Below are 72,089 nucleotides of genomic sequence, written 5' to 3' on the forward strand. Positions count from 1 at the left end.
TACCCACAGGGCCATGCCCGATCCGAGCCTAGACTCATGTCCAAATTCCTGCCCGCTCCCCGTAAACCTTAATTCCCTTTACTTCTAGGAAACTGTCTATTTCTGTTTGAAATTTATGTAATGATTTAGCTTCTACAGCTTTTTCGGGCAGCATATTCCATGGACCTACCATCCTCTGAGTGAAGTAGTTCCTCCTCATCTCAGTATTGAAAGAGCAGCCCCTTATTCTCAGACTATGCCCCCTAGTTCTAGTTTCACCCATCATCGGGAACATCCTCCCCGCATCCACCCGATCCAACCCCTTCACAATCATATATATATTTCAATAAGATCGCCTCTCATTCTTCTGAACTCCATTGAGTAGAGTCCCAATCCACTCAAACTCTCCTCATATGTCCATCCCCTCATCCCCGGGATTAACCGAGTGAACCTTTTTTGTACTGACTCGAGAGCAGGTATGTCTTTTCTTAAGTATGGACACCAAAACTGTATGCACTATTCCAGCTGCGGTCTCACCAATACCTTGTACAACTGAAGCAATACCTCCCTATTTTTATATTCTATCCCCTTGGAATGAAAGCCAACATTCCATTGGCCTTCTTAATCACTTGCTGCACCTGCATACTAACATTTTGAGTTTCGTGCACCAGGACCCCCAGATCCCTTTGTACTTCAGTAGTTTCCAATTTCTTGCCATTAAGATAATAACTTGCTCTACGATTATTCCTGCCAAAGTTTCTAACCTCACACTTTCCAGTATTGTATTCCATCTGCCAAATCGCTGCACACTTACTTAGCCTGTCTATGTCCCCTTGCAGGTTTTTTATGTCCTCCTCACTCACTACCTTCGCTCCCATCTTCGTATCATCTGCAAACTTTGATATGTTACTCTCGGTCCCCTCCTCCAAATCATTAATATAGATTGTAAAGAGTTGGGGTCCCAGCACTGACCCCTGCGCAACACCACTAGTAACTGATTGCCAGTCTGAGAATGAGCCATTTATCCCAACACTCTGCCTTCTCTTAGATAGCTAATCCTCTATCCATGCCAGAATATTACCCCCAATCCCGTGATGTTTTATCTTAAGCAATAATCTTTTGTGTGGCACCTTGTCAAATGCCTTTTGGAAGTCTAAATACACTACGTCCGCTGGTTCCCCTTTATCCCCCCTATATGTTACTTCCTCAAAGAACTCCAGCAAATTTGTCAAACATGACATCCCCTTCATAAAACCATGCTGACTTTGTCCTATTAAATTTTGATTATCCAAATGTCCTGTTACTGTCTCCTTAACAATGGACTCCAAAATTTTACCTACCACAGATGTTAGGCTAACTGGTCTATAGTTTCCAGCCTTCTGTCTACTGCCCTTTTTAAATAAGGGTGCTACATTAGCAGTTTTCCAGTCTGCCGGGACCTTTGCTGAGTCCAGGGAGTTTTGGTAAATTATTACTAATGCATCCATAATCCCTACCGCCACTTCCCTCAAGACCCTAGGATGTAAGCCATCAGGTCCAGGTGATTTATATGCCTTGAGTCCCATTATTTTACCGAGTACCACTTCCTTAGTGATTTTGATCGTGTTTAGCTCCTCCCCCCCATAGCCCCCTGTTTGTCCAGTGTTGGGATATTCTTAGTGTCTTCTACTGTAAAGACTGATGCAAAATATTAATTCAGTGTTTTTCCCATCTCCATATTTCCCACCATTACTTTCCCGGGCTCATCCTCTAAGGGACCAACATTTACTTTAGCCACACTTTTTCTATTTATAATTATAAAAAATCTTACTAACAGTTATTTAATCTTTTGCTAATTTACTTTCATATTCTATCTTCCCTTTCTTAATCAACCTTTTTGTTATTCTTTGCTGTCTTTTAAAGTTTTCCCAATCCTCTATCCTCCCACTAGATTTGGAACCCTTATAGGCCCTTGTTTTTAGTCGAATACTATCCTTAATTTCTTTAGTTACCCACGGATGCCTGTCTTTTCTTTTACACCCTTTTCTTCTCAGTGGAATATATATTTTTTGGAAGTTGTAAAATAACTCCTTAAATGTACACTACTGATCATGTATTGTCTTACCCTTTAATCTATTTTCCCAATCCACTCTACTCAATTCCGCTCTCATACCTTCATAGTCTCCATTATTCAAGCTTAGCACGCTTGTTTGAGATCCAACCTTCTCGCCCTCTAACTGAATATTGAATTCAACCATGTTATGTTCACTCATTCCAAGGGGATCCTTTACTAGGACATTTTTAATTTATCCTGTCTCGTTGCACAGGACCAGATCTAAGGTTGCTTGCCTTTAAGAGCAATTATGGTGTATGTGCCATTAAGAGCCCCAGGTGTGTGTAATGCCGGTAATTGCCACTTGGGCTATATAAGCCTGTGTATTGTGTATATCGTTTAGAACCCCCCCCAGACTTGCTTAGTAAATACATATGAACCAACTCTTGTCTTCAGTGTCTTTATCTACACACGGACACTACAGTGGCGACGAAGTGGAAACGGACTTACCTGCAATTCGGCAGCACCTCAAGGACATCGATTCCTCCAGCATCCAGAAGACGTCCAGAGGAAGTAAGAGAAACTGTGGTTTCACCAGCTGGCCAAGCTGGTGACAGGTACTGCGCTAATCCTTCCTGGGCATCAGGCTGGAGCTCCAGCGGCGGGCTCTACAGCTGAGACAGGCAGCGAAATCGGAGGCAAGCAATAACGGACTGGGAGGGTGCACTCGAGAGACGGCCGGCGCGGCAAGCAGGTCAGCATTTAGACCTCCGTCGGGAACGAGTCTCCAACAGTGAATAAACAGAAACGACAGTAAAACAGCCTTGTTATCGGTAGCAGCGGCGGGAAAGCGCAGGAAGCGCCATATCGTTGCTACAGAGAGAAAAAAAAAAGTGCGGGAAGCGCCATATCTTTTCTGAAATGCCTAAATCTGGTAATATTGAGGCTTTTGATAGCGAAATAGAAGATTGGACCACATACGTGGAAAGAGTAGAGGTTTATTGCAATGCAAATGGGATAACAGATGAAAAAAAAGCTTCAGTACTTCTGAACTTAATGGGCGCGAAGACATATGGGCTGTTACGAAATTTAATCACTCCAGCCAAACCAAAGGACAAGACTTTTAAAGAAATTTTTGATACCCTGCAGGAGCATTTAAACCCAACACCGCTGCTGATAGCGGAACGATTGAAGTTCTTCAAGAGAAATCAACACAAGAATGAAAGTAACGCTGATTACCTGACCGAATTAAGAAAGCTATCAAAGTACTGCCAATTCGGAGCAGGACTATCGGATTATCTTCGAGACAAATTTGTTTGTGGTCTCTTAAGTGAAGGAACACAATAAAGACTGCTTTCTGAAAAATATTTAACATTGGACAAAGCTTTCAGTATAGCTGTATCATACGAAGCAGCAGCAAAAGGAGCTGCAGAGATACAACAAGAGACACAGGACTTCGGCACCCATAAAATGACACAGGAGTTCGGAAGATGTTATCGCTGCGGCAGATCCACCCATAACCAGAGGGACTGCTGGTTCAAGGGCAAAGCATGCAGGCAATGTGGTAAGATTGGACACATTGCACGGGTATGCCAATCTGGACAAAATAAATCCACTGACAGAAAACAAAAAATCAATAAAGAAAAGTACAGGAAGGTACAAATGATGATGGACAATAGCGCCGAAGACCAGAATAGCGATAGCGACTCCGGAAACAAGAGACTAAGCTGTCTCAAATTACATAATGTACTTGCCAAAGAGGATTACCAAACCATTTGGGTTACCCTCACAATAGCAGGGTCCCCAGTTAAAATGGAGCTAGATACAGGATCAGCTCTAACCGTAATAAATCGACGAGATTACGAGAGGCTATTTTCGCATATACCTCTATAAGACACATCCATTATCTTAAAAACATATACGGGGCAGAAAGTCTACCCCAAAGGAAAAATAAGGGTGCCTGTGGTATACAACGGCAAAGAAATACAGAAGTTGTATTTATACATTCTACAAGATGGTGGTTCACCGTTGTTGGGACGTGAATGGATAAGGAAGATACGTTTAGACTGGCACTCCATTCAGGCACTGACGGTGACCAGTAAGGAAAAAAACAATGATGACATCATACCTGAACGATTAAAAGACATCTTGGCCAACGCCAAAGAAGTGTTTCAAGAGAAACTAGGAACCTTGAAAGGCATCACCGCCTCAATAAAAGTGGAAGATACAGCAATTCCAAAAATTTTTAAGGCAAGATCGGTGCCATACGCAATACGTCCAGCAGTCGAGGCAGAGCTGAAGAATTTGGAAAAGGCAGGCGTATTATCCAAAATAGATTGGAGCGAATGGGCAACACCCATCGTTCCAGTCATAAAAAAAACATTGAAAAATAACTCTGAGGAACAGAAAAAAATTCGCATCTGTGGGGAATTTAAGGTGACTGTAAACCCGGTCCTTCACACGGTACAGTATCCTCTTCCGAGGATAGAAGATATTTTCGCCTCACTATCCGGAGGGAAACGTTTCACAAAAATTGACTTGGCACAGGCATATCTACAGATGGAGGTTGAGGAGACCTCTAAAATGTATCTCACAATAAACACACACAAAGGCCTGTACCAGTACAATCGACTGGTTTTTGGAATAGCATCAGCTCCAACTATCTGGCAAAGCGCTATGGAGCAAGTCCTGCAAGGGATTCCGGGGACTCAATGCTATCTAGACGACATCCTTATAACAGGAGAAAACGACAACGAGCACCTTGCCAATTTCAGATATCATATTGTGGCCACATAATTAATAAGGAAGGGTTGCATAAGTCACCTGAAAAAATTGAAGCAGTTATAAAAGCCCCAGCACCTGAAAATGTTTCACAATTAAGGTCATTCCTGGGATTAATAAATTACTATCATAAATTTTTACCGAACTTATCAACTATTCTACACCCTCTTAATGATCTTCTACAGAAGGAGTGATTTGGAAATGGAACGAAGACTGTAAACGTGCCTTCCATAAATGTAAAGACTTAATAACATCCGAGAAAATTTTGGCTCATTACAACCCATCACTACCAATCAGACTGGCGTGCGATGCATCCCCTTACGGCATAGGAGCGGTATTGTCCTGCAGATTCCCTGATGGCTCGGAACGGCCGATAGCTTTTGCGTCACGCTCATTGAACTCAGCTGGGCGTAACTATGCCCAGATAGACAGGGAAGCACTCAGCCTGGTATGGGGAGTGAAGAAATTCAACCATTACCTACACGGACAAAAATTTACCTTGCTGACTGATCATCAACCCCTCATCTCCATATTCAACCCTAAAAAAGGTGTCCCCATTATGACAGCACAAAGACTACAGAGGTGGTCCCTTTTTCTAGGGGCACACCAATACAACATTGAATACAAAGGGTCAAAACAGCATGGGAATGCTGACGGTTTATCACGCCTACCGTTGCCAACGATAGAAGAGGCACCTACAGTAGACCCAGTAGAGATATTCCACTCTACCATAGTGGAATGTCTACCGGTGACAAATTCTGCCATTGAAAGGGAGACAAGAAATGACCCTACTCTCTCACGGGTCTACGATTTAACAGTGAAGGGATGGCCAGCACATGGCGAACCACTATTGCCAGCATTCTCGCAAAGAAGAGAACAGCTGTCAGTGTGCCGAGGAACCTTGATGTGTGGATCCAGAGTGGTGATTCCACCCAAACTCCAGGATAAAGTGCTAAAGGAGCTCCACGAGGGGCATCTGGGTGGAGTGAAAATGAAGAACCTAGCTAGGGCGTTTGTATGGTGGCCAGGTATCGATGGAGACATCGAAGACATGACCAAGAGCTGCCTAGGATGCCAGAAGGTCCAAAATGCTCCGCCACAGGCCCCTCTACATCCATGGGAGTGGCCCTCATCTCCCTGGCAAAGGGTGCACATCGACTTTGCTGGTCCATTTATGGACTCAATGTTCTTAATCGCAGTTGATGCACACTCCAAGTGGCCAGAGGTAATAAAGATGTCCTCCAACACCACGGAAAAAACCATCACAGTATTAAGAACCATATTTGCCAGGAATGGGCTGCCGGAGCAGATATGTTCTGATAATGGACCGCAATTTGTGTCCGAAGAATTCAGAAAGTTCTTAAAGAACAATGGGGTAAAGCACTAGACGTCCGCCCATACCATCCCGCCACCAATGGATTGGCTGAAAGGTTTGTCCAGACCTTCAAGAAGGCCATCAAGGCCATGGGTAATGAAGACATAAAACTTCAGCACAAGGTGGATAACTTCTTATTTGCACATAGGAATGCAGCGCATATGGTTACTAACCAAGCTCCCGCCATGATGTTCTACATTAGAAATCTAAGATGCCGGCTGGATTTGGTCAAGCCCAACATCCGAAGGGACGTGGAGAACCGGCAGTTTCAGGGCATGAATGAAAGGCCAACTAGGGCCTTCCAGATAGGCCAACCGGTTTTGGCCCGGGACTACCGTACCGAGAAATGGCAGCCTGGAGCTATCTGCACACAATTAGGACCACTGATGTATACCGTGGACATCGGAGACAGCATAATAAGGCGCCATGCTGACCAAATCATGAAGTCAACCGAAAAGGGACAACCTACACCACCACTCTATACGTCTAACGATGAAGTAGAGATACCCATATCTACCTCTGATCCGGTGATACTGGAGCCCGATGAACCCGACACTGGCCTTCAAGCCGAATCAGCCTTGCCAGAAGAACCTACAACACCACCAGAAACTACTACACCCCCGAGGCGTTATCCGGACCGAGTCAGGAAGCCTCCTGAGAGACTAACTTATAATTAAATAATACAGCAATGTATATTATTTTGAATATAACATGTAATTAACAATTACTTAAAATATGATGTACTAGTCAGCTAGAAGGGGAGGAATTGTGGTGTATGTGCCTTTAAGAGCAATTATGGTGTATGTGCCTTTAAGAGCCCCAGGTGTGCGTAATGCCGGTAATTGCCACTTGGGCTATATAAGCCTGTGTATTGTGTATCTCCTTTAGAACACCCCCCCCAGACTTGCTTAGTAAATACCTATGAACCAACTCCTCTCTTCAGTGTCTTTATCTACACACGGACACTACACTTGCCCCCTGGTCGGTTCAGTTACATACTGCTCAAGAAACCCATCCCTAATACACTCAATGAACTCATCCTCAAGGCAGCCCTTCCCAATTTGATTTGTCCAATTAATATGCTGGTTAAAATCCCCCATAATTATAGTTGTTCCCTTATTACAAGCCTCAAATATTTCCTGATTGATACTCCGTCCAACAGAGTTGCAACTGTTTGGAGGCCTATAGACTACGCCCACTAGTGTTCTTTTCCCCTTATTATTCCTTATCTCTACCCAAACTCTTTCATTATCCTGATCTTTTGACCCAATATCATTTCTCTGTATTACAGTGATTCCTTCCTTTATTAACATAGCCACCCCACCTCCCCTTCCTTCCTGCCTGTCCTTCCTGATCGTTAAATAACCTGGTATGTTTAATTCCCAGGCATTGTCACCCTGCAGCCATGTTTCTGTAATAGCCACAAGATCATACCCATATGTGGTTATTTGTGCCATTAACTCGTCTATTTTGTTATGAATGCTACGTGCATTCAGATAGAGAACTTTCAAATGTGTTTTGTGACACTTAGTTCCTGCATATGCCCTTTTTATTACTTTACCTTTTACTCCATACCTTCTGCCCCTTCCTGACACGCTCTGGTTTTTAATTTCCCCACTACTACCTAATCTATGACCTTCCCTGTTGTCATTTTTATTATTTGCTCTTTAGGAACCCCTCCGCACTAATTTGTTTAAAGCCCTCTCTACAGCCCTATTTATATGATCCGCCAGGACTCTAGTCCCAGCACTGGCCAAGTGAAGCCCGTCCCAACAGAACAGCTCCCTCCTGCCCCAGTACTGGTGCCAGTGTCCCAGGAAGCAAAACCCATTTCCCCCTCACCAGTCTTTGAGCCACGCATTTAACTCTCTAATTTTATTTGTCCTAGCCAAATTCGCTCGTGGCTCAGGTAATAATCCAGAGATTATTACCATTGAAGTTCTGTTTTTTAATTTGACCCCTAGCTGCTCATACTCCTTAACAGAACCGGCTTCCTAATCCTATCTACATCGTTTGTACCAACAGGGACCACGACTACTGGATCCACCCCCTCCCACTGCAAGTTTCTTTCCAGCCCAAAGGAGATGTCCTTAACCCTGGCACCGGGTAGGCAACACAGCCTTCGGGACTCTCGCTCTCGGCTGCAGCGAACTCTATCTATCCCCCTAATAATACTATCCCCTACCACTACAACATTTCTATTTACTCCCCCCTCTTGAATGGACCCCCTTTCCACGGTGCTGATGGCCAGGTTGCTCATCCTCCCTGCAGTCCCTGACCCTGTCCCCACAGGGAGTAAAACATCGAACCTGTTGGACAAGAGCAAGGGCTGTGAGTCCTCCAACACTATCTCCTGGATCCCCGTACGTGCCTCACTCATAGTCACACGGTCCTGTCCCTGACCATGGGCTACATCTGAATTAATTAACTTCATAGGTGTGACCACCTGCTGATACACAGAGTCCAGGTGCTTCTCCCCCTCCCTGATGTGTCGCAGTGTCTGAAGCTCAGACTCCAGCGCATCAACAAGTGAAATTCTTTTTTTTTTTTCAGAGTTGCCCGCATGTAAAGGCCCCCGGTTTTACGCATGGAAAAACCAGACATAATTACTTAGTCTTACATGTAAGTGGGCTTTAAGTGCAATGTAGAAATTTTTCTTCCACAGGTTTATTATTTTCAAAAAATTTACAGTAAGGTAAGTTTAGTTTTAGAGTTATATATTTAAAACATTTAATTTTTTCAAAAAATTGATTAATTGTTTAAAACATTTTTTAAAACGTATTTATAGTTAATATAAGCAGTGGGGTGTTTTTTTAAATTTTATTTAAAGTTAAAGTAGTGTTTTGGCAGCCCATACTTTTCATGAGTTTAACAGTTCTTACTGTCAAAATCATGAATGAGTTTCCCCTCCGCTGATTGGCTGCACAGGGCTCCCCTGATCCCAGCGGGCACATCGCACTAACTACGCCATTGGATCAGGTAAGCACATCGCGCCGACATCTGAACCAGGCCAGTGACAGGAAATGCAAGCAGGCCCATGCTTCAGATGTTGGTGCGCAGGGTGATTGCAGATTGGGGGCTTGCCCACGTGGCAATCTCCCGATCCTAATTTCAGGGCCATTGAATCCCGACTAGGCCTGTGATCAGAGCGGGACCTCATGCTCCGCTAAGTGAATTACAAAGGATGTACAGCAATGAAACAGGCCATTCAGCCCATCTGCGCCATGCCTGTCTTTATGCTCCACGTGAACCTCCGTCATCCCCTCTTCATCTAACTCGATCAGCATAACCGTGTATTCCTTTCTCCTTCTACTGTTTATCTCATATCCCCTGAAATGCATCCACGCTATTACCCTCCACTAATTCCTCTGGTAGTGAGTTCTCACAACTCTCTGCATGCAGACGTTTCTCCTGAATTCCCTTTTGGATTTATTGGTGACTATCTTACATTCATGGCCCCTACCTTTGGTCTCATAATTATTTCATGATTTCAGTTATTTCAAATATATTTATAAAATATTATCAACACACCTTGTCTCACCAGCCCATTGTGTTTGATTTTCTGCTGTCGCCTTCATCAGAGTACAAGTAACGATTAAAATCTGGCAAAAAAACTGCAGAACGCCGATTCTACACATGAGATAAGGAATCAATGGCTTCAGGTATCACACAATCACAGAATCATACATCACAGAAGGAGGACATTCAATCCATTATTCCTGTGCCGGCTCTTTGAAAGAACTATTCAATTAGTCCCACTGCCCTGTTCTTTTCCCATAGCCCTGTAAATCCCTCACTTCCTAATTGATCCCGTTCCCTTTTGAAAGATATTATTGAATCTGCTACTCTCACCTTTCCTGGCAGAGCATTCCAGGTCACAACATCTCGCTGCCTAGAACAAATTCTCCTCATCTTCCCTCTGGTTCTTTTGCCAATTATATTAAATCTGTGTGTAGGTTTGCCACCCTTCTGCCACTGGAAAAACATTCTCATTATTTACTCTATCCAAACCCTTGAACACTGCTGTTAAATGTCCCCTTAATCTTCTCTGCTCGAAGAGGAGAAATCTCAGCTTCTCCAGTCTCTCCATATAACTGAAACGTCTGCTCTCTGGAACAACTGCAGTAAATCTCCTCTGCGCCTTCTCCAAGGCCTTGGCGTCCTTCTTAATGTGTGGTGCCCAGAATTAGAGACAATACTCCAGCTCAGGCCTAGCCAGTCATTTATAAAGGTTTAGCATAACTTCCTTGCTTTTGTACACCATGCCTCTATTTATAAAGCCAAAGATCCTCTATGTGTTTTTAACAATATTAGCTACTTGTCCTGCCACCTTCAAAGATTTGTGCACCTAAAATCCCAGGTCTCTCACTAACTGCAGTCCTTAAAAAAATTGTACCATTTAGTTTAAATTGCCTCTCCTCATTTTCCTCCCAGATTGTGTCCCTTCACACTTCACTCAGTTAAATTTTATCTGCCATGTGTCTGCCCAGTTCCCCAGTCTGTCTATGTGTGCCTGAAGTCTGCTACTCTCCTCACTGTTTACTACATTTCTGAGTTCCGTGACATCACCAAACTTTGAAATTATGCCTTTCGACTTTACTCCAGGCCATTAATATCTTTCAAAAAGAGCACTGGCCCTAATATCGCCCCCTAGGGGACACCACTGTACACTTCACTTCTCTCTGAATAACAACCGTTCTCCACTACTCTCTGTTATCTGTCCCTCAGCCAATGTCATATTCACGCAGCCACTGCCCTGTTAATCCCATGGGTTTCCGTTTCCCAATCAAGTCTATTAAGTGGCACTTTATCAAACACCTTTTGAAAGTCCATATACACAACATCAACCACACTACCCTCATCAACCCTCTCTGTTAGTTCATCAAAGAACACAATCAAGTTTGTCAGACGGACTGGAATTTAAACAATCTGTGCTGGTTGTCATTTATTAATCCATGTTTTTCCAAAGGACAGGTAATTTTATCCTGGAACATGGCCTATAGAAGTTTCCCTACCACTGACGTTAGGCTGATTGGCCTGCAGTTACAGGATTTATCCATCTCTCCTTTTTCAATCACGGTTTAACATTTGCCTCCCTCCAGTCCTCTGGCACCAATCCCATATCCGAGGAGGATTGAAAGATTCTGGCCAGAAACTGCGCTATTTCCACCATTCCTTCCATCAGCAACTCTCATACATCCCATCCGGACCGGGGAAATCTTCTACTTTCCTGTGGAACAAAAAGGGCTCGATTGGAAGGGGTTAAATGAAGCTGTTTGTTCAGTGACTGTAATTAATGTTAGTCTCCACGGGTTAACTGAAACTGTTTGTTCAGTGACTGTAATTAATGTCAGTCTCCATGGCCCCTAATTGTATCAGTGCAGGGTTTGCCTCCTCTATTAATAATGGACTCCTTTCAATGTGTTATCCCACAGTGTCAGTGAGAGCATCACCTCCGGCACTAACAGGGATCAGCGCACTGCTCCACTGAGAGGTAGTCGGAATCTGAGAACAGCAGATTGGAATGCTGCAACAATGGGTTGGAATCTGAGGACAGTAGATTGGAATGTTACAACAATTGATCAGAATCTGAGAACAGTAGATTGGAATGTTACAACAATGGGCAGGGGTTTCAGCTGGCAGTTTGACTTGCTTTCAGAATATTATGTTATATTATCATTACATGTCCGGATCTATTTCGCACTTCAGGTTATTCAATACATTTACTATCCCCTCCTTGCTGCTATTGGTATTCCTGGTAAGTTTCTCTATTTAACTTTTAATTCTATAAACCATGTTTTACGGTATTACTGTCCTTGTCATTATTCTTCCCTTCTTGTTGCGGTTGTTGTGCCAGATAAGTCTCAATATCCAGCTAATAATCTGCAAAACTTTGCTAACTGTGTTACTGTTCTTGTAATTTACTCTCTCATCTTTGCTGCTGTTGTTGTCCCTGGTAAGGCTCTATATCTAGCAATTGGATCTGAAAACTATGTTTCACATTATTACTTCGATTATCATTTAAATATTTGGATGAGCAAAGCCATTATCTTCTGTGCACGTCACAAACTCCGTTCTCTATCTACCAACTCCATCCCCCTCCCTTGTCAATGTCTGAGGCTGAAACAGACTGTCTGCAACCTCGGCGATCTCTTTGTCCATGAGCTGAATTCCGAGCTCATATCCTCTGAATCACTGGTCCTGCCTACTACAACCTCCAAAATGTCACCCATCTCTGCTCCACCTCAGCCCTACCGCTGCATAAAACATCATCCATGTCTATGCTAAATTCAGACTCGACTATTCCAATGCTTGCCTGGCCAGCCACCCAGCTTCCAGCCTCCATAAACTAAACTCTGCTGCCCTTTTCCTAATTCGCATCATGTCCCGTTCTCCAATCACCCCTGTGCTCGCTGACATAATTTGGCTCCCGATCCAGAACACCTCGATTTTAATATTGTCACCCTTATGTTCAAATTCCACCATGGCCTTACCCCTGCAATTAATCCCATTCACCTGCTATTTCCCATAGTCATTCAAATTGTTCCACTTCAGGTAATTATCCAATTCCTCTTTTAAAGCTAATTTATTTCCCTCTGTGCTGCTCCGTCTTTCAGTCACTATTTTTATTTCACTCTTTCTCACTATTTCTCTCTCCCCCTCTTCTCTCTCTCTCTCCTGTCTCTCTCTCTGTCTCTTGCTCATAGAATCATTGATCAGTACAGCACAGACAGATACCCTTCGGCCCATCATATCCGTGCGCTCTATTTGAAAGAGCTATCTAATTAGTCCTACACGTTAATCAGGGCCCTGTAAAAATTTACCCTTCAACTAATTATCCAATTCCCTTTAGAAAGTTATGATTGACTCTGCTTCCACCATGTTCTCAAACAATGCATTCCAGATCATAACTCACCGTGGAAAGGAAATTCTCCTCATCTCTCCTCTGCTTCTTTTGCCAATTGCCTTAAATCTGTATCTTCTCATTACCCACCATTCTGCATCTGGAAACAGACTTGCTTATTCTATCAAAACCCATCACAATCTTGAGATCTATATTCAATCTCCCCTAATGGAAAAAGACGAGGTGAGGTGTAAGAGTTTTGACAAGGTGTAAAAGTTTTCATTTGGGGAAAGGCCAATTTTACTAAGCCGAGAAGCGATTTAGCCAAAGTGGACTGGAAACAGCTACTTGATAGTAAATCAGTGTTAAATCAGTGGGGTGCATCCAACGAGGAGATAGTGAGGTATCAGAGCAAATTTATTCCCAAACAGAAAATGAATGGGACTTCCAAATCTAGAGCCGCCTGGATTTCAAGGGGAATACAAGGTAGGATAAGGGAACAAAAAGGGAAGCTTTTGTCAGATACCACAAGCTCAATACTACAGAAAGACTAGAGGTGTATAGAAAGTGCAGGGGTAAAGTTAAAAAGGAAATTAGGAAAGCAAAGAGAGGGCATGAAAAAATATCGGCAAGGAAAATCAAGGAAAACACAAAGATGTTTTATACATACATCAAGTGCAAAGGTTAACGAAGGAAAGAGTAGGGCCTGCTGAAGACCTAAAAGTTAATCTGTGTGTAGTGGCGGAAGGCGTGGATATGGTTCTTAATAAATACTTTGCATCTGTCTTCACGGAAGAGTGAGACGATGCAGACATTATAGTTAAGGATGAAGAGTGTGAAATATTAGATGAGATAAACATAGTGAGAGATGAAATATTAAGGGAGTAGCATTTTGAAAGTAGATAAATCACGAGGCCCGGATGAAATGTATCCCAGGCTGTTAAGAGAGGCAAGGGAGGAAATAGAGGTGGTTCAGAACATATTTTCCAATCCTCTCTGGCTACAGGCGTTGTGCTGGAGGACTGCTAACGTTGTACCATTGTTTAAAAAGGGAGAAAGCAAAAGAGCGAGTAATTACAAGCCAGTCAGCCTAACCTTGGTGGTGGCAGAAATATTGGAAAAATTCTGAGGGACAGTATAATTCGGCATTTGGAAAGGCACGGATTAATCAAAACATTTAGCATGGTGATGATAAGGAAGTTCGTGTCTGACTAACTTGATTGAATTTTTTGAGGAGGTAATGAGGAGCGTCAATGCGGGTAGTGCATTTGATGCAGTCCACATAAGTATTACTAAGGCCTTTGACAAGGTCCCACATGACAGGTTGGTCATGGGATCCAAGGGAAAGTGGCAAGTTGGATCCAACATTGGGTGAGTGGCAGGAATCACAGTGTAATGGTCGAGTGGTGTTTTTGTGATTAAAGGCTGTTTCCAGTGGGGTTCCACAGGTCTCAGTACTAGGTCCCCTGCTATTTGTGATACATATCAATGATACAGACATCAATGTTGGGACCATGATGCAGAAGTTTGCACATGATACAAAAATAGGCCGTTTTCTTGATAGTGACGAAGATAGCTGTAGTCTGCAGGAAGATATAAATTGACTGATCAGGTGGGCATAAAACTAGCAAATAGACTTCAATTCGGAGAAGAATGAGGCAGTGCATTTGTGGACGGCTAAAAAAAGGGATTACACAATACATGATAGGATACTGAGAAGTGCAGAGGAACAGAGGGACCTTGGAGTGCATTTCCACATATCTCCGAAACTATCAGGACATTTCGATAGGGTGGTTAAGAAGGCAAATGGGATACATTTCTTTATTAACTGAGGCATAGATTATAAATGCAGGGAGGTTACGGTAGAACTGCATAAAACACCAGTTAGGCCACAGCTAGAATACTGCGTACAATTCTGGTCACCACATTACAGGAAATATGTGATTGCTGTATAGATGTTATAAAGTACATTTACGTGGATGTTGCCAAGACTGGAGAATAGTCTGCGATTGTTTACTTTGGAACAGAGGAGGCTGAGGGGAGATTTAATTGAGGTGTGTAAAATTATGAGGGGCCTAGATAGACTGGAAAGGAAGCACCAAATTCACCTGGCAGAGAGGTCAATAACCAAGGAGCATAGATTTAAAGATATTGGTAATGGGATTAGCTGGGAGGTGAGGAGAATGTCTTTCACACAGAGGGCGGTGATGGTCTGAAACTCACTGCCTGAATGGGTGGTAGAGGCAGAAACCCTCATGAATTTTAAACGAACTTGGATATGCAACTGAAGTGCCATACCCTACAGGGCTCCGGAACAAGAGCTGCAAAGTGGGATTCGGCTGGATAGCTCTATTTTGACCTGCACAGAGACAATGAGCCAGATGTCCTCCATCTGTGCCACAACTTTCTGTGATTCTATAATTCTATGATTCTTAACCTTTGCTGCTCTAAAAAGAACAATTCCAGCTTCTCCTGTCTCTGCACGTAACTGATGTCCCAGATCCCTGGTGCCATTCTGGTAAATCTCCTCTACACCTTCTCTAATCCTTGACATGTTTGGCAAAGTGTGGTGCTCAGAATTGCACACAATACTACAGCTGGGGCCGAACCATTGATTTTTAAAAGGTTAGCATTTCTTCCAGGATTTGTTACTGTGCCTCTGTTTGTAAACCCAAGGACTCGGTATGCATTAAAAGCCATTGCTACTTGTCCTGCCACCGTCAAATGGTTGTGTAAGCACACCCCACATCTCTCTGATCATGCACTCGCTTTAAAATTGCACCGTTTAGTTTATATTACTTCTGCTCATGCTTCATATCAACATGTATCACTTCACCCTTCTCTGCATTAAATTGTAATTGCCATGTGTCTGCCAATTTCACCAGTCTGTCTATGTCCTCCTGAAGTCTGTTACTATAATTCTCACTGTTTGTTAACATTTCCAAGTTTCCTGTCATGTGAAAACTTTGAAATTATGCGCTGTGCACCCAAGTCCATAGCATTGTTGTACATGAAATGGGCAATGGTCCCAACACCGACCCCTGGGGAACAGTAGTATAGACTGAGTCTGAAAAGCAAACGTTCACCACTATCTCTGCTTTCTGTCTCTTAGCCATTTACCGAGCCATGTTGCCACTGCCACTTTAATCCCATGTGCTTCAATTTTGGCATTATGTGGTACTATTCAAGCACCTTTTTACAGGATAGGGCAATTGGGAAAGTATGGGCAGTATCAGTCATAGAATAATGGAATTGATGAGCCGAGTTGTGCGACAATTTGTTTAGCAGAGCATGGTTCTGATCACAGGCCTCGCCTGGGTTCAATCAATGAATTACAAAATCATCGATTTGATTCCCATTTTATTATTTATATCTATTTGTTCTCAGTGTATAGGTAACTCTGTCAAGGCCGGTATTACTTGGCCATCGCTAGTTACCCATGAGAAAATAGTGGACCTTCATCTTGAGCCACTGCAGTCCGTGTGGTGAAGGTGCTCCCACAATACTGTTAGGGAAGGAGTTTCAGTCTTTTGACCCAGTGACGATGAAGGTATCACAATGTATTTTGAAGGGTATGGTAGCATAGTGGTTATGTTGCTGGACAATTAAACCAGATTCGTGAACAAGTGATCCAGAGACATGTTTTCAAATCCCACCAGCAGCGGAATTTAAATTCAATGAATTAAAGAAATCTGGAATAAAAAGCTAGTGTTGGAATGGTGGCCATTGAACTATTGGGTTGTCGTAACAACCCATGTGGTTCATTTATAACCTTTAGGGAAGGAAATCTACCGTCCTTACCCACTCTGGCTGAAATGTGACTCCAGAACCAGAGCAATGTGATTGATTCTTAACTGCCCTCTGAAATGGCCTTTCAAGCCACTCAGTTGTATAAGGAGGTTTACCTTCTCAAGGGCAGTTATGGAGGAACAATAAATGCTGGCCTTATCAGCGACGCCCACATCCCGTGAATGAATAAATAATAATGTCCCAATCTGGATGGTGTGTGACGTGAAGGAGGATTTTGGAGGTGATGGTGTTTTGTGCTACAGTCCAAGCCGAATTCTACCCCCTCCCCTGAGCCTCTTCACCCTTGATGCCAATGGTAGAAATCCACCTGTGCTCAGGGGATGAAGCATACGTACGGTAAAATACTAAACATAAAAAAAGTAATCTTTGGCATTTTCAAGATGCAAATCCTTTACTGGGAACTTGGCAATGATTTGGGGCTGAACACGAGGATGGGAATTTTAAAATCCAGGCGTTGCCGTTGCGGGAAGCAATGTTGGTCAGCGAGCACTGGGGTGATGGGTGAAGGGGACTTGATGCGAGTTGGGACACGGACAATGGAGTTTTGAATGAGACATAAATGCTTGTAATTAATTTTAAATATAACTCTTATACCTCCCCACCCCTCGAGCAATCTGTCTTGGATGATAACAAATGGCTCTGAATGGGTTCAAGCCGAGCCTTTCAGAGGCAAAGTCTTAGTCCAATTCGTCAGCACGCTGTCACATTTAATATCTGCCGTTGTCTGCAGAAAAGGGCTGGGAAATTCTTCTCGGGCAGTTGGTTAAGCTGGCGGCATCGGATCGGGCGCCTTTTACACTGAGCGCCTGATATTCAGTTCTACTGCAGTCAATGACGGATTTCTAGGCCTAGAGCTTCAATTCTTCACATTACTTTTCCAGCAAAGGTTTCCCCACAACTTACTGAAGTCACTTCTGTATCAAAGAACTAACACTGCACCATCACCAACCCTGTGGATCCAATATCCATGGTACCCTGTTTAAGGCAATATCCATTCTGACGCTTCTTAATTGTATAACATGAAAGGAAAACTTAAACCAGAGGGCAGAACCATAGCCAGGGATAAATAAACATTCACACAGGATTTTTAAAGAGACATGTTCAGTCACACTGGCTTTTTAAGGAAGCAGGACCAGTCACACTGGCTATTTAATGAGACTGGGTCAGTCTACAGGCGTTGTAGAGACACAGGACTAGTTGCACATGCTTTTTGAAGAGAGAGGACCAGTCACACTGGCTTTTTAAAGAGGCAGGACAAGACACACAGGCTTTTTAAAGAGACAGGGCCAGTCACACAGGCTTTTTAAACAGACAGGACCAGTCACACAGGCTTTTAAAAGAGGCAGGACCAGACATTCAGGCTTTTTAAAGAGACAAACCTTTCACACAGGCTTTTTAAACAGACAGGACCAGTCACACAGGCTTTTAAAAGAGGCAGGACAAGTAACATAGGCTTTTAAAAGAGACAGGACCAGTTACGCAGGCCTTCTAAAGAGACAGGGCCAGTCACACAGGCTTTTTAAAGAGACAGTATCAGACACAGAGACATTTTAAAGTGACAGGACCAGGCACACAAGCTTTTTAAAGAGACACACGCAGTCACACAAGCTTTTTAAAGATACAAGATCAGTCACACAGTCTTTTTAAAGAGACAGGACCATTCACACAGGCGTTTAAAAGAAACAGGGGCAGTCACACAAGCTTTCTAAAGAGACAGGACCAGTTACACAGGCTGTTTAAAGAGGCAGGAGCAGTCGCACAATCTTTCCAATGAGACAGGATCAGACACATAGGCTTTCTGAAGAGACATGACCAGTCACACAGGCTTTCTAAAGAGACAGGACGAGTAACAGAGGCTTTTAAAGAGACATGACCATTCACATAGTCTTTCTGAAGAGACAGGACCAGTTACACAGGCTGTTTAAAGAGACAGGACGAGTAACAAAATCTTTTAAAAGAGACAGGACCAGTCACCCATGCTTTCAAAAGAGACAGGACCAGTCACACAGGCTTTTTAAAGAAACAGGATCAGACACAGAGGCGTTTTAAAGAGGCAGGACCAGACACACAGGTTTTTTAAAGAGACAGGCGGAGTCACACAGGCTTTTTAAATTGACAGGATCAGTCACACAGGTTTTTTAAAGAGACAGGCGCAGTCACACAGGCTTTTTAAAGAGACAGGATCAGTCACACGGGCTTTTTAAAGAGACAGGACCAGTCACACATATTTTTAAAGAGACAGGACCAGACACACGGGCTTCCTAAAGAGACAGGATCAGTCCCATCGCATTTCTGAAGGGACAGGACAAGTCGCATAGGCTTTTAAAGAAACAGGACTAGTCACACAGGCTTTCTAAAGAGACAGGACTAGTAACACAGGCTTTTTAAAGAGACAGGACTAGTCACACAGGATTCTTAAAGGGACAGGACCAGTCACACAGGATTTTAAAAGAACCGGACCAGTCACACAGGCTTTCTAAAGAGACAGGACCAGTCACACAGATTTATTAAAGAGACAGAACCAGTCACATATACTTGCTAAAGAGACAGGACCAGTCACATAGGCCCTGTAATTAGGATCGGGAGCTTGCCACGCTTGCGAGCCCCCGATTTGCACTTACCCGGCGCGCTGACATTTCAATCGTGGCCCGCATTGCATTTCCTCTCACTGGCCCACTTGAGGTCCTGCCGCGCAGTGTGTGTGTGACCCAGCGGCGTACTTAGTGCGGTGAGCCGGCTGGGATCACGTGAGCACAGGGCAACCAATGGGAGGTTGCAAAAGTTCATTCATGATTTTGAGAGTAAGAGCTGTCAAACTCATGAAAACTCCTGGCCCCAAAACACTACTTGAACTTGAAAAAAATTAAATAAAACATTGCACTACTTAAATGAACCATAAATAACTGTAAAAAACTATTTTAAACAATAATTTTAAAATTTGAAAAAAATTATTATATAAAAAATCGGGGCTAAAACTAAACTTACCTTACTGTAAATTATTTAAAAATAACAAACCTGTGGAAAAAATTGTTATAAATTGTATTAATAGACCACTTACCTGTAAAACTATGTACTTACGTGTGGTTTTTCAATGTGTAAAAACTGGAGGCCTTTACACATGCACAACTCTCTAAAAATAAAGGAAATCCAAGTCGCACATGCAGACTCCTGAGCGTATGCATTCAGCCTCTTAAGCCCTTGGGTCAGAGGAGAAGAAATGCCGGTTTTCCGCGCATGCGCTGTGCATGCTGAAAACCAGCAATTCCACCGGGCACACGCGTGAGCACCCCGTCCGTACTCACGCGTTTGGAGAGGAATTACTGGGCCATAGTCTTTCTGAAGAGACAGGACCAGTCACACAGGATTTTTAAAGAGAAACGACCAGTCACCAAGGCTTTCTAACGAGACAGGACCAGTCACACAGGCTTTCTAAAGAGACAGGACCAGTCACATATTTTTCTGACAAGACAGGACCAGTCACACAGGCTTTTTAAAGAGTGAGGAACAGTCACAAAGTCTTTCTTAAGAGAAAGGGCCAGTCACACAGGCTTTTAAAAGAGACTGGACCAGTCACATAGTATTCCTGAAGAGACAGGACCAGTCATACAGGCTTTTTAAAGAGACAGGACCAGTCACATGATCTTTCTAAAGAGACAGGACCAGTCACAAAGATTTTTAAAGAGACAAAATGCTGCAAACAAAAGGGCCTATACATTCCTCTCGTGTGGTGGCACAAAACGGGCGGTATAAGATCCGAAATTCCGATTGGAAATTCTCAGTCCTTACAGATTATCAGTCCATTAGTGTTCGTTCACAGATTGTAATCTTGTTAAGAATATTACTCTTTAGAACCTGCTTATTTTTTTGAAATTTAGTTTTAATATTTGTACCTGTCCTTAATATTGAGAAATGTATAATAATGTTATTAGAGTTAGCAGGGTCTTGGCAACATGTCATCCCTCTGTCTACAGACAATAATCCATAACACTATTGACTTTTGTCTTGTAGGTGTTGGAGATGCTTTGTGAAGTCAGGAGGTGAGTTACTCACCGCAGAACACCCAGCCTCTGACATGCTGTAGCAGCCCCAGCATTTTTGTGGCTGGTCCAGTTGTGTTTCTGATCAATGGCGACCCCTAGGATTTTGCTGGTGGAGGATTCGGTGGTGGATATGCCGTTGACTGTCAAGTGGAAGAGGTTAGACTCACTCTTGTTGGAGATGGTCATCGTCTGCCACTTGTGTGGTGTGAATTTACCATAATGATACCAGGGATGAGGAATTTCTGTTGTGTGCAAGACGAGAGATTGCTCTCCTTATAGCAGAGAAAGTTGGGGGGAGATTGAATAGTGTTCAAAATGATGAGGGGTTTTGATACCGTAAGCATGGAGAAACTGTTTCCACTACTTGCCTTGTCATTACCAAAACGGCTCAGGTGTAAAATAATTGTCAAAAGAATAGGGAGCAGATGAGCAGAACTTTCGTCATGCAGTGTTATTTTATGATCTTGAATGATAAATGGAAAGTCTGCCGGAAGCAGATTCAGTAGGCTCAGGTCATAGCACTCTAGGCTTTGAGTCAGAAGGTTGTGGGTTCAACTCCCACTCCAGCGACTTGAGTACAAAAATCTAGGCTAATGCAACAGTGCAGTTCTGAAGGATCGCTGCGCTGTCAGAGGGTCAGTACTGAGGCAGCACTGCACTTTCAGAGGGTCAGTACTGAGGGATCGCTGCACTGTCAGAGGGTCAGTGCAGAGGGAGCGCTGCACCATCGGAGCAGTTGTTCTGAAGGAGCGCTGCACTGTCGGAGTGGCAGTACTGAGGGAGCACTGCACCGTGAGAGGGTCAGTACTGAGGGATCGCTGCAGTGTCAGAGGAGCAGTACTGAGGGAGCACCGCTCCGTCGGAGAGGTGGTACTGAAGGAGCGCTGCACTGTCAGAGGGTCAGTACTGAGGGATCGCTGCACTGTCAGAGGGGCAGTACAGAGGGAGCACTGCACTGTCGGAGTGGCAGTGCTGAGGGAGCGCTGCACCGTCGGAGAGGAGGCACTGAAGGAGCGCTGCACTGTCGGAGTGGCTGTACTGAGGGAGCGCTGCACTTTGGAGTGGTAGTACTGAGGGAGTGTTGCACTGTCGGAGGGGTCCACTTTCAGATGAGACGTTAAACAGAGCTCCCGTCTGTTCTCTAAGGTGGACTAAAGAGATAACATGGAAGTATAACGAAGAAGAGCAGCAGAGTTAACCCCGGTGTTCTGGTCAATATTTATCTCAATCAACATCACTAAAGTAGATTATCTGGTCATTATCACTTTGCCGTTTGTGCGAGCTTGCTGTGCGCAAAATGGCTGCCAAGTTTCCTACAGTACAACTGTGACTACACTTCCGAAGTACTTCATTGGCTGTAAAGTGCTTTGGGACATACCAAGTTCATGAAAAGTGCTATATCAATGCAATTCTTCCTTTCTTTTTTAATTCTAACTTACAAAAGTTAACAGGATATATTGGAGAAATTTTCAGGGCTACATGGAAATGGCTCCATTGTTCATTACCATTCACGACAGGATATGACAGCTTTGAAATAATCTGATCTGTTGGTTGGGGGATGGCTTGGCTCTGTCTAATTTCATTCCATTGAGCACGATGGTAGAGGCACATGAAACGATGCAGGGTGGCCTTAACGTGAAGGCGAGACTCATTCTTCACAAATATTGTGCAGTCGTCGGTCCTACCAGTATTGTCATGGACAGATATATATGTGATAGAAAGGTTGGAGAGGACGAGGTCAAGCAAGCTATTTTCTCCTGTTGGTTCTCCCACCAGCTACCGCAATCTCAGTCTGGCAGCTGTGTTTTTCTGTGCTCGGTTATTGATGGTACTTCCGAGCCACTCTTGGTGATGGACATTTAAGTTTCCCCCTCGCGACCCAGAGTGTAATTTGCACCATTTCTGCTCTCGGTGCTCCCATCAACTGGTGTGCAGCATGAAGGGGTGCCGATTCATCAGCTGATGGAGGGCGGTAGGAGGTAATCAGCAGGAAGATACCTTCCCCATGTTTCACTGGAAGCCATGAGATTTCATTATATTCTTAGGCAATGTTGAGGACTCGCAGGGTCTCGGCCACGTGACTGTATAACCCTGTGCCCCCAACACAATTGGGCCAGTGCTGCCAGTGGAACAGGACACAGCCTGGGATGGTGATAGAGGATTTGGGAATGTTGACTGGCAGGTATGATTCTGTGAGTATGACTGTGCGAGAATTCAATGTTTCCAGTGCGTTTCATGGAGAATTGTGGAGCTTACGTGGTAGTTATCTCATTGATTAATATTTTAAAGGTTTTACTTTGATCCCTTGGTATAAACACTTTGCTTCTTTTTACTTTTCTTCCCCTCGTTCAAACCATGACATATTTGTCTGGGTGAGGTCAATCTATAGAAACATGTTGTTCTTGTTCTTGTTCTAGATTCAGGCAATAGAGAAATGAACAGGGAATGAAATTCCTGGAATGAGGCGGGAGCAGTGTAACCTAGGCATACCTGGGAACTGAATTCCTGGACGGAGACGGGAGCAGTGTAATCTAGGCGGCCGTGGGAATGAAATTCCTGGATTTAGGTGGGAGCAGTGTAATCTACGCATCCCTGGGAATTAAATTCCTGGAATGAGGTGGGAGCAGTGTAAACTAGTCATCCCTGGGAATGAAATTTCTGGACTGAGGTGGGAGCAGTGTAAACTAGGCGGCCCTGGGTACTGACTTCCTGGACTGAGGCAGGAAACGTGTAAATTAGCTGGCCCTGGGAATGAAATTCCTGGATTGAGGCGGGAGCAGTGTAATCTAGACAGCCCTGGGAATGCAATTCCTGGACTGAGGCGGTGGCAGTGCAATCTAGGCAGTCCTGGGAATGACATTCCTGGACTGAGGTGGGGATAGTCTAAACTAGGCAGTCCTGGGAATGATATTCCTGGACTGAGGGGGTAATAGTGTAATCTAGGCAGTCCTGGGAATTAAATTCCTGGACTGAGGCGGGAATAGTGTAATCTAGGCTGTCCTGGGAAAGAATTCCTGGACTGAGGTGGAAGCAATGTCATGTAGGCAAGTCTCATTCTTCCTTCACTGGGATCATCTCTCAGATCCTGCCGTTTAGTGCAATTTAGATATTGTCATTTTTTTTATCCTGATGGCCTGGTATGGAATATATCACGGAACAAGTGTGGGGAAATCCATTGTTTTCTGTGGTCTGCACAGAGTGATCATACAATGAGTGGTACTAAACAGAGTGCTCAGGTTGTGAATTTGGAAGAGTAGCAATTAGGAGCAGAGGGGGAAGAAGGAGAGAGAGAGAGGAGCGGACAGAGATAAATGTAGGCCAGGGAACCCAGAGCCGGGAGCGAGCATAAGGGAGTGAGGTAAGTGACATCAGCACAAAGGAATGACCTGCAAAAAAAATAAATGATGTGTACATGGTGATTTCTTTTATGTCTTGAGTTTACTTCTGTTAAGTTATTTAATAGTCTATTAAGTAGAAGCAAGGCAGGGCACTTCAGTCCCGTGGAATGCACTTCTTGTGCCATGTGGGGACTCCAGGACACTTCCCATGGGTATCGGAGCTTGAGCAGCAACTGGCGTCACATAAGGTGCATCAGTGAGGCTGAGAGCTCCGTGGATAGCATTTTTCAGGAGGTGGTCACCCCGCAGCATAACTGTGTGCAGGCAGAGAGGGAATGGGTGACCGTCAGAGAGGAAAGGAGGACAAGGCAGGTAGTGCAGGAGGTCCCTGAGTGCATCTCATTTTCTAATTCGATGCTTCCTCTGGGGATTACAGCCAGAACAAAGTCAAAGTCACCACGGGTGGCTCAGCTGTAGGTGGGGGGGAGGAAGATCCGAAAAGCAATAATGGTAGGGGATTAGATAGTTAGGGGAACAGAGAAGCCATTCTTCAGCTGCAGACGTTACACCTGGATGATATATTGCCACCCTGGAGCCAAATTCAAAGATGTCGCTGAGTCACTGCAGGGCAATCTGAAGGGGGCAGGGTGAACAGACTGAGGTGGTGGTCCATATTGGTATCATCAACATAGGTAGAAAGAGGGATGTGATCCTGCAGGCAGATAATAGGGAGCTACGAAACAGATTAAAAATCAGGACCTCGAAGTAGTAACCTCTGGATTACTCCCAGTGCCAAGAGCTACTGAGTACAGAACTAGGAGAATACAGAAGGTGAATGCGTGGCTGGAGAAATGGTGCAGGAGGGAGGGTTTTAGATTCTGCGGACATTGGGACCGGTTCTGGGGAGGTGGTACATGTACAGTGCGGATGGATTACATCTCAACAGATCCGGGAGCAATATCCTCACGGGACGGAGGGGGCTGCTAGAACTGTTAGGGAGGGTTTAAGCTCATCAGAATGGTAGGTGAGCACCAGGATGTGGCATTAGAAAGTAGGAACAAGGTGCACAAATGATTCAGAGAGACAGATAGCAGTTGGGTATGAAATAGTACGGTAATAGGTGGGGTCAGACAAAGAGAGAATCCAAGAAGGTCTAAAATAGAAAAAGAAAATTATTCTGCCATCCCCATTTGCAACACTTAACCATTCCTACCTCCCACCGTATCACAGCCTGCCCCTATTGTTAATTCCTCCGCTCCCCCTTTCCCTGCCCCTACACGTACTTACAACCTGTTACATGTCTAACATTTAACATTATAAAAGATGTAATTGCAGAGCACTTGGAAAACAGTGACAGGATCAGATAAAGTCAGCAAGGTAAACGCTGCTTGACTAATCTACTGGAATTTTTTGAGGATGTAACTGGTAAAATAGATAAGGGAGAACCAGTTGATGTGGTGGATTTGGACTTTCAGAAGGCTTTCGATAAGGTCCCGCATAAGAGATCAGCGTGTAAAGTTAAGGCACATGGTATTGGGTGCAAGGTATTGACTTGGATAGAGAACTGGTTGGCAGACAGAAAGCAAAGAGTTGGAATAAACAGGTCTTTTTATGAGTGGCAGGCATTGACGAGTGGAGTACCGCAGGGATCGTTCCTTGGACCCCAGCTATTCACAATATATATTAATGATCTAGACAAATGAACTAGATGTAATATCTCCAAATTTGCTGATGACACAAAGTTGGGTGGGCGTGTATGCTGTGAGGAGAATGCCGAGAAACTCCAGGGTGATTTGGATAGGTTGGGTGATTGGGCAAAAGCATGGCAGATGCAATATAACGTGGATAAATGCGAGTTTATCCAGGTTGCTGCCAAAAACAGGAAGGCAGGTTATTATCTGAATGGCAATAGAATGGGAGAAGAGGAAGTGCAACGAGACCTGGGCGTCCTTGTGCACCAGTCGCTGAAGTTAAACATGCAGGTGCAGCAGGCGGTTAAGAAGGCAAATGGTATGTTGGCCTTCGTAGGAACAACGATGTCTTGCTGCCGTTATACAGGGCCTTGGTGAGAAGACAGCTTGAGTATTGTGTGCAGTTTTTTTCGCCTTATCTGAGGAAGGATGTTCTTCCCATGGAAGGAGTTCAGCGAAGATTCACCAGGCTGATACCAGGGCTGGCAGGAATGACGTATGATGAGAGATTGGGTCGATTGGGCTTGTACTCGCTGGGGTTTAGAAGAATGAGAGGGGATCTCTTTGAAACTTATAAAATTCTGACAGGACTGGACAGACTAGATGCAGGAAGGATGTTTCCGATGGTCATGGAGTCCAGAACCAGGGGTCACAGTCTAAAGATAAGGGGTAGGCCATTTAGGACAGCAATGAGAAGGAATTTCTTCACCCAGTGAGTGGTGATCCTGTGGAATTCTTTTGCACAGAACGCAGTAGATGCCAATACATTAAATATATTCAAGAAGGAGTTGGATATATTTCTTAAGGCTAAAGCGATCAAGGGGTATGGGGAGAAAGCAGGGACAGGGTATTGAATTTGGATGATCAACCATGATCACATTGAATGGCGAAGCAGGCCCGAGGGGCCGAATGGCCTACTCCTGCTCCTATCTTCTATGTTTCTATCTTTTTCCAGTTCTGACACAGACCTGCAACGTTAACACTTTTTCTCTCTGCACGGATGCTGCCTGACCTGCTGAGTGTTTCCAGCATTTTCTGTTGTAATTCAGATTTCCAACATCCGCAGTATTTTGCTATTGTAAGGTCAAAGATAAAATAAAATAACTTACATTTATATAGAGCCTTTCAAGACCACTGCACTTCTCAAAGCGCACTACCGCCAATGAAGATATTTTGAAGTGTAATCACTGTTATAATGTGGGAAACACGGCAGCCAATTTGTGCACAGCAAGCTCCCACAAACAGTAATGTGATAATGACCAGATAAACTGTTTCTGTTATGTTGATTGAGGGATAAATACTGGCCAGGACACCGGAGATAACTCTCCTGCTGTTCTTCGAACTAGTGCCATGGGATCTTTTAGCTCCACGTGAGAGAACAAACGGGGACTAGGTTTAACGTCTCATCCAAAAGACGACAACTCCAACAGTGCAGCACTCCCTCAGTACTGCACTGGAGTGTCAGCCTAGATTTAATGTGCTCAAGTCCCTGGTGTGGGAATTGATCCCACAAACTTCTAACTGAAAATCCAGTGTGCTACCAACTGAACCACACCTAAATCTCTCAGATAGGTTTACAGTGCATGTGTGTAAACGCACGAAGCATGGTAAATAAGGTTGGTGAGCTGCAGGCACAAATAGCCACATGGGAGAAAGTTGTCATGGCGATAAAGGACGGGAGTGGATTCTAAATATTCCTGGATATAAGATATTCGAGAAAGATAGTGAAGGAAAGAAAGGAGGTTGGGTAGCAGCATTGATTAAGGAGAATAGTACAGTGCTGCAGAGAGAGGATGCCCTGGAGGGGTCAAGGACAGCGTCTATTTGTTTAGAGTTAGGGAAAAATACAGGTTCCATTACACTACTAGTTGTATTCTGTAGGCCAATAACTAGTGGGAAGGATACGGAGGAGCAAATTTGCAAGGAAATTACAGAGAGGTGGAAGAAATATAGAGTAGTAATAATGGAGCACTTGAATTATCCTAATATACACAGGGATAGTAATAGTATAAAATATGAGATGGGGAATGATTTCTGAAGTGAGTTCAAGAGAACTTTCTTGATTGGTGCATTTCTGGTCCAAAGAGGAAGGAGGCGTTGCTGGATCTGGTTTTGAGGAATGAGGTAGCTGAAGTGGCGCAAGTGTCAGTAAGGGAACATTTAGGGAACAGTGATCATAGTATCATAAAATTTAGATTTGCAATGGAAAAGGACAAGGAGCAATCTAGAGTAAAAATACTTATCTGGGGGAGGCCCAATTGCAGTGGTTTCAGAACAGAGCTGGCTTGGGTAAATTGGAATCAAAGATTGACACGCAAAACTGTAATCGAACAATGGGCTGCTTTAAACAAGAGGTGATTCAGGTACAGTCGAGGTACATTCCCACGGGCGGGTGGGGGTGGAATGTAGGGCAACCAAAGCCAGTGCTCCCTGGATGACGAAAGAGTTGGAGAGGAAGAGGAAGCAGAACAATGGGGCGTTTGACAGATGTCCAGTTCAGAATACAATTGAGAACCACGCTGAATATAGAAAGGTCAGAGAGGAGGTGAAAAAGGATATAAGAGGGGAAAAGAGAGAATATGAGAATAGATTGGCTGCTAACATTAAATGAAATCCAAAAAGTCTTCTATAGGCATCTTAATAGTAAACGGGCAGTAAGAGGAGGGGTGGGGCCGATTAAGGGCCAAAAGGGAGACCTACGAATGGAGGCAGAGGGCATGGCTGAGATACTTTACATCTGTCTTTATCAAGGAAGAAGATGCTGCCAAAGTCATAGTGAAAGAGAAGGTAGTTGAGATACTGGATGGGCTAAAAATTGTCAAAGGCGAGGTATTGGAAAGGCTGGCTGTAATTAAAATAAATAAGTCACCAGGAGCGGATGGGATGCATCCTCACAAGCTGAGGGAAGTAAGGGTGGAAATTGTGGAGGTACTGGCCATAGTATTCCAATCTTCCTTAGATATGGTGTGGAGCCAGAGGACTGGGGAATTGTATATGTTACACCCTTGTACAGGGACTTCCAAAAGACGTTGATAAAGTGCCACATAGTAGACTTGCCAGCAGAGTTGGAACCCATGGAATTAAATGGACAGTGGCAGCATGGATACGAATTTGGCAAATTGACAGGAAACATAGAGTAGTTGTTTCTCAGACTGGATGAAGGTATGCAGTGGTGTTCCCCAGGGGTCGGTACTAGGACCATTGCTTTTCGAAATACATATTGATTACTTTGACTTGTGTGTACAGGGCACAATTACGAAATTTGCAGATGACACAAAACTTGAAAGTATAATGAAAAGTGAGGCAACAAAAAACGTGTGGCCTAAAGCACAGATGGTGGGTGGAGAAAGAGCAGGAGATCCAGCAGCTAGCCGACAACCACGACGAGCGTAGATTCTTTAGCACAGTCGAGACCATCTAAGGCCCAAGCACCCAAGGGCCTACCCAACTGTGGGCCAAGAAGGGAGAGTTACTCATCAAGGACAGAGAGGCAGTCAGTGCCGCTGGGAAGAGCACTTCGAAGATCTCCTTAACCGAGACTTTGTCTTCGACATGAGTATCCTCAACACCATCCCGCAGCATGCTATCCGCCACCGCCTCAGCACAACCCCAGCCTGGTATAAGTTTGCAAAGGCCATCCGACACCTGAAGAACAACAAGGATTCAGGAGCAGATGGAATCCCTGATGAGGCACTAAAGCATGGCGGATAAGCACTACTGGCGCGAATTGATGAACTCCTTTCTCTTATCTGGAAGGAGGAGAGCATGCCAGGGGATATCAGAGATGCCGTTATTGTGACCATCTTCAAGAAAGGTGACAAGCCCGATTGCGGTAATTACAGAGGAGTCTCCCTGTTGTCTGTCACAGGGAAAGTAATTGCAAGAATCCTCCTCAACCGCCTTCTCCCAATGGCCAAACAGCTACTCCCAGAGTCGCAATGCGGATTCCGCCCATTAAGGGGCACAATGGACATGATCTTCACCACACGTCAATTACAAGAGAAATGCAGGGAACAGCTCCAACCGCTGTACATGGCCTTCTTGGATCTCACAAATGCCTTTGACAGTGTTAACCGTGAGGGATTATGGTGTGTCCTACTCAAATTCGGCTGCCCTCAAAGGTTTGTAGCCATCCTCTGCCTGCTTCACGACGACATGCAAGCTGTGATCCTGTCCAACGGTTCCATCACAGGCCCAATTCATGTAAGGACCACCGTCAAGCAAGGCTGTGTCATCGCACCGAGGCTTGTCTCGATCTTCCTGCTGCAATGCTCCATCTCAGCCTCAGTAAGCTCCCCGCTGGAATGGAATTTATTTACAAAACAAATCAGAAGCTGTTCAAACTCCATCGCCTCCAGTCCAGATCTAAGGTCGTCCCATCCTCTGTTATCGAATTACAGTATGCAGACAACGCTTGCGTCTGTGCTCAATCGGAGTTCGAACTCCAAACCATCGTCAACACCTTCACCAAAGCAGAATGAGAGAATGTGCCTTACAATAATCCTCCATAAGACAAATGTCCTCTACTAACCTGCGTCTGCCACAGAGTACTGCCCCCTGAATATGAAAATCCATGACAAGGCCTTGGATAACATGGACCACATTCCATACCTCAGGAGCCTATTGTAAACAAGGGCAGATGTCGATGGCGAAGTCCAAAACCGCTTTCAGTATTCCAGTGCAGCATTCGGTCGCCTGAGGAAGAGAGTGTTTGAATACAAATCTCAAACCCGGCACCAAGTACATGGCCTCCAGAGTAGCAGTGACACCTGCCCTCCTGTATGCCTCAGAGACATGGACCATGTACAGCAGGTACCTCAATGCACCGGAGAGGTACCACCAACGCTGCCTCCGCAAGACCCTGCAAATCCATTGGAGGATAGTCACACCAACGTCAGTGTTCTCGCTCAGGACAACATGCCCAGCATCGAAGCTTTTGCCACGCTCGATCAGCTCCGATGGATGAGTCACATCGTCCACATGACTGATACGAGACTCCCAAAACAAGTGCTCTTCTCGGAGTTCCAGCACAGCAAGAGAGCCCCAGGTGGGCAGAGCTAACGCTTCAAGGACACCCTCAAATCCTCCTTGAAAACCTGCAACATTCCCACTGACACCTGGGAATCCCTGGCCTAAGACCGCACAAAGTGAAGGAGGAGCATCCGGGAGGGCCACATACAACTCGAGTCTCTTTGTCGGGAGCAAGTGGAAGCCAAGTTCTAACAGTGGAAGGAGTGCACGTCAACCCAAGCACCCTACCCACCAGATCCTTCAACCACTGTCTGCCCCAGCTGTGACAGAGTCTGTAGGACTCCCATCGGACTCATCTGTCACCTGAGAACTCATTTTTAATGTGAAAGCAAATCATCCTCTGTTGCATGGGGCTGCCTAAGAATGGACACATTTTGAGTGCACTAATCGACTCATGTAGCCCTCCAGACCCAGAGACAGTGGAGGGTGTCCTTCAAGGCAAACTCTGGATCCCGCATTCAGCAGCCTTACAACAGCATTGCTGCAGCCACTGGGGCCACATCAGGAGGAGCAATAGAGTGGGAAGCGGGGAAGTGCGCAGGGGATGGAGGTCACACTCGAAGGCCAGCAGTAGAATCTGTAAATAAATTGGTAGAATGTTTGTGGGAAGTGACGTAAGAAAACTACAAGAGACTTGGTCTAAGCGTTAAACAGGTCTTTAATCAACTGTTTTTCAACATGGAGATCTAGTTGTGTCCTTTACTAGTTCCTGCTAAAGAATGTCCTGAGCAAGCTGGGCACATGCCCGAGTATTTATACCTTCCATGGACAGCGCCACCAGCAGGCCGCCCAGTATTATTTCATAAGTCATTTCCACATGAATGACAACTTTCATATCATTCTTCCCGCCTGAAAGATGGGAAGTCTGGCAGCTTCCTTCTAACGAATTTATCCGACTAAGAATAGACGCAGTCATTTGGATCTCCATTGGAGGCCACAAAGAACGTCTGCTCAGACCATGTTTTGGTCCCTTTGTTGCTTGGTTCACACCGGCGTGCTGGCAGTGTCCATGTCACATTGATCTACCTGAGGGGGACTGGGGAGATCGTGGCTCAGGGTGCGGTCCCCCACAGGCACAGAGCTAGCTTCACCCTGCTCAGTAGGCAGTGACTGACCATCGTCCTGGCTTCGGGTGGCAAGCCCGCGGGGAACGATCTGGGTTGATCTGGTGGAATAGCTGGCAGATCCCTTGACGTCTTGGGTAGGGCGTCATCCTCAGAGGAGCAAAAGGTATTGGTGACATTAATATGGATCCCACTATCGATTGGGTCCATGGGACCGTTTGTGCAGGGAGCTAGATCCCGGAGTGACACATTGGATTCCCGGCCATCAGGGTACCGCACATACGCGTACATGGGATTGTCAGTTCCACTAGATCAATGAGGGGATCACTCTTAGAGGATCGGACAAATCTTCGGAGCAGCACGGGGCCAGGAGCTGCCAACCATGATGGTAGGGATATCCCATGAGTGGAGCGATGCTGGAACCCAAAGAACAGTTCGTGAGGAGCAGCATTGGTGGATTTTGAAAGAAGAGACCTGAAGGAATGCAATGCATCAGGGATCATATTTTTCCACTGCAGGTCTGATAGGTTGCGTGACCTCAGTGCAACACGATCAGCGTTCCAAATGATGGCATTGTATCTCTCAAGCTGTCCGTTTCCAATAGGTGCTGTTTTACTTGTGGTGATTCCCTGTTGGAAAAGAAAACTTTTGAGTCCACGAACAGAGTGGATGAAATTGGCCATACTGCATAGGGTAAAGACCTGATCGAGGCATAAGATCAGTGTGGAAGTAAGCATATTGGGACAGGGGAAAGCAAAGGGAAAGCGTGAATATTCATCCACCATAGTTAGCAAGTCTGTGTTTCGCATTGAGGAAGTAAATGGCCCTTTAAAGTCAACGCTGAGTCGCTGCATCAGCTGTGTAGCGTGTATGAGTGAGCCATCCGACGGACGGAAGAATTGTGGTTTTAATTCTGCACAAATTCTACAAGTGGAGCATGTTCTTTTCACGTCTTCCATAGAAAATGGGAGAATTTAGATCGCACAAAGTGCAACATACGGAATGGCACAAGTCAATATGATGATCTGTAAGAGTTGAAGTTGATATGGAAGAGCAGAATGCATCCGTGAGTGAATCCGGGGCCATATTCTCATTGCCGGGTCGATAATGTATGGTGTAGCCAAAGGCTGCCAAATCCATCCTCCAGAGCTGTATTTTGTTATTCTTGACCTTTGTGCATTTCCGGTTATCCAGAGTAAAAGCCACAGAGCGCTGATCAGTTATGGGCGTGAAATGGCAACAAGTGAGAAAATGACTCCATTTATGTACTGCTTCGATGATAGCCGTAGCCTCCTTCACGACAGGAGGATAATGGAGCTCGCTACCCTGCAAAGTTCTGGACAGAAATGCAATGAGTCGACCACCTTGATTTAAGGTAGCCAAGATCGCCACCTCTGATGCATTGCACTCGACTACGAAAGGGAGATTTTCATCAATCGGATGAAGCGTGGCTTTTTCCAGTTGTTGCTTGAGGAGGTCGAAAGCTGAAATAGCCATTGCCTCCAACGGAAATGATTTAAGTGAAGCAGGGGCTGTATCTTGTCAGAAAAGGGGTGTATGCACTTCGCATTTTAGGCGAACATGCCGAGGGCCTGAGGAAGAGAGCCGAGATTCGCAGGAGGAGGGAGCTCCTGACGTGGACGAAGTCACTCTGGATCCAGTTTGATGACACCATTGCCCACCCAGTAGCCAAGGATGTTGACTGCTGGTACTGATTAAACGGATTTGGACACATTTAAGTTTAATTTGCGACGACGGACAAGGTCAAGAAATTTCTGGAGGTTGGCATCGTGCTCCTTCTGGTCATGACCTGCAATGGTGATATGATCCACATATGGAAAAGTGTCCATTAAGGTCTCATGTTTGACTAGGCTAGCCATCGTCCGTTGAAAGATGGCCACCCCATTGATAACCCCAAAAGGAAGGCAACAAAACTGGCAAAGCCGACCATTGGCCTCAAAGGCCATATATTTCTTGTCAGAGTCCTTTAATGGTACTTGATGATATGCGCTCTTTAAGTCAAAAGTTGAAAATACCCTTTAGTTGGCAAGGTTAGTGACCATGTCATCGATGCGTGGTAGTGGGTAGGCATCCAGGTCGGTATACTGGTAAATAGTTTGCGAGTCATCGATGCAAAGACGTTTCTTGTGTTGCTTCAGAGGATTCTTAACAATGACGACCTGAGCCCACCAGGAAGATGAACATGGCTCAATGATACCCTCCTCTAGAAGGTGAGAAATTTCTGCATCGATAAAGGATAGATCATCTTGACTGAAACGTCATGATTTAGTGACTATGGTCCTACATCAGGGGGAAAGATTGGTAAACAAGGAGTGTTGTCGAGCGAAGCCGCCGAAAGCACATAAAACGTTACTTTGCAAATAGTAAGCTGTGGCTTTGACCCTCCAATTCGAAAGTGAGTCTTTTGTGTTGCTTCTGGAAATCCTGTCCCAGGAGCACATCACTGCATAGGTTTTTGAGCACCCCAAGCTGGGTGGAGAAATAAATGCGTCCATTGAGAAGAAGGTCGACAAGACAAAACTCGGAAGAGTTGGTTGTCAGTGTCGTCAGAGCCATTGAAATTTCCCTGTCCGAGGGCTAAATACGCAGTTTTAATTTACTGACATCCTGCTCACTGATGAAGCTGCATGAGTCGATTAGTGCACACAAAATGTGTCGATTTACCGAAACCTTTGTGGCTGTATGGGACAGGTTTTGAGGAAAAACAGCTGTGATGGGAGGAGGGTCAGTTTTATACATGACAGCTTTGAATTAGTAGTGGCTCTTCGGGAAGGAGCAGTGTTATAGATGACAGCTGCAACATTAGTAGTGACTCTTGGGGAAGGAGCAGTTTTATAGATAGCAGCTGTAACCCTAAGAGAGGCGCTTGACTGACATACTTTAGAAAAGTGACCTTTCTCACTGCAATGATTACAGGTTGCATTACGAGCAGGACAATATATCGTTTAGTGAATTGCACCTCCACAGAATAAACACTTATTTTTAGACAGCCAAGATGCCGCTAGGGTAGGGTCATCATCAGCTAGGACAGATCGTCAACAATGAGGGCTTCTGACTGAGGCTTATCGGAGGAGACACTAAAATTGATATCAGCAGTCCTTGCACGTGGTAAAAGGTAGGCATCAACATTTTGTTTGCTAAGTCCAGAGAATATGCCTGGTCATTGCCAGCTTGTAACTCGAGGGTTTTATTCTGCAACAGACGCTGACGTATGAAGGGAGATGCAATTCCATTAATAAAAGAATCACAAATTAATTCCTCCTGGTAATGCTCAGCTGAGACAGCTTTGAGATTACAATCTTTGCTGAGCCTGCGAAGCATTTGAAGGAATTCGTCAAGTGATACCCTGGGTGGTTGTCGAGTTGTGGCCAGTAACTGCCGAGCAAAAATTTCGTTTGGGGCCTTAATATATAGTTGCTGCCGTATTTGGATAGCAGAGTCATAGTTTACAGAGTCTTCGATATAGTCAAATACATGAGGAGATACATAATTGGCAAGCATTTGTAAGTTGCCGAAGTACGATACCAGTGTTTCCATACCTTAGAAGTTGTGGGTGAATTTGGGTCCAGGTCAAGATGGGTGGGTCTGAGTAGTTTCTCCAAGATGGATTGATTACTACGTTTGCTTTCCTTCTGCCATTTCAGTCATAGCCGTCTGTTCCCAAAATAACTCAGAGCATGGAGCAAGTTTCAGTTGATTAAATTGACGTAAGATAACTACTAGTCACTTGGTCTAAGCGTTAAACAGGGCTTTAATCAACTGTTTTTCCTTTATTAGTTCCTGTTGAAGAATGTCCTGAGCATGCTGGGCCCATGAACGTGTATTTATACTCTCCCTGAACAGCGCCACCAGCAGGCCACCCAGTATTATTTCATGTCAGGAAGGTTTGAGGTTGTTGTTATGCTTGTTTACTGCTTTGCCATTTATCTCCATGTTGTGACAATGAGGTGTGTTACTTCATGAATTGTTGGATTTGTTTCTAATGGTTTGTCCTGACTAAACGGCACAGATTTTGTAATATAAATATTTTTTAAAATCTAACTTTACATCTTTGGTCATTTGTCTGGTTGCAGCTTTGCCTGGCAATAGGTGGTGTGGGATGCTTTCAATGATGTGCTTCTTCATCCCAGAAGCCATCTTCTCTGTAAAAGTTTAGAATTGGTGTCTTTTGAGCCATTCATGGATGGCCGTTGCTGTGGCAACATTGTGGGACTCTCTCCCACGTTGGTGCTGCTGATCCTCCTCTTCATCCTCCACCTCCTCCTCCTCTCCCTCTTCATCTTCCTCCTCAGGTGTTGCACCAATCCCTGGTAGCAATGGCTGGGTCCTCATGATTGCAAAGTTATGAAGCATGCAGCACACAACTATGACGAGGGTGACTCGCTCGGGAGAGTTAGGCACGGCTCCTCCTGAGTGGTCCAAGCACCGGACCCGTTGTTTAAAGACTCCAATCGTCTGCTCTATGAGGTTCCTTGTGGCGCGATGTCTCTCATTGCATTGCAGCTCGGCAGTGGTGTTGGGGTTACGGAACGTTGTCATCAGCAAGGTGCAGAGTGGATAACCCTTGTCCCCGAGGAACCATCCACTAGTTTGATGCGGTGGTTGGAAGAGGTCTGCAACACCGGTCTGGCGCAGGATAAAGTATCATGGCTGCTGCCAGGATAGCGGGCTTTGAGGTAGAGTATGAGCTGTCTGTGGTCACAGACCAACTGGATATTCGGAATGGAAGCCCTTGTGGTTTCGGATCACCTCTGCATTCTCATGCGGTGCACACAATGGCACATGGGTGCAAGCAATGGTGCCCTGAAGCATGGGGAAGCCCAATATCCCCGCAAAGCCACATGCGCATTCGCGCTTTTTGTCCCGGGTCATGGGCATTGATGTACAGGCGTCTTCTCTTCTACAAAGCTTTTGTCAACTCTCGGATGCAGCAATGAACAGTGAACTGGGAGATATAGGGAACCACTGACTTAGAAATTTAGAGCCGCAGTCTCCTTCACTGCCACTGACAGAGAAGTCCTCGTCCTGAGCAGAGGATGGAGCTCTGGTTGCAGGAGGCAGCAGAGCTAAGTGACCACCTTCTTGCTGAATTGCAGCCATTGGAAACGCTGCTCCTCAGACAAATATATATAGGAGGAGAATTGCTCCCTGAATACCCTGGGATGGTAAGGTCTCCTGTGCAGTGGCCTGATGGCCCTCCCTCTTCTGGCCACTGTTTCCACACTCGCTCTCTGCTGCCTCTGAAGGTGAAGCTGGAAGACGACGCCCCGATTTAGTGTAGCCCCCATTGAAGCTTCTAAATATCGTTTGGTGGAAGGTGAAATAAAAATGACACTGCAAATTGGTGCTCAAGTCCCAAAACTCCTTCGGTCAGCTTCGAATCTCTCCAAACGTCTTTCTCTCTCGCAAACTGCATGTCAAAAATAACTTCAATATTTGAAAACCTTTCCCTCTACCTGTCTTTCCGACCGGCCGGTGGAAAGGCAGGGTACATGACTCAATATCCTACCTGGGGAGCTTCCTAGGCAATGCACGCTCACATGAAGTCATGATCTCCGGCTGCAGGAGATCGGGTCGGTAGTGTTAACCGCCAGCACAAAATGACTGGTCAATTTCGCGAGCGGTGCTGAAATAGCCACGCTCAGGCACTAAGCATGCCGCACCCCGTTAGCGACCCCACAGGTGCTAAAGGGAGGTGCTAAACAAGCGAATATTTCCCAGCATTTTTAACTGTGTTTCTCTCTTTTTTGTTCCCTATCCCATCTGCGCTGCTGTCAGCTATTGATTCTGAAGGTAATATCGTGTTAACAAGATTCAAGTTTTCCATATTCAACTCCAGCAAATTTATTGGAGGTGACTCTTTATTTAACGAATTTCAGTCTGCTACCTACACTGAACATTAGTATCAGATCAGAAGATTGTTGTCTTGGTTTAGGAGACTTTTCACCGAATGGCAAAAGGCCTTCGACCTGAAATGTTCACTTTTTTTCTCTCTCTCTCTCCACAGATGCTGCCTGATCCGTCGAGTATTTCCACCATTTTCAGTTTTCATTTCAGATTTCCGGTGTCTGCAGTATTTTGCTTCTGCTTTCACCTAATGCTGGATTTGCTTACTTATATAGTCATAGGAACAAATCCTGGCAGATCACATCCACATCCTTAAATGCCTGAAATATCCGCTAATCATTCAGTTCCAGTCAGTGTCTCCTTTCCCACCCTCTCCATGCCTGCATTAGTGGCACTGCTTCTGATGGGTTAAGTAGGGACTACGAGGATAATTTACATTCTCACAAAATCTTCATTCAGCCAGATTTCAATATATTTATCTCTAATCATTATTTTGAATTTACAATTGGACGCCATGCCCGTCAGTCCCAGTTCAGTGGATCTGTCAGTGAGACCCAGAGTGATTCTCTATTGCCTCCTGCTGTACTTCAGGATATACAATCCCAGCTGATTGTAACTGAAGTACTGAGGATAAGAAATTCCGTTGATATCTTCTCGTCTAATATGTTCTGCACAAGTTGGAAACAACAGGGGAAAAAGTACAAGGATAAATCTCTTCCATTACAACAGCATTCAGCAGCACTTTGCCTGTGGGATAAGTCGTCTAATTCAATGCTGATCAATGCATTTAGCGGGACATTATCTCGGCAATGATCACTATTCACTTTAATTCAGAGTCCATTATTTACAATGTTACTTGTCAAATCTTCCTTTCAATGAGCTACAATTTGTGTATTTCAAAAGAGATGCAGAAAAATCAATCTTCAAAACATATCTGATAGATCAGATATCTTTATAACTGCAGTGCACTTGTACTTATTAACTTAGCATTGCCAGATTACATCCATATATTTTACATGCAATTATCTGTAATTATTGCATGCCAAAATTGCAGTTTCTGTATTTTGCTGTTGCATTTATTTTCAGTTCAAATTAGAATGGATATTCTAACCAGGAGCAGGAATCCAAGTGGGATTTACCGCTCCCCTAACACAGGGACACAGAAGTGAACAGCACCACTCCAAATACTGACTGATTCCAGGACACGAAGGCTTCCTGAGAGGTTCTGATCATTTGTGTCCTGGGTACCTCGGGCGGTGCTTTTTTTTGCAGGGCTAAAGGTAGACTGATCATTTAATCTCTCCTTGATCAAACATCTGTTGCATTCAAATTGCATCTGTTCCCATTTCATTCATTGATTCCACAATGTATTTCCGATTATTCTTAGAATAAACCCTGCATTCAGCTCCACATGTAATAGGATTAGATTATTTAATTGAATGTCGCTAATGAGTTGCAGATTTCTCCCTGAAATCCACCAAACTGCTGCTTTTGCTCCCAGCCTGATGTATAATTTTCCTGTTTATTTCTCTTCCTCACAGTGAACTTAGTGACAATTGTAATCCTGTCTCAGGGAAAGTGCGGTCTCTCCAAATGTGTCACTCGCTATCTGGTCGCCATGGCAGTGGCGGATCTACTAGTCATTATCCTCGACCTGATACTGAGGCACATTCCGATTGTTTATAGTGAACAGTTTGATTTCCTATATTCCATCCCCGTGTGTAATATCCACGCCGTCCTGCTTTTCGCAGCCACAGACTGTTCTGTCTGGTTCAACGTCACTTTCACCTTTGATCGATTTGTGGCCATTTGTTGCCAGAAGCTGAAAACTAAATATTGCACCGAGAAAACGGCGGCTGTGGTTCTGGGAACAGTGACTGTGCTAAGCGGTTTAAAGGACATCACCTGGTATTTTATGTACACAGATCGGTATTTGCTTTTGAACATCCCCTGGTTTTGTGATTTCGCAATGGATGCTCTGTATACACGGGTCTGGGTAATAATCGAGCTCCTTCATTATATTCTCAACCCTTGTGTCCCATTTGTTGTGATTCTGCTGCTCAATGCTGTCACCGTCAGACACATTTTAGTGTCCAGCAGAGCCCGCAGGAGACTCCGGGGCCCCAGAAGTGGGGAAAGTCCCAGAGACCCAGAGATGGAGAGCCGCAGGAAATCCATCATTTTACTGCTTGTTATCTCTGGCAATTTCATCCTGTTATGGGCAATATTTATGTTGTATTCTATGTGGAACCGGATGTGGAATTTGGGGTATCAGTCTGTAATTATACCTGAGTATGTGCAGGAACTGGGATTCGGGCTGCAGCTGCTGAGTTGCTGCACAAATACTTGGATTTATGCGGTGACCCAGACTAAGTTCAGAGAGCAGTTGAAAAATGTGGGGAAATATCCCTTTACTCTGATCGTAAAATGTATTAAAGGATGAGCAGAAGGGGAGATTTTGCAGCCTGAGAGTTGAGAGTTCACTGTGCCTGATATTGTTGCACCCCACAAAGATGGTGGCTCTGGAGCCTCGCGCAAATATGGTTACTCTGGCGCCCCGCACAAAGTTGGCGGCTCTGGTGCCCAGCACAAAGATGGTGGAACCCGCTCCATGCACAAAGATGGCGACTCTGGGGCTCTGCACAAAATGGCGGCACCTGCGCTCCACACAAAGGTGGTGGCTCTGGAGACCCGCACAAAATGGCGGGACCCACGCCCAGCATAAAGATGGCAGAAGCCTCTCACAGCACAAATATTGCGGCTGTGTGGCCCCGCACAAAAATGGTGGCTCTGCGGCCTAACACAATGATGGCGGCTTCGGGTCACGGGACAGAAATGGCATATCTGGGCCCCTGCCCAGCAGGAAGATGGCGGCTCTGGGGACCCGCACAAATTAGGTGGCTCTGGTGCCCGCACAAGTATGGCGGCACTGTGGTCCAGCATTAAGATGACCGTACCCTGCACAAAGATACAAAAAGAAAATACTGCATATGCTGGAATTCTGAAATAACAACAGAAAATGCTGTAGACACTGAGCAGGTCAGGCCGCATCTGTGAAGAGAGAAACAGCGTTAACGATTCAGGTCGATGACCTTTCGTCAGAATTGGAAAAAAGCAGGAAAAGGAACAGCTTTTAAAGCAAGTTTAGTGGCAGGGAAATGGGGGAGTGTATGAAAGAACAAAAGGGAAGGTCTGTGATAGGATAGAAGGCAGGATAATTAAAGAATCATTGAGCGATATTCAAGGCAAAAGTGGATGGTAATGGATAAGATTAAGAAACAAAGGCTGGCGCTAGATGAAGTGTGAATAGCACTGGTAGAATGAAAGACAGCTGCCATGTGGGAGAGATTACCAAAGGCACAAACAAAAAGTGTGGATATAAAAATATATAAATGAAAAGGGCCGAGGATATGATCTGAAATTGTTGAACTCTATGTTGAGTCCAGAAGGCTGTAAAGTGCCTAATCGAAAGATGAGGTGCTGTTCCTCGAGCTTACGCTGAGCTTCCATTGAACAATGCAAGAAGCCGAAATCAGTGAGGTCTGAGTGGGAGTGGAGCAGTGAATTAAAGTGACAGGCGACTGGAAGCTCAGCATCCCCCTTACAGTCTGAACGGAGGTGTTCCACAAAGTGGTCACCCAATCTAAGTTTGGTCTAACCCAATGCAGAGGAGACCACATCGTAAGCAGCGAATAGAGTATACTAAATTGCAAGAAGTACAAGTAAATCGCTGTTTCACCTGGAAGGGATCTTTGTGGACCAGCACAAATATGGCGGCTCTGGGGCACCAAACAAAGACGGCAGCTCCGGTGCCCCGAAAAAAGAAGGCCGCTCTGGGGCCCAGCACAAAATGGCGGCAGCCGTGCCCCGCACAAAGATGGCAGCTCTGGGTCCCCGAACAAAAGTGGAGGCACCCGTGCCCCGCACAAAGATGGCAGCACTGTGGTCCCGCACAAAGATGGCGGCTCCGGTGCCACGCACAAATATGGCGGCTCTAGGGACCCAGCACAATGATGGCGGCTCTGGGGCCCCGCTCAAAGATGGCAGCTCTAGGGTCCAGCACAAAATAGCTTCTTTGTGGCGCAGGAAACAATGGCGTCTATGGCCTCACTGACCAGCACAAAGATGGCGGCTCTGGGACCCCGCACAATGATGCTGGCTTTGTGGGGCCGCACAAGGATGGCGGATCTGGGGCCCTGTGAATAAATAGCAGCTCCGGGGGCCCCACTCAAACATGGCAGCTCTGGGGCACCGCAAAAAGATGGCAGCTCTGAGGGCCCCACAACAAGATGGTCGCTCTGAGTCCCTGGAAAAAGATGGCGGCTCTGGGGCCCAGCACAAAGATGGCACCTTTGGGGACATGGGACAAAAATGGAGTCCCTGGCCCCTCCTGCCCACCACAAAGATTGCGGCACTGGAACCCCGCACAAAATGGCGGCTCCGGCGCTCCTCACAAAAATCACAGCACTCGTGCCCAGCACAAAGGTGGTGGCTCTGGGGCCCCGCACAATGATGATGGCTCTGGGTATCCGCAGAAAGATGGCGGCTGCCACTCGGGGCCTTTCCCTGGCGAGCATTGGAGGGCGGCAGCCAGAGGCCCGGTTATTCTGAGAGCAAGCTGTGAGGCTGTGCAGCTGGCCTCTGCCCACAGGGGCCTGAACAGGCCAGCCCAGGAAGGAGGAGGCCTGGCAACTGGACTGCTTAAAGCAATTTAAGGATTTAAAATACTTTAGAATCATTACACCATATTACAGATCTTTTATAACCATTTATAAATCATTATGAAGCTTCTTAAATCATTATGACACTTATAATTCATTCTTCGGATGTGGGCATCGCTGTCAAGGCCAGCATTTATTGCCCATCCCTAATTGCCCTGGAGAAAGTGGTGCTGAACAGCCTGAGACAAGCAAGTGTCTTGCTGGAACATTTCAGAGTCAACCACATTGCAGAGGGTCTGTAGACACATTTCAGCCAGACCAATTAAGGATGGCACATTTCCTTCCCTAAAGGCCTGCAGCGAACCAGGTGAGTTTTTACGAAAATCCGGTAGTTTCATGGTCACCATTATTCAAACAAGTTTTTATTCCAGATTTGTTTAAATTAATTGAATTTAAATTTCCCAGCTGGTGGGATTTGAACTCTAAAGCATTTGTCCAGGCTTACTAGACCAGCAACATACCTAGAAATGTAGAAGATAGGAGCAGGAGTACGCCATTCGGCCCCTCGTGCCTGCTCCACCATTCAACGAGATCATGGCTGATCATCCAAATTCAGTACCCTGTCCCTGCTTTCTCTCCATATTCCTTGATCCCTTTAGCCTTAAGAAATATATCTAACTCCTTCTTGAATATATTTAATGAAATGGCCTCTACTGACTTCAGTGGTAGAAAATTCCATAGGTTCACCACTCTCTGGGTGAAGAAATTCCTCCACATCTCTGTCCTAATTGGCTTACACCTTATCCTTAGACTGTGACCCATGGTTCTGGACTCCCCAGTCATCGGGAACATCCATCCTGCATCTAGTCTGTCTACTCCTTTTAGAATGTTGTAAGTTTCAATGAGAACCTCTCTCATTCTTCTAAATTCCAGAGAGTAAAAGCACATTCGACCCAATCTCTCCTCATAATCATTCCTGCCATCCCAGGTATCAGCCTGGTGAATTTTCGCTGCACTCCCTCCATGGCAAGAACATCATTCCTCACATAAGGCGACCAAAACTGCACATAATACTCAAGGTGAGGTCTCACCAATGCCCTGTATAACTGCAGCAAGACCACCTTGCTCCTGTACTCGAACCCTCTCGCTACGAAGGCCAACATACCATTTGCCTTCTTAGCTCACTGCTGCACCTGCATGCTGACCTTCAGCGAATGCTGTACAAGGACACCCAGGTCTCGTTGCACTTCCCCTTTTCCCAATCTATTGCCATTCAGAAAATAATCTGTCTTCCTGTTTTTAACGCCAAAGTGGATAACCTCGCATTTATCCACGTTACATAGCATCTGCCATACTTCTGCCCAAACACCCAACCTGTCCAAATCATATTGGAGTTTCTCAGCATCCTCCTCACAGCATACATGCCCAACCAGCTTTGTGTCGTCTGCAAACTTGGAGATATTACATATAGGCCTAGGAATTGGCCTGAGCCGCCCAAGCGGTGCAAAGTTCGCCTGGGCACTGGAATTTGCGCCGCAATTGCCGCATTAGCGATCGCCGCAAATTCAGCCTCAGCAACCCAAGCGGGAGACGGGGCACAGCTCGAGGCACTCCACGTCCCTCTTAGGGTGCTGAAAGTGAATTTCGCAGTGCAACATCCCACAGCGGCAAACGCTGCGGCGTGGCATGCTGCAGTACAGCATTCCTCCCTCCCACTGTTAGGGGGGAGGGGCCTGCAACAGCGCAAGCCCCGGTCGCGGGAGCCGGCAAAAGAGCCTAGCACCAAGGAGAAGTGCTGGGATCTCTGGAAACAGCCGACATTGCCGCGGGGGGGGGGCAGACCAGGAGGCCGGGGACGGAGGTGCTGGCACGTGGCCGCCAAAAGAAGCGGCCGCCCCACACCTCCACCTTAACTTGCACCTCTGCCAGTGCAGCAAGGCCCCGGGAACCTGCCGCTGTTTGCGAATGGTGGTACAGCGGCGTTCACAACCAAATTTCGCAATCGGGGCGCTAATGGGGTGCTGCGCACACCAATGACATCATCGGTGGAGGCGCAGCGCAACATGCTACCGCCACCATTAGCGCCCCCACTGAATATGGCAGAAGGCACAGCCAGTGGTGCTACAGCCTCTGACTGCCTCTTTAGATGCAAAAAGTTGGCGCTTGCCACCCAATTTTTAGCCCCTAGTTCCCTCGTCTACATCATTAATATATATTATGAATATCTGAGGTCCTAGGCCCGATCCCTGCGGCACCCCACTAGCTACTGCCTGCCACTCGGAAAAAGAACTGTTTATACCAAGATAACCACTATGCTACCGTACCCTTCAAATATATCACCGTTCCTTCATCGTCACTGGGTCAAAAGCCTGAAATGCCTTCAGGAGCAGTATTGTGGGAGCACCTTCACCACAGGGACTGCAGCGGCTCAAGATGAAGTCGCACCATTTTCTCATGAATAACTAGGGATGGGCAAGTGATACCGGCCTTGACAGCATCACCATATCCTGACAACAAATACAAAGAAATATTAAAATAGGATTACAATCAATGATTTTAAAATTCATTGATTGAAACCAGATGAGGCCAGTGATCAGAGTGGGGCTTCAAGCGCCGCTAAAAAAAATTGTCAACATAACTTGGATCACCAATTCTATGGTTGTAGGATTGATACTACTCACACTTTCCCAATTTCCCTATTCTTAGAAAAGGTGATTGATAAAGTTCCATGTGTTACCAAAATTGAAGCCCATGGGATTAAAGTGGCAGTGACTACAGTGAATGGTGTGCGATATATCAATATGTAAGAAACGATTACAGTGAGGGATGTATCAGAGTGCTACAGTGAGTCGTGTGGGGTATATCAGAGTGTTACAGTGAGTCGTGTGGTGTATATCAAACTGCTACAGTGAGTGATGTGGGGTATATCAGTGTTTTTCACTGTTGCTTGTGGGGTATATAAGAGGGTTTCAGCGAGTCGTGCGGGGTGTATCAGTGTTACAGTCTGGTGTGTGAGGTATATCAGAGTGCTACAATGAGAGGTGTGGGGCAAGGTCCCACACAAAATGTTGGGGAACAAAATTAGGGCACATGGAATTGGGGGTAATACAGTAGCGTGGATTGAGATTTGGTTAACAGCCAAAAAACAAAGAGTAGGGATAAACGGGTCTTTTTCAGAATGGCAAGTTGTAACTAGTGGGGTACCGCAAGGATCGGTGCTTGGGCCCCAGCTATCCACAATTTATAACAATGATTTGGATGAGGGGACTAAATGCAACATTTCCAAATTTGCTGATGACACAAAGCTAGGTGGCAATATCAGTTGCGAAGAGGATGTGATGAGGCTTCAAGGGGATCTTGACAGGCTCGATGAGTGGGCGAGAACATGTCAGATGGAATATAATCTGGATAAATGTGAAGTTATCCACTTTGGTAGAAAAAACAGGAAGGCAGAGTAGTTGCTCAATGGGGAAAGATTGGGGAATGCAAATGCTCAAAAGGACCTGGGAGTCCTTGTACATGAGTCACTGAAAGTGAATGTGCAGGTGCAGCAAGCCAATAGGAAGGCAAATGGTATGCTTGCCTTCATTACGAGAGGATTTGAGTGCAGGAGTAAAGAAGTCTTACTCCAATTATATAGGGCCTTCGTGAGACCACAACTGGAGTACTGTGTACAATTTTGGTCTCCTTACCTAAGGAAGGAAATACTTGCCATAGAGGGAGTGCAAGAAAGGTTCACGAGATTGATACCTGGTATGGCGGGAATGTCGTATGAGAAGAGATTGAGTAAAGTAGGCCTGCATTCTCTTGAATTCAGAAGATTGAGAGCGGATCTCTATGAAGCATACAAAATTATTACAGGGCTTGATAGCGTGGATGCTGGGAGGATGTTTCCGTTGGCTGGAGCATCTAGAACCACGGGCCAAAGCCTGAGCATAAAGTGCAGGCCATTCAGGGCTGAGATGAGAAGAACTTTCTTCACACAGACGGTGGTGAACCTGTGGAATTCTCTACCCCAGAGGGCTATGAAGGCTCAGTCATTGGGTATATTCAAAACGGAAGTTCATAGATTTCTGACTAATTTGGGCATCAAGGGATATGACAGTTAGGCCGGTGAATGGAACTGAGGCAGAAGATCAGCCATGATCTCATTGAATGGCAGAGCAGGCTAGAAGGGCCGAACACAGTGTAATGTTGAGGGGTGTGGGGTTTATCAGCATGTTGCAGTGAGGTGTGTGAGGCACATCACAGTGTTACAGTGAGTCGAGTGGGGTATATCCATGTTACAGTGAGGGTTGTGGGTTATATCAGTGTTACAGTGAGGTGTGTGGGATATATCAGTATGTTACAGTGAGAGATGTGGGGTATATCAGAGTTACAGTGAGGGGTGTGGGGTATATCAGAGTGTTACATTGAGAGGTGTGGGATATATCAGAGTGTTACAGTGAGAGGTGTGGGGTATATCAGAGTGGTTCAGTGAGAGGTCTGGGGTATATCAGAGTGCTTCATTGAGGTGTGTGGTTATATCAGAGTGTTACCACGAGTGGTATATCGGTGTGTTACAGTGAGGGGTGTGTGGAGTATATCAGAGTGTTATAGTCAGGGTAGTGGGTTTACATCACAGTGTTACAGTGAGGGGTGTGGACTTAAAAGTTTGTTACAGTATACGGTGTGGGTTTATATCAGAGTGTTACATTAAGGGGTGTGGGTTATATCAGTGTTACAGTTATGGGTGTTTGGTTTATCAGAGTGTTACAGCGAGGAGTATGGTGTATATCACAGAGTGCTCCAGTGAGGGGCATGGGTTATAATGGCGTGTTACAGTGAGAGGTTGAGTTATGTAAGAGAGTGTTACAGTCAGGAGTGTGTGGTATGTCAGAGTGTTAAAGTGAGAGGTGTTATTTATATCAGAGTGTTACAGTGAGGGGTGTGGGATACATCAGTGTGTTACAGTGAGGTGCGTGGGGTATAGCAGGTTATTATAGTTATGGGTGTGGGTTATATCAGAATGTTACTGTTATGGTTGTTGGGTGTATCATCAGAGTGTTACAGTGAAGCGTGTTCGGTATCTTAGCGTGTTACAGTGAGAGATGTGGGAATATCAGTGTGTTACAGTGAGTGGTGTGGCATATATCAGAGTTACAGTGAGGGGTGTGGGGTATATCAGAGTTTTACAGTGAGAGGGGTGGGGTATATCAGAGTGCTTCAGTGAGGGGTGTGGGGTATATCAGAGTGCTTCATTGAGGAGTGTGGGTATGTCAGAGTGTTACAGTGAGGGGAGTGGTGTATATCAGATTGTTACCACGAGGGGTATATCGGTGGGTTTCAGTGAGGGGTGTGTGGGGTATATCAGAGTGTTTTAGTCAGGGGAGTGGGTTTAAATCAGATTGTTACAGTGAGCGGTGCGATGTATAAAAGTGTGTTAAAGTCAAGTATGTGGTTTTATATCTGAGATTTACATTGAGGGGTGTTGGATATATCAGAGTGTTACAGTGAGGGGTCTGGTATATAACAGTGTTACAGTTATGGGCGCTTGGCATATCAGAGTGTTACAGAGAGGGGTACGTTGTATATCAGAGAGTGTTACAGTGAGGGGCATGGGTTATAATGGTGTGCTACAGTGAGAGGTTGCGTTATGTAAGAAAGCGTTACAGTCAGGAGTGTGCGGTATGTCAGAGTGTTAAAGTGAGAGGTGTGATTTATATCAGAGTGTTAAAGTGAGGGGTGCGGGATATATCAGAGTGTTACAGTGTGGGTTGTGGGGTTAATCAGATTATTATAGTGATGGGTGTGGGTTATATCAGAATGTTACTATTAGGGGTGTGGGGTGCATCATCAGACTGTTACAGTGAGGCGTGTTCGGTATCTCAGAGTGTTACAGTGAAGAGTGTGGGGTATATCAATGTGTTACAATGAGAGTTTTGCGGTATGAAAGAGAGTGGGTTGTATCTGAGTGTTGCAGTGAGCGGGTTGAGTTATATCAGAGTGTTACATTGAGGGGTGCTGAGTATTTCAGAGTGTTAAAGTGAGGTGAGTGAGGTATATCGGTCTGTTACAGTGAGAGCTTTGTGATATGTAAGAGAAGAATAAAGTGAGGGTATATGAGAGTTTTAAAGTGAAAGGCTTGGGGTATATCTGATTGCTAATGTGAGGTGAATGGAGCATTACTCTGTATCTAGCCCATGAGTACCTGCCTGTTCCGATGAAAGGTCAATGACCTGAAACGTTAACACTGTTTCTCTCTCCACAGATGCTGCCTGATGTGCTGAGTATTTCCAGCATTTTCTGTTTTTACTTCAGATTTCCACCATCCGCTGTATTTTTACTTTTGAGCGCCTGCCTGGAATTGTTTAATGGGACAGTTTTGAGGGAGCTTTAAGTACATAAGAACATGAGAAATATTAGCTGGAGCAGGTCATTTCTCCCTTCGAGCCTGCTCCGCCATTCAGTATGATCATGGCTGATTTTCTACCTCAAATCCACTTTCCTGCATTATCCCTATATCCCTTGATTCCCTTAATATTCAAAAATCTATCGATCTCTGTCTTGAATATACTGAATGACTGAGCCTCCACAGCCTTCTGGGGTAGAGAATTCCAAAGATTCACCACCCTCTGAGTGAAGACATTGCTTCTCATCTCAGTCATAAATGGCCGACCCCTTATTCTGAGACTGTGGCCCTTGGTTCTAGACTCTCCAGCTAGGGGAAATATCCTCCCAGCATCTACCCTGTCAACCACCTTAAGAATTTTATATGTTTCAATGAGATCACCTCTCATTCTTCTAAACTCTGGAGAATATAGGCTTAGTCTACTCAATCTGTCCTCACCAGGGCCCTATATAATTGCAATAAAACGTCCTTACTTTCATACTCAAATCCTCTTGTAATGAAGGCGAACATACCACTTGCTTTCCAATTGCTTGATGTTCTTGCAGGTTTATGTTCTGTGATTTTTGTACAAGGACACCCAGGTCCCTCTGAACACCAACATTTCCCAATCTATCACCATTTAAAAAATATACTGCTTTTCTATTTTTCCTACCAAAGTGGATAACTTCACATTTCTCAGCATTATATTCCATCCACATATTATGTCCGTGTAAGTTATTAGAATTTTAATCACATTGCAGCCAGACAATCAACAAATAAAGAGTATTTTAGTTCTTTAATTCACAGTTTTAAAAAGAACTGAACAAAATGGGTATCCGTATTTTCAATTTCAATCACTTCCATTAAATAACGTGGTCTTCTTGAACCAGCACACCTTGGAACAACTCAGAAATGCAGCACTTATTCATATGTGCAGAAAAACACATACAAAATAGGTGTCACTGAATTATAAGCAAAAAGCAGGAAAAGCTATAACTTAGCAGAAATAAACATTTGTCTTTCTTCCTGGACAGGAGAACTAGTCAGACTGACTTGGAAATCTTTACTCATATGTTGACGTAAAGATTTATAATTTACCAATTTCGCTTCTAATGTTTTTCTCTCAAACATTCTCCACAATATTATTCCCTGCTCTTATCCCGAAAAGTGTTGAATTATTTTAGGTTCTTCGCAATTAAAAGCGGGAAACAAACTTCATTGTACTCACAAATTTTAATCTCCTATTTCAAACATTCAAACCAAATCGAATTGTACGTTTTCAGTTTAAGCAAAGTATTTTCTGTATCTCAATAAACAAAGAGTGTTTCTTCTAAAGTAGCTTCATGCAATTTGCATATATCATTAAATATCTCTTGTTTCTAATAACACTTCACTAAATGTTTAAGAGGAATTCAATATTTACATTATTCCTGTGACTTTTTAGGATTGCAGAACGGCAGGCAAAATAAAAGGTTTGTGTTTTTCCATTTTTTAGTTCTCTTCCTAAATGTCTTAATGGTATTGACGTAATAAAACTCACGACACACTTGTTTCGAGTATAAAACAAGGCCTTAAACAAATTGTTTCAAAACATGGAGGTCTAGTAGTACTTCACTAGTTCCTGTCTTACAAAATGTCCCCGGGCAAGTAGGGCCCACGCCCGAGTATTTATACTCCTTGGATGGCACCACCAGCTGGCCACACAACGTGATTTCATGAGTCGTTTCTTCATGATGATGATGAGATTAATAACATTCTTCCTGCCTAAATGATTTGGAAGTCCGATGACTTCCTCCTAATGGATTAGGCAGACCATGATTAGCCGCAGTCTTGTAGATCTTTGTTTATGGCTGACAGGCACGTCTCCCTGGACCGTGTCTTGGTCCCTGGGCTGCTTGATCCATACTGGTAGATCGACAGGGCCCGTGTCACCTTGATCGACCTGAGGGTGACTGGGGAGATTGTGACTCCGGGTGCGGCTCCCCAGCTTTGGGTGGCTATCCCACACAGAGCGTTCGGCTCCCTGAGTGGATCTGGTGGGGAAGCCGGCAGATCTCTTGATGTCCCAGGTAGTGCGTCATCTTCAAAGGAGCACAGTGTGTCGGCATCATTACCGTGGTTCCTTCTACCAGTTGGGTCCGTGTGACTGGATGGACAGGGAGCCAGATCTCGGAGCGAAACGATGGGCTCCCGGCCATCAGGGTACCGCATGTGCGCGTACATTAGAACATAAGAACATAAGAACAATAGAAATAGGAGCAGGAGTAGGCCAATCGGCCCCTCGAGCCTGCTCCGCCATTCAATAAGATCATGGCTGATCTGATCCTAACCGCCAATCCACTATCACCGAACCATCTCCTGAATCTAACAGAATTAGACACACGAAATAGGAGCAGGATCAGGCTACACGGCCCCTGGGCCTGCTCTGCTACCCACAGGGCCAAGACTGATCTGAACCTAGACTCATGTCCAAATTCCTGCCCGCTCCCCATAACCCTTAATTCCCTTTACTGCTAAGAAACTGTCAATTTCTGTTTTAAATTTATGTAATGATGTAGCTTCTACAGCTTTTTGGGGCAGCATATTCCATGGACCTACCACGCTCTGAGTGAAGTAGTTCCTCCTCATCTCAGTTTTGAAACAGTAGCCCCTTATTCTAAGACTATGCCCTCTAGTTCTCGTTTCACCCATCATCGGGAACATCTTCCCTGCATCCACCCGATCAAAACCCTTCACAATCTTACATGTTTCAATAAGATCGCCTCTCATTCTTCTGAACTCCAATGAGTAGAGTCCCAATCTACTCAACCTCTCCTCACATGTCCATCCCCTCATCCCCGGGATTAACCGAGTGAACCTTCTTTGTACTGACTCGAGAGCAAGTATGTCCTTTCTTAAGTATGGACACCAAAACTGTTCGCAGTATTCCAGGTGCGGTCTCCCAAATACCTTGTGCAACTGAAGCAATACCTCCCTATTTTTATATTCTATCCCCCTAGCATGAAAGCCAACATTCCATTGGCCTTCTTAATCACTTGCTGCACCTGCAGACTAACCTTTTGAGTTTCGTGCACCAGGACCCCCAGATCCCTTTGTAATTCAGTACTTTCCAGTTTCTTGCCATTAAGATGATAACTTGCTCTACGATTTTCCTGCCAAAGTGCATAACCTCACACGTTCCAGCATTGTATTCCATCTGCCAAATCTCTGCCCACTTAATTAGCCTGTCTATGTCCCCTTGCAGGTTTTTTATGTCCTCCTCACTCGCTACTTTCCCTCCCATCTTAGTATCATCTGCAAACTTTGATATGTTACACTCGGCCCCCTCCTCCAAATCGTTAATATAGATTGTAAAGAGTTGGTGACCCAGCATTGACCCCTGCGGAACACCACTAGTTACTGATTGCCAGTCTGAGAATGAACCATTTATCCCAACTCTCTGCCTTCTGTTAGCTAGCCAATCCTCTGTCCATACCAGAATATTACCCCCAATCCCGTGATGTTTTATCTTAAGCAATAATCTTTTGTGTGGCACCTTGTCAAATGCCTTTTGGAAGTCTAAATACACTACATCCACTGGTTCCCCTTTATCCACCCTTTATGTTACTTCCTCAAAGAACTCCAGCAAATTTGTCAAACATGACTTCCACTTCATAAAACCATACGGACTTTGTCCGATTAAATTATGATTATCCGAATGTCCTGTTACTGTCTCCTTAATAATGGACTCCAAAATTTTACCTGCCACAGATGTTAGGCTAACCAGTCTATATATCCAGCCTTCTGTCTATTGCCCTTTTTAAATAAGGGTGTTACATTAGCAGTCTTGCAGTCTGCCGGGACCTTTGCCGAGTCCAGGGAGTTTTGGAAAATTATTACCAATGCATCCACAATCCCTACCGCCACTTCCCTCAAGACCCTTGGATGTAAGCCATCAGGTCCAGGTGATTTATCCACCTTGAGTCTCATTATTTTACCGAGTAAAACTTCTTTAGTGATTTTGATCGTGTTTAGCTCCTCCCCCCCTTTAGCCCCCTGTTTGTCCAGTGTTGGGATATTCTTAGTGTCTTCTACTGTAAAAACTGATATAAAATATTCATTCAGTGCTTTTGCCATCTCCATATTTCGCACCATTAATTTCCCAGTCTGATCCTCTAATGGACCAACATTTACTTTAGCCACCCATTTACTTTTTATATAACTATAAATACTCTTACAATTTTTTTAATATTTTTTGCTAATTTACTTTCATAATCTATCTTCCCTTTCTTAATCAATCTTTTTGTTATTTTTTGTTGTCTTTTAAAGTTTTCCCAATCCTCTATCCTCCCACTAGATTTGGCTACCTTATATGCCCTTATTTTTAGTCGAATACTATCCTTAATTTCTTTACTGAGCCACGGATGGCTGAATTTTCTTTTACACCCTTTTCTTCTCAGTGGAATATATTTTTTTTGGAAGTTGTAAAATAACTCCTTAAATGTACACCACTGATCATGTATCGTCTTACCCTTTAATCTATATTCCCAATCCACTCTACTCATTTCCGGTCTCATACCTTCATAGTCTCCTTTATTCAAGCTTAGCACGCTTGTTTGAGATCCAACCTTCTCACCCTCTAATTGAATATGGAATTCAACCATGTTATGGTCACTCATTACAAGGGGATCCTTTACTAGAACATTTTTAATTAATCCTGTCTCGTTACACAGGAACAGATCCAAGGTTGCTTGCCCCCTGGTCGGTTCAGTTACATACTGCTCAAGAAACCCATACCTAATACCCTCAATGAACTCATCCTCAAGGCTGTACAATTTGATTTGTACAGTTAATATGATAGTTAAAATCCCCCATAATTATAGATGTTCCCTTATTACAAGCCTCAACTATTTCCTGATTGATATTCCATCCAACAGAGTTGCCACTGTTCGGAGGCCTATAGAGTACGCCCACTAGTGTTTTTTTCGCCTTGTTATTCCTTACCTCCACCCAAACTGTTTCATTATCCATATTTTTTAACCCAATATCATTTCTCTGTATTACAGTGATTCCTTCCTTAATTTACATAGCCACCCCACCTCCCCTTCCTTCCTGCCTTTCCTTCCTGATCGTTCAGTAACCTGGTACGTTTAATTTCTAGGCATTGTCATTCTGCAGCCATGTTTCCGTAAGGGCCACAAGATCATACCCATATGTAGTTATTTGCGCCATTAACTCATCTATTTTGTTACGAATGCTACGTGCATTCAGATAGAGAACTTTCAAAGATGTTTTGTGACACTTAGTTCCTGCTTTTGCCCTTTTTATTACTTTACGTTTTACTCCATACCTTCTGCCCCTTCCTGACACGCTCTGATTTTTCATTTCCCCACTGCTACCTAAGTCTATGACCTTCTCTGTTGTCATTTTTATTATTTGCTCTCTAGGAACCTCCCCCCGACTAGTTAGTTTAAACCCTCTCTACAGCCCTAGTTATATGATCCGCCAGGACTCTAGTCCCAGCACTGGCCAAGTGAAGCCCGTCCCAACGGAATAGCTCCCTCCTGCCCCAGTACTGGTGCCAGTGTCCCAGGTAGCTAAACCCATTTCTCCCACACCAGTCTTTGAGCCATGCATTTAACACTCTAATTTTATTTGTCCCAGCCAAATTCGCTCGTGGCTCAGGTAATAATCCCTTGTGGTTCTGCTTTTTAATTTGACCCCTAGCTGCTCAAACTCCCTCAGCAGAACCTCCTTCCTTGTCCTATCTATGTCGTTGGTACCAACATGGACCACGACAACTGGATCCACCCCCTCCCACTCCAAGTTTCTCTCCAGTCCAGAGGAGGTTTCCTTAACCCTGGCACCGGGCAGGCAGCACAACCTTCGGGACTCTCGCTCTCGGCTGCAAAGAACTCTATCTATCCCCCTAACGATACTATCCCCTAACACTACAAAATTTCTTTTAACTCCCCCCACTTGAATGGCCCCCCGCTCCACGGTGCTGTGGCCAGGTTACTCATCCTCCCCGCAGTCCCTGGGATTAAGGCCCGTGAGTTCCTCCTCGGCGATGAGGGGATCGTTTTTGAAAGATCGGACGAATCTTCGGAGCAGCATGTGGCCGGGAGCTGCCAACCATGATGGTAGGGACGCCCCATGAGTGGAGCAACGCTGAAACCTGAAGAATCGCTCGTGAGGCGTGACATTGGTGGACGTAGAAAGAAGAGACCTGATGGAATGCAACACGTCACTGAGCACAGGTTCCCACTGCTGGTCTGGTAGGTTGCGTGACATCCGTGCAAGATGAACAGCGTTCCAATTGGGAGCATTGTATCTCTCAACCTGTCCGTTACCGATGGGATGGTATGCTGTTGTTTTACATGTGGCGATTCCCCGTTGGGAAAGATAATTTTTGAGTTCGCTTGACATGTAGGAGGGACCCCGATCAGAGCGGATGAAATTGGCCGTACCGCAAAGGGGAAAGATTTGATCAAGGCATTTGATCACTGTGGAAGTAAACATATTGGGACAGGGGAAAGCAAAGGGAAAGCATGAATATTCGTCCACTATAGTAAGTAAGTAGGTGTTTTGCGTTAAGAAAGGCAATGGCCGTTTAAAGTCAATGCTGAGTCGCTGCATAGGCTGCATTGCATGTATGAGCGAGCCATCCAATGGATGGAAGCCTTGCGGCTTTAATTCAGCACAAATTCTACAGGAGGAGCATGTTCTTTTCACATCTTCTGTAGAAAGTGGTAGATTTTTAGATCACACAAATTGCAACATATGGGTGACGCCAGGATGGCATAAGTACGTATGAAGATCCACAAGAGTCGAAGTTGATATAGAAGAGCAGAATGCCGGTGGGAGGGTATCCGGGGCCACATTCTCTTTGCCAGCTCGATAATTTTTTGGTTTATCCAGAGCCGGCCAATTCCATCCTCCAGAGTTGTATTTTGTTATTCTTGATCTTACTGCGTTTCCGGTTATCCAGCATAAAGGCCATGGAGCACTGATTGTTTATAAGTGTGAAATGGCGATGAGTGAGAAAATGACTCCATTTATGTACAGCTTCGATGATGGCCGTAGTCTCCTTCTCGACAGGTGGATAATGGAGCTCGCTACCCTGCAAAGTTCTGGGCAGAAATGCAACGGGTCGACCACCTTGATTCAAGATAGCAGAGATCACCACCTCCAATGCATCACACTCGACCTCGAAAGGACGATTTTCTTCAATGGAGCTAAGCGTGGCTTTTTCCAGTTGTCGCTTGAGGAGGTTGAAAGCTGAAATAGCCATTGCACCAATGGAAATGACTTTGTGTGAAGCAGGGGCTGGACCTTGTCAGAGAAGTGGGTTATCCACTTTGCATAATAGGCGAACATGCTGGCTGCCCAATGAAGAGAGCCGAGATTCGTAGGGGGAGGGAGCTCCTGAAGTGGACGAAATCGCCCCGGATCTGGTTTGATGACAGCGTTGCCCACCCAGTAGCCAAGCATGTTGACTGATGGTACTGATTTCACAGATTTGGACTCATTTAAGGTTAAGTTGCGATGAATGCCAAAACATTTCTGGAGATTGACATTATGCTCCTTCTGGTCATGACCAGCAATGGTGATATTATCTAGATATGGAAAAGTGCCCGTTAAGATGTCTTGTTTGACTAGGCTATCAATTGCCCGTTGAAAGACGGCCACCCCATTGGTGACCCCAAATGGAAGGTGACAAAACTGATAAAGCCGACCATTGGCCTCAAAGGCCACATAATCTTTTTCAGAATCCTTTAACGGTACCTGATAATATGCACTCTTCAAATCAAAAGTTGAAAATACCTTTTAGTTGGCAAGGTTATCGTCCATATCATTGATGCGTGGTAGTGGGTAGGCATCCAGGTTGGTATACTGGTAAATAGTTTGCGAGTAATCGATGCAAAGACGTTTCTTGTATTGCTTCAGACGATTTTTAACAACGGCAACTTGGGCCCGGCAGGAGCATGAACATGGCTCAAAGATACCATCAGCTGGAAGGCGAGAGATTTCTGCCTCGATTAAGGATCGATCATCTTGTCTGAAACGTCGGATTTTAGTGAGTATCGGCTTACATCGGGGGGAAGGATTGGCAAAACAAGGAGGGCTCGTCGAACAAAGCTGCCAAAAGCGCACAAAACGGTACTTTGGAAATAGTATGCTCTGGCTTTGACCCTCCAAATTCGAAAGTGAGTCTTTCGTGTTGTTTCTGGAAATCCTGTCCCAGGAGCACATCACTGCATAGGTTTTCGAGCACTCCGAGCCGGGTGGAGAAATAAGTGCGGCCATTGAGAATAAGGTCGACACGACAGAAGCCGGAAGAGTTGGTGGTCAGTGTCATCAGAGCCATTGCAATTTCCCTGTCCGAGGGGTAAATATGCAGTTTTAACTTTCTGACAGCCCGCTCACTAATGAAGCTGTCAGAGCTGCATGAGTTGATTAGTGCGCACAAAATGTGCCGATTTACTGAAAACTTCGTTGCGGCATGGGACAGACATTGGGGAAAATCAGCTGTGATGGGATGAGGAACAGTTTTACCCTTGGCAGCTGTAACGTTAGCAGTGGTCCTTGGGTGACTACTGGTTTCATAGATAGCAGCTGTAACCTTAGTAGCGGCTCTTCGGGGAGCAGCAGTTTTATAGATAGTGGCAGCAAAACTAACAGGAGCTCTCGACCGGTATACCTTAGAAAAGTAGCCTTTCTTACTAACAGATGCTCTTGACTGGCATACCTTAGAAAACTGACCTTTCTTGCTGCAATGATTGCAGGTTGCGTGACGAGCAGGACAATATTTCCGATAATGGAACACACCTCCACGGAAGAAACACTTCCTTACAGATTGCCAAGGTGCCGCTAGGGCGGGGTCTTCATCAGTGAAGGCTTCTAGGGTAGAGTTGTCATCCGCTAGCTTAGAGTCATCATCAGTGAGGGCTTCCGCCCAAAACCTATTGAATGAGTCATTCAAAGTGATAGCAGCAGCCCGTGCACGAGGTAAAAGATAGGTATCTGCATTTCACTTTGCTAAGTCCAGGGAACATGCCTGGTCATAGGCAGCCTGTAACTCGAGGGTTTTATTCTCCAACAGACGCTGGCGTATGAAGGGTGACACAATCTCATTAATAATGGAATCACAAATTAACTCCCCCTCGCACTGCTCAGCTGTGAGAGCTTTCAGATTGCAATCCTTGCTGAGCCTGCAAAGTTTCTGAAGGAATTCGTCGAGTGATTCCATTGGTTTTGTCGAGTTGTGGCCAGTAGTTGCCGAGAAAAAAATTCGTTTGGGGCTTTAACATTCTAATATTAGGATAGCAGAGTCATAGTCTGCACAGTCTTCGATATAGTCAAACACATGAGGAGATACATAATTGGCAAGTATCTCTAATTTATCAGGAACATTCTCACCACACATCCTGAGGAAGTTGCTGAAGGTACAATACCAGTGTTTCCATACCTTATCAGTTGTAGGTGAATTCGAGTTCAGTTCAAGACGGGCGGGTCTGAGTGGTTTGTCCACGATGGTTTTCTTCTGAGTTGAAGTCTTAGCTGGCTGTTCCCGAAATCACTGAGAGCGTGGAGTCGATATCAAGTTGATTAAATTGACGTAATAAAACTCTCTACGCACTTGGTTTGAGTATAAAGCAAGGCTTTATCAACTTGTTTCAATACATGGAGGTCTTTTTGTACTTCACTAGTTGCTGTCTTACAAAATGTCCCTGGGCAAGCTGGGCCCACGTCCGAGTATTTACACTCCTTGGATGGCGCCACCAGCTGGCCATCCAGTGTTTTATCTCGAGTCATTTCTTCATGATGATGAGATTCATAACAGGTATATTTATAAAAATTCATTTAAAAGTAAGATGTAACTCCTACAAATCCTCCCCTGCCCGCCCCCACCTCAGCACCATGGTCGCATGTTTGTGTAAAACTAATCAATGCACTCGATCGCTCAAAATCAAATATTGAAACATTTCAGTTTGAAAACATTTTAAGCATTTCAGAGCCTCTTTAAAAGCCTTTGGACTTCAAGACCTGGTTAAAACTTGTTTTAGCTGAGGGGAAAATTGATTTTTGTCTCTGTTTCTTCCAAAATCATATTCAATAATTAGAGGGAAAAGATGCTTATAACACTAATTTTTTTGAAAAGTTCATCAACAATCTTTAAATTCTTTCAAGTCTCGTTGCAGCTTTGACAGAAGAAGTTGCTCCAAGTTTCTATTTCCCCCTTCAATATTGTCGGTAAACATAAAACAAAATAAAATAAAGTCTAAATCCAAACGGAGCTCCAATCAGAAAGTGACTAATGTGGTTAACCTTGATAAGATAGCGGAGAAGTTATCTCTCCCCAGCCTTGGCGATGAGTTGGGAATGAGTGTTGTGCTTGCCCTGGGAGTGTTTGGTTGGGACTGTGTAGAGAGACCTTTACTTTGCATCCCTGGTCATTGGGTATTGGGCACTCCTCCCACTCCGTCTCACTGCGCGGCCTGTTAATTTAAATACGTGGGGTCGTAGAGATCGCCGCATGGCCGAGAACCTTCCAGGGAACATTGCTCATTAGGTCAGGCAGCATCTGTGGAGAGAGAAACAGTGTCAATATTTCAGGTCGTTGACCTTTCATCAGCACTGGAAAATGTTACAGATGTAAAAGATTTTAAGCAAGTATAAAGGCAGGGAAAGGGGGTTGGGTGGGAAGAACAAAAGGGAAGGCCTATGCTGTACCTGTCCTTTGTGTATTTAGTGGGATTGGGTAGCGGGAGGTTTACTCGTGCTGTACTTGCCTTGGGAGTATTTGATGGCACAGTGCCGAGGGTGATTTACCCAATATATAACAGATGCTGCACCTTGATGAGGCAGTGTAGATGTAGCTTTAACCTGTATCTAACCCATGCTGTACATGCTCTTGGAGCATTTGATGACGCAATGTAGCAGTAGCTTTAACTTGTATCTGACCCATGCTGTACCTACTCTTGGAGTATTTCATGAGGCAGTGTAGAAGTAGATTTAAGCTGTATCTACCCCATGCTGCACCTGTTTATTTTATTCGTTTATGGGATCAGTGCGTCGCTGGGAATGCCAGCATTTATTGCTCATCCCTAGTAGCCCTTCAAAAGGTGATGGTGAGCCGCCATCTTGAACCAGGCAGTCCGTGTGGTGATGGTACTCCCACAGTGCTGTTAGGTAGGGAGTTCCAGGATTTTGACCCAGCGACTATGAAGGATCGGCGATATACTTCTAAGTCAGATGGTGTGTGACTTGGGGGGGAATTTGGATGTGGCGGTGTTGTCATGCGCCTGCTGCCATTGTCCTACTAGGTGGAAGAGGTCGCGGGTCTGGGATGTGCTGCCGAAGAAGCCTTGGCGTATTGCTACAGTGCATCTTCTAGATGGTACACACTGCAGCCACGGTACACCAGTGTTGGAGGGAGTGAATTTTTAAGGTGGTGGATGGGTAGCCAATTAAGCGGGCTGGTTTGTCCTGGATGGTGTCGACCTTCAAAAGTGTTGTTGGAGTGGCACTCATTCAGGGAAGTGGAGAGTATTCCATCACACTCCTTACGTGTGCCTTGTAGATGGTGGAAAGTCGTTGGGGAGTCAGGAGGTGAGACTCTCATCGCAGAATAACTAGCCCCTGACCGGTTCTTGTTGCCACAGTATTTATGTGACCGTTGTACCCCCTGATGCCCATTGACTTCTGTTTTACTAGGGCTCCTTGATGCCAGACTCGGTAAACTGCTGCCTTGAAGCCAAGGGCAGGCACTCTCACCTCACCTCTGAAATTCAGCTCCTTTGTCCATGTTTGGACCAAGGCTGTAATGCGGTCAGGAGCCGAGTGGTCTTGGCGGAATCCAAACTGTGCATCAATGAGCAGGTTATATGTGAATAAATGTTGCTTGATAGCACTGTCAACGACACCTTCCATCATTTTGATTATGATTGAGAGTAGACTGATGGGGTGGTAATTGCCTGGGTTGGATTTGCCCTGCTTTTTGTGGACAGGACATACATGGGCAGTTTTCCACATTGTCGGATAGATGCCAGTGTTATAATTGTACTGGAACAGCTTGGCTAGAAGCGTGGCTAGTTTTGGAGCACAGATCTTCAGCACGATAGCCGTGATTTTGTCGAGGCCCATAGCCGCTGCTGTATGCAGTGCTTACAGCCATTTCTTGATATCACGTAGAGTGAATCGAATTGGCTGAAGGCTGTTCTCTGTGATGGTGGGGACCTCGGGATTAGACCGATATGGATGATTCAATTCTATTCCTTTCTCCCTCATGTACTTATCAAGAATCCCGTAAAATGCATCTATGATATTTGCCTCAACTATTCCATGTGTTAGCGAGTTCCACATTCTCACCTCTCTCTGCATAAAGATGTTTCTCCTGAATTCTTTTTTGGATTTATTAGTGAATATCTTATATTGATGCGCATCAAATAATCGAACCCCAGTACCTGCCCTGGGAATGTTTGATGGGAGAGTGTAGATGGAGCTTTACTCTGTATCTATCCCGAGCTGTACCTGCCCTGTTAGTGTTTGATGGGACAGTGTATAGGGAGCATTATAAGTCGGGGGCAAATAGAATATGAGAGTAAGATTTCAGGGAACATAAAAACTGTCTGTAAAAGCTTCTATAGATATGGAAGGAGAAAGAAATTGGTGAAGTCAAGCGTAGGTCCCTTGCAGTCAGAATCAGGGGAATTTATAATGGGGAACAAAGAAATGGCTGACCAATTAAATACCTACGTTCGTTCTGTCTTCAAAAAGGAGGACACAAATAACCTCCCAGAGATGTCAGGGAAAATATCGTCTAATGAGAGGGAGGAATTGAATGAAATCAGTGTTTCTAGGGACATGATGTTAGGGAAATTGACAGGATTGATGACCGATACATCCCCAGGGCCTGATAATCTACATCCTAGGGTATTTAAGGAAGTGGCCATGGCAATACAAGATGCACTGCAGGTCATCTTGCAAAATTCGATAGACTCTGGAACAGTTCCCATGGATAGGAGGTTAGCTAATGTAACCCCACTATTCAAAAAAGCTGGTAGAGAGAAAACAGGGAATTATAGACCGGTAAGACTGCCATCGGTAGTGGGGAAAATGCTAGAGTCCATTATAAAAGATGTAATAGCAAAGCACGTGGAAAAAAGTGACAGGATCGGACAAAGTAAACATTGATTTACAAAAGGTAAATCATGCTTGACTAAGCTACTGGAATTTTCTAAGGATGTAACTGGTAGAAAAGATAAGGAAGAACCACTGGATGTGATGTATTTGGACATTCAGAAGGCTTTCGATAAGGTCCCGCATAAGAGATTAGCATGCAAAGTTAAAGCACATGGGTATGGGGGTAAGGTACTGAATTGGATAGAGAATTGGTTGGCAGACAGAAAGCAAAGAGTTGGAATAAACGGGTCTTTTTCCGAGTGGCAGAAAGTGACTAGCGGTGTACCACAGTGAGTGGTGCTAGGACCCCAGCTATTCACAACATATATTAATGATTATCTAGAAGAGGGAACTAGATGTAATATCTACAAGTTTGCAGAAGACACAAAGCTGGGAGGGCGTGTGTGGTCTGAGGAGGATGCAGAGAAACTCAACTCTGTGTGATTCGGACAGGTTGGGTGATTAGGCAGATGCATAGCAGATGCAGTTTAATGTGGATAAATGTGAGGTTATCCACTTTGGTGGCAAAAACAGGAAGGCAGATTATTATCTGAATGGCAACAGATTGGGAAAAAGGGAATTGCAACGAGACCTGGGTGTCCTTGTGCACCAGTCGCTGAAGATATGCATGCAAAGGCAGCAGGCGGTTAAGAAGGCAAATGGTATTTTGAGCGTCATAGCGAGAAGATTCGAGTACAGGAGCCAGGAGCGTTTCTGCAGTTGTACAGGGCCTTGGTGAGACCACATCTTGAGTATTGTGTGCAGTTTTGGTCACCTTATCTGAGGAAGGATGTTCTTGCCATGAGTGCAGCGAAGATTCACCAGACTGATAGCTGGTAGGGTAGGAATGACGTATGAAAAGATATTGGTTCAATTAGGCTTATATTCACTAGAAGTTAGAAGGTTGAGAGGCAATCTCATTGAAATTTATAACATTCCAACAGGACTAGACAGACGAGATGCAGGACGGATGTTCCCGATGGTGGGGCAGTCCAGGACCAGAGGTCAGACTTTAAGGATAAGGGGTAACCCATTTAGGACTGAGATGAAGAGGAATTTCTTCACCCAGAGAGTGGTGAACCTGTGGAATTCTCTACCTCAGAATGTAGTTGAGGCCAATTCATCTATCATCATCTATCTATATATATAAACGGATCGATCTGTCTGTCTATCTGTCTGTCTGTCTGTCTATCTGTCTGTCTGTCTGTCCTCACGTGTGCGTCTGTCCGGCTATGTGCTCGAAAGTTATAGAGCGTACCGACACGTGCGTTACGTTGAAAGAAAGCTTACCAATCCGAAACGGTCGAAAGCGTATTTACGTTTCGGCCGGACAAAAATCACGCCCGCGGTATCCCAAAAACGTTCAACATTCCACTCATTAGCATCTCATTATCCGCTCATTAGCGATAGAGTGACCTCGAGGTCGACCAAACGTACGCCGGTTGCTGGCGCGTGCGGCCGGGCCCTCCTACGGTCGAGTGATGGGACGATTGACCAATCCTACGCTTCGGTCACATGACGTTCGACCCATCGGCGCGTGTGTGGGCGGGCCTTATCGTTCTGAACCGAGGTGAGTCGCCGCCATCTTGATTCCAAACTTTTCCTTTCTTTTTCCCACTTTCTGCGTGTTTATTTTCTAATTTACAGTTCCAGCAAGAAAAAGTTGCTTTTAAAACACAAATTGTTTTTAAAAAAAGTTAATTAATTTGTAAATCTTTTGTCTAAGCTCTATAATTCTCGTACCTTTCACCGTTTTTACAGGCCCGGGGCCTAGGCTTCTCCAACTGCCAGCAGTGCAACTCTAGACCCAGGCTCCCGGCCTAGACAGAGACAAACACTGGCAGAGGGGAGAGGGTGTGCTGCCTCAGCTCCATTCCCGGGGTCAGTAGGTGGGGAGGCTTCATAAGCAACTGGGGTAGGTCGCAAGCCCCGAATAATAATCTGAAGATCCTGTGTTTGCAGCTGAGGAAATTTCTTCTGCTGACAGCCCCAAGGTAACGGCAGCCATCTATGTGAAGGAGAGCGAAAAGTTTCAGTGCGACACCATTTTCATTCAGTGTGTAACAGAGTGCATGCGCGGCCATGTTCATACAGGAACATAGAGTGGGTGGGGCGTCGTTGCTTCCAATCGGGTCCTGGTGACCGGGACAGACAATCGACTGTTTGGGCGGGGCCTAATCTTTCCAACTGAAAAGCAAGCGGCGGCCATTGTTTGTGATAAAACACACTGAGGTGAGCACCCCTTTTTTAATAAAACGACTGGTGAGGTTGTAAAGTGTATGTTATAGAAAGATCTACCAAAAATGTTTTATATGTACAGGACACTTTGTGCTATCCGGAGGTGAGCTATCCGGCAATCTGGAGCCACCGCAAAAATCAGCAGCTGTTTTTCGTTCTTTGTTTTTTTTGCTTTGTTTGAACAGTCAAGCTGTGCAAGGTCTGCAGCTATAGCAACAGCTTTAGCTAAAGAGCTTTCGGGCCACATCCAGTGTTTAGAAGCTGATGCTTAGCAACAGTGTTTGTTGTTAAATACAGAGATAAGATTCTCCGTATCTCTCAACATTAACTCTGGAGAGTCCTTGAGGCAAGGCATCAGCTCGGTCCCAAGGGTGCCATATAGCACAAAGTTTCCTGTACTTTAAGTTTATCTCCCCCCTCCCTTTCCACCACCCACTGCTCCCGCACCCCCTTCCCCCCAAACCCACTTCCCCCCACACACCCCCCACACGCCCTTCCTCCCCACCCCCCTCCCCCCCACCCCCCCCAACCCCTCAGCCCCCACCCCGCCTCCACCCCACCCCCCCTCCCCCCCACACACACTTCGCCCCAACACCCCCTTCCCCTCCTCCCAACCCCCTTCCGCAACCCCCTTCCCCCCTCCCGTTCACCGCCTTTCCCCCCCTCTCTACACCTCCTCCCGCTCCCCACCCCCTCCTGCCCCCTTCCCCTCCCTCCCACACACCCCTCCCCCCACACCCCCCTTCCCCCCACCCCTCCCCTCCCCCTCCCCAGCCCCCCTTCCCCATCACCCTCACCTCCCCCTCCCCAAACCCCCTTTCCCATCCCCCTCCCCTCACCCCCTCCACACTCCTCTCCTCCTCCCCACACACCCTTCCCTCACCCCCACCCCTCCCCTCCCACCCAGCCCTCCCCCTCCCATCACCCCTCCCCTCCCCCTCCCCCCTTCCCTCCCCCTCTCCCTTTCCCCCTCCCTCCCATCCCCTTACCCCACTCCACCATCTCTCCCACTCCCACCCCCCTCCCCCACTCCCTCTCTACCCTCCCATTCCCCCACCCCCTCCCCCCTCCCCCTCCCCCCTCCCCATCCCCCTCCACTCATCCCCCCTCCCCCCAAGTCGCTCTCTCTCTTCCCCCAGTCGCTCTCTCTCTCTCTTCCCCCCCAGTCGCTCTCTCTCTCTTCCCCCTGATTCACGCTCTTTTTCACTCTTCCCCCCCAGTCGCTCTCTCTCTCTTCCCCCCCAGTCGCTCTCTCTCTCTCTTCCCCCCCAGTCGCTCTCTCTCTCTCTTCCCCCCCAGTCGCTCTCTCTCTCTCTTCCCCCCAGTCTCTCTCTCTCTCCCTTCCCCCCAGTCGCTCTCTCTCTCTTCCCCCCAAGTCGCTCTCTCTCTCTCTTCCCCCGCAATCGCTCTCTCTCTGTTCCCCCCCAGTCACTCGCTCTCTTCCCCTCCAGTCACTCGCTCTCTTCCCCCCCAGTCGCTCGCTCTCTTCCCCCCCCAGTCGCTCTCTCTCTTCCCCCCCAGTCGCTCTCTCTCTTCCCCCCCAGTCGCGCTCTCTCTCTCTCCACCCCCTGTCATGCTCTCTCTCTCTCCCCCCAAGTGGCGCTCTCTCTCTCTCTTCCAACAGCAGCATCCCCTCTAAAAAGCCTCGGCACCGCCGGGAACTCCAGCTAGTCTATATATATAAAAAGATCCATCTGCCTGTCTGCCTGTCTGTCTAACTGTCTGTCTGTCCTTCAGTGTGTGTCTGTCCGGCTATGCACTCAAAAGTTATAGAGCGTAACTACGCGTGCGTTACGTCAAAAGAAAGCTTACCATTCCAAAACGGTCGTAAGCATATTTATGTTTTGGCCGGACAAAAATTGCGCCCGCGGTATCCAAAAAACGTTCAAAATTCTGCTCATTAGCATCTCATTATCCGCTAATTAGCAATAGAGTGACGTCGAGGTCGACCAATCGTACGCCGGGTTCCTGGCGCATGCGGGCAAGCCCTCGTACAGTCGAGTGATGGACGATTGACCAATCCTACGCTTCGGTGACCTGACGGTCGACCAATCGGTGCCTGCGTGGGCGGGCCTTATCGTTCTGAACCGAGGTGATTCGCCGCCATCTTGGTTCCAAACTTTTCATTTCTTTTTCCCGCTTTCTGCGTGTTTTTCTTCAAATCTAATTTTCCAGCAAAAAAAAAGTTGCTTTTAAAACACAAATTGTTTTTAAAAAAAGTTAATTAATTTGTAAATCTATTCTCTAACCTCTATAATTCTCCTACCTTTCACCGTTTTTCCAGGCCCGGGGCCAAGGCTTCTCCAACTGCCAGCAGTGCAACTCTAGACCCAGGCTCCCGGCCTAGACAGAGACAAACACTGGCAGAGGGGAGAGGGTGTGCTGCCTCAGCTCCATTCCCGGGGCCAGTAGGCGGGGAGGCTTCATATGCAACTGGGGTAGGTCGCAAGCCCCGCATAATAATCTGAAGATCCTGTGCTTGCAGCTGAGGAAATTTCTTCTGCTGACAGCCCCAAGGTAACGGCAGCCATCTTTGTGAAGGAGGGCGAAAAGGTCCAGTGCGACGCCATTTTGATTCAGTGTGTAACAGAGTGCATGCGCGGCCATCTTAGTACAGGAACATAGAGTGTGTGGGGCTTCTGTGCTCCAAATCTGTGTCTGTGACAGACAATCGACTGTGTGGGCGGGGCCTAATCTTTCCAACTGAAAAGCAAGCGGCGGCCATTGTTTATGATACAATACACTGAGAGGTGAGCACCCCTTTTTTAATATAAAGATTGGTGAGGTTGTAAAGTGTATGTTATAGAAAGATTTACCAAAAACGTTTTATAAGTACAGGAAACTTTGTGCTATCCGGAGGTGAACTATCCGGCAACCTGGAGCCACTGCAAAAATCAGCAGCCGTTTTTTATTCTTTTTGTTTTTTTTTTTTGCTTTGTTTGAACAGTCAAGCTGTGCAAGGTCTGTAGCTATAGCAACAGCTTTAGCTGTAGAGCTTTAGGGCACACCCGAGTGTTTAGAAGCTGCTGCTAAGCAACAGTGTTTGTTGTCAAAAACGGAGATAAGAATCTCCGTATCTCTCAACATAGTTTGAAGTCAAGGCAGCAGCTCGGTCTGGTGGGTACCGGATAGCACATAGTTTCCTGTACTTTAACTTTATCTCCCACCCTCCCTTTCCATCCCCCAACCTCCCCACCCCACTTCCCCCCGCACACCCACTTCCCCCCCACCCCCTTCCTCCCCACCCCTCACCCCCCTCCACACCCCCCACCCCTCCTTCCCCCCCACACACACCCTTCCCACCACACACTCCCTTACCACCCACCCCCCCATCCCCCCCACACACCACCTTCCCCCCCACCACCCCCCTCCCCCCTCCACACCCCCACCCCCCCTTCCCCACCCTTCCCCCCTTACCCCTTCCCCCCCTTAGAGTCATAGAGTTATACAGCACAAAAAGAGTCCCTTCGGCCCATCGTGTCTGTGCCGCCTTCAAGCCGTGTCCAATCTAATCCCATTTTCCAGCATTTGGTCCATAGCCTTGTATGCAATGGCATTTCAAGTGCTCATCCAAATGCTTCTTGAATGTTGTGAGGGTTCCTGCCTCTACCACCCTTTCAGGCAGTGAGTTCCAGATGCCAACCACCCTCTGGGTGAAAAAGTTCCTCCTCAAATCCCTTCTAAACCCCCTGCCCCTTACCTTGAATCTATGCCCACTTGTTATTGACCCCCCTACTAAGGGGAAACGTTCCTCTTTATCTAACCTATCTATGCCCCATATAATTTTGTACAACTCAATCAGGTCCCCCCTCAGCCTTCTTTGCTCCAAGGAAAACAACCCCAGCCTGTTTAGTCTTTCTTCATAGCTGAGGCGCTCCATCCCAGGTAACATCCTGGTGAATCTTCTCTGAACCCTCTTCAAAGAAATCACATCCTTCCTATAGTGAGGCGACCAGAACTGTACACAGTACTCCAGCTGTGGCCTTACCAGCGTTTTGTACAGCTCCATCATAACCTCCCTGCTCTTATATTCTATGCCTCAGCTAATGAAGGCAACTATCCCATATGACTTTTTAACCACCTTATCTACCTGTTCCACTGCCTTCAGGGATCTCTTCCCCCATCGTCCTCTCTCATCCCCCCAGTCGCTCTCTCTCTTCTCCCCAGTCGCTCTCTGTCTCTTCCCCCCCAGTCGATCTCTCTCTTCCCCCCAGTCACTCGCTCTCTTCCCCCTCAGACACTCTCTCTCTTCCCCCCAAGTCGCTCTCTCTCTTCCCCCCAGTCGCTCTCTCTCTTCCCCCCAGCTGCTCTCTCCCTTCCCCCGTCGCTCTCTCTCTTCCCCCCCGTCGCTCTCTCTCTTCCTCCCCAGTCACTCTCTCTCTGCTCCCCCAGTCACTCTCTCTCTTCCCCCCCAGTCGCTCTCTCTCTTCCCCCCCAGTAGCTCTATCTCTTCCCCACAAATAGCTCTCTTTCTTCCCCCCCAGTCGCTCTCTCTCTACCCCCCAGTCGCACTCTCTCTTCCCCCGTTGTCCTCTCTCTTCCCACCAGTCGCTCACACTCTTCCCCCCCCCAGTCACTCTCTCTCTCTCTTCCCCCCCAGTCGCTCTCTCTCACTCTTCCCCCCCAGTCGGTCTCTCTCTCTCTTCCCCCCCAGTCGCTCTCTCTCTCTTCCCCCCCAGTCGCTCTCTCTCTCTCTTCCCCCCCATTCGCTCTCTCTCTCTCTTCCCCCCCAGTCGCTCTCTCTCTCTCTTCCCCCCAGTCGCTCTCTCTCTCTCCTCCCCCCTCGCTCTCTCTCTCTCTTCTCCCCCAGTTGCTCTCTCTCTCTCTTCCCCCCGTCGCTCTCTCTCTCTTCCCCCCCAGCCGCTCTCTCTTCCCCCCAGTCGCTCTTTCTCTTCCCCCCAGTCGCTCTCTCTCTTCCCCCCAGTCGCTCTCGCTCGTCCCCCCCAGTCGCTCCCTCTCTTCCCTCCAAGTCACTCTCACTCTTCCCCCCAGTTGCTCTCTCTCTTCCCCCCCAGTCGCTCACCCTCTTCCCCCCAGTCGCTCGCTCGCTTCCCCGCCAGTCGCTCGCTCTCTTCCCCCCAGTCACTCGCTCTCTTCCCCCTCAGTCTCTCTCTCACTTCCCCCCAAGTCGCTCTCTATCTTCCCCCCCAGTCGCTCTCTCTCTTCCCCCCCAGTTGCTCTCTCCCTTCCCCCCGTCGCTCTCTCTCTTCCCCCCTAGTCGCTCTCTCTCTTCCCCCCCAGTCGCTCCCTCTCTTCCCCCCAGTCGCTCTCTCTCTACTCCCCCAGTCACTCTCTCTCCTCCCCCCCAGCCGCTCTCTCTCTTCCCCCCCCAGTATCTCTCTCTCTTCTCCCCCAGTCGCTCGCTTTCTTCCCCCCAGTCGCTCTTTCTCTTCTCCCCAGTCACTCTCTCTCTTCCCCCCCAGGCGCTCTCTCTCTTCACCCCCAGTCGCTCTCTCTCTTCCCCCCTGTCGCTCTCACTCTTCCCCCCATCGCTCTCTCTCTTCCCCCCCGTCGCTCTCTCTCTTCCCCCCCATCGCTCTCTCTCTTCCACCGTCGTCCTCTCTCTTCCCCCCCAGTCTCTCTCGCTCTTCCCCCCAGTCGCTCTCTCTCTCTTCCCCCCCAGTGGCTCTCTCTATTCCCCCCCAGTCGCTCGCTCTCTTCCCCCCAGTCGCTCTCACTCTCTTACCCCCCAGTGGCTCTCTCTCTTCCCCCCCCAGTAGCTCGGTCTCTTCCCCACCAGTCGCTCGCTCTCTTCCCCCCAGTCGCTCGCTCTCATCCCCCCAAGTTGCTCTCTCTCTTCCCCCCAGTCGCTCTCTCCCTTCCCCCAGTTGCTCGCTCTCTTCCCCCTCAGTCGCTCTCTCTCCTCCCCCCAAGTCGCTCTCTCTCTTCCCCCCGTCGCTCTCTCTCTTCCCCCCCAGTCGCTCTCTCTCTTCCCCCCCAGTCGCTCCCTCTCTTCCCCCCCAGTCACTCTCTCTCTTCTCCCCCAGTCACTCTCTCTCTTCACCCCCAGTCGCTCTCTCTCTTCCCCCCCCAGTAGCTCTCTTTCTTCCCCCCCAGTCGCTCTCTCTCTTCCCCCCAGTCGCTCTCTCTCTTCACCCCAGTCGTTCTCTCTCATCCCCCCCAGTCACTCTCTCTCTTCCCCCCCAGTCGCTTTCTCTATTCCCCCGCAGTGGCTCTCTCTCTCTCTTCCAACAACAACATGCCCTCGAAAAAGCCTCGGCACCGCCGGGCACTCCAGCTAGTCTATATATATAATCGGATACATCTGTCTGTCTGTCTGTCAGTCTGTCTATCTGTCTCTCCATCGGTGTGCATCTGTCCGGCTATACACTCTAAAGTTATAGAGCGTACCTACACGTGCGTTACATCAAAAGAAAGCTTACGATTCCAAAAATGTCGTAAGCCTATTTACGTATCGGCCGGACAGAAATTGCGCCCGCGGTATCCAAAAAACTTTCAAAATTCCGCTCATTAGCATCTCATTATCCGCTCATTAGCAATAGAGAGACGTCGAGGTCGACCAATCGTACGCCGGGTTCCTGGCGCGTGCGGGCGGGCCCTCCTACATTCGAGTGACTGGACGATTGACCAATCCTACGCTTCGGTGACCTGACATTCGACCAATTGGTGCATGTGTGGGCGGGCCTTATCGTTCTGAACCGAGGTGAGTCGCCGCCATCTTGATTCCAAACTTTTCATTTCTTTTTCCCGCTTTCTGCGTGTTTCTTTTCAAATCTACATTTCCAGCAAAAACAAAGTTGCTTTTAAAACACAAATTGTTTTTAAAAAAAGTTACTTAATTTGTAAATCTTTTCTCTAACCTCTATAATTCTCCTACCTTTCACTGTTTCTCCAGGCCCGGGGCCTATGCTTCTCCAACTGCCAGCAGCGCAACTCCACTCCCAGGCTCCCGCCCTAGACAGGGACCAAAATTTCAGAGGGGAGAGCGTGTGCTGCCTCAGCTCCATTCCCAGGGTCAGTAGGTGGGGAGTCTTCATAAGCAACTGGGGTAGGTCGCAAGCCCCGAATAATAATCTAAAGATCATGTGTTTGCAGCTGAGGGAATTTCTTCGGCTGACAGCCCCAGGTTAACGGCAGCCATCTTTGTCAAGGAGGGCAAAAACTTTCAGTGCGACTCCATGTTGATTCACTGTGTAACAGAGTGCATGCGTGGCCATCTTAGTACAGCAACATAGAGTGGGTGGGGCTTCTGTGCTCCCAATCGGGTCCTGGTGACCGAGACAGGCAATCGAATGTGTGGGCGGGGCCTAATCTTTCCAACTGAAAAGCAAGCGGCGGCCATTGTTTGTGATACAACACACTGAGAGGTGAGGATCTCTTTTCTAATAAAAAGGTTGGTGAGGTTGTAATGTGTATGTTATAGAAAGATTTAACAAAAATGTTTTATAAGTACAGGGAAGTTTGTGCTATCCGGAGGTGAGCTATCCGGCAATCTGGAGCCACTGGCAAAAATCAGCAGCCGTTTTTTATACTTTTTGTTTGTTTTTTTTGCTTTGTTTGAACATTCATGCTCTGTAGCTATTGCAACAGCTTTAGCTACAGACCTTGCAGGCAACACCTCAGTGATTAGAAGCTGTTGCTAAGCAACAGTGTTTGTTGTCAAATACGAAGATGAGAATCTCCGTATCTCTCAACATTAACTCTGGAGAGTACGGCAGTTTTGAGGCAAGGCAGAAGCTCGGTCTGGTGGGTGCCAGATAGCACAAAGTTTACTGTACTTTAAGTTTATCTCCCCCACTCCCTTTAAACACCCACCCCCCCACAATCCCCCCACACTCC

General features: G+C 46.1%; 1 protein-coding gene across 1 annotated transcript; it reads left to right on the top strand.

Annotated features, from left to right (window-relative positions):
- The first annotated feature begins 11,609 nt into the window (after nt 1-11,609).
- Nucleotides 11,610-40,296, top strand: LOC147087647 (putative G protein-coupled receptor 139). The gene is made up of 2 exons (XM_085977769.1): nt 11,610-11,925; nt 39,395-40,296. Exons 1-2 carry the CDS (start codon nt 11,703-11,705, stop codon nt 40,294-40,296), a joined length of 1,125 nt encoding a protein of 374 aa, XP_085833895.1. The 5' UTR covers nt 11,610-11,702.
- Nucleotides 40,297-72,089: the final 31,793 nt, after the last annotated feature.

The sequence above is a fragment of the Somniosus microcephalus genome, unplaced genomic scaffold (genome assembly GCF_052327205.1).
Source record: "Somniosus microcephalus isolate GS21.2 unplaced genomic scaffold, FLI_Smic_1.0 unresolved_chr5, whole genome shotgun sequence".
In the NCBI taxonomy this organism is placed as follows: Eukaryota; Metazoa; Chordata; class Chondrichthyes; order Squaliformes; family Somniosidae; genus Somniosus; species Somniosus microcephalus.

Coding starts and splice junctions, on each gene's coding strand:
- LOC147087647 (XM_085977769.1), top strand. CDS start 11,703: ATGGGTTGGAATCTGAGGACAGTAGATTGGAATGTTACAACAATTGAT. Junction 11,926..39,394: donor TGCTGCTATTGGTATTCCTG/GTAAGTTTCTCT, acceptor TCTTCCTCACAG/TGAACTTAGTGACAATTGTA.